The sequence below is a fragment of the Diabrotica virgifera genome, chromosome 9 (assembly GCF_917563875.1).
Source record: "Diabrotica virgifera virgifera chromosome 9, PGI_DIABVI_V3a".
NCBI lineage: Eukaryota > Metazoa > Arthropoda > Insecta > Coleoptera > Chrysomelidae > Diabrotica > Diabrotica virgifera.
The window spans coordinates 116,944,909-117,016,997 of record NC_065451.1 but is presented as its reverse complement, the minus strand read 5'-3'; the positions used below and the strand labels follow the sequence as shown (position 1 = coordinate 117,016,997).

General features: G+C 33.2%; 2 protein-coding genes across 2 annotated transcripts; one reads left to right on the top strand and one right to left on the bottom strand.

Moving 5' to 3' along the window:
* Positions 1–33,076: 33,076 nt before the first annotated feature.
* LOC126892239 (uncharacterized) lies at positions 33,077–45,376 on the bottom strand. Its single transcript, XM_050661734.1, has 2 exons — positions 45,241–45,376; positions 33,077–33,770 (listed from the first exon to the last, which is right to left on the bottom strand). Exon 2 carries the CDS (start codon positions 33,713–33,715, stop codon positions 33,239–33,241), a length of 477 nt encoding a protein of 158 aa, XP_050517691.1. The 5' UTR covers positions 33,716–33,770; positions 45,241–45,376; the 3' UTR covers positions 33,077–33,238.
* Positions 45,377–60,064: 14,688 nt separating this feature from the next.
* On the top strand, positions 60,065–64,890 carry LOC126891239 (uncharacterized). The gene is made up of 2 exons (XM_050660420.1): positions 60,065–60,673; positions 64,087–64,890. Exons 1-2 carry the CDS (start codon positions 60,065–60,067, stop codon positions 64,888–64,890), a joined length of 1,413 nt encoding a protein of 470 aa, XP_050516377.1.
* The last annotated feature ends 7,199 nt before the right edge of the window (positions 64,891–72,089 follow it).

Here is a 72,089-nt window from a genome sequence, read left to right as displayed (position 1 = left end):
AAACAGATCAAATATCACAAAAACGCACAGTTTCTGAGCGTTCCCCAACTCTTTCATCAGAACATGCTTTTGAAGTACCAAAAAACAAAGAGAAAAAGACTAAATTAAACCAAGGCAACATACCAAAAAAGACGTTAGAGGAAGTGCTGAAACCTACAGAAGAATTATTTGAAGAGCAAAATTCCAGTTATCCCTTAAACTATGATCAACTAATAGATTTCTTCGAAAATTGTACAGACTCCTCCGACCCAATAAGCATTGCAAAAATGTATACCAATGAAATTTCTGAAGTCACAGATCTGCTGACGAAAATTACCCTAAACTAATTGACCGAAAAATTAAAAGTAGATGCACCCAAATAAGAAATAAAATTTTACGACAGATTGATCCAGATTTCCATACCGAACCAGAAAGCGACACCTCTACGGATACATATTAAAATAACAACATCATTCACTAGTTTAATTCAATGGAATCTGAATGGGTATTACACCCATTTAGAAAGGTTGCAAATACTAATCTCAAAATACAGACCAATGATTCTATGTTTACAAGAAACTAATTTTAAAAGCAACACTGCACATAAATTAAAAAACTTTAATTCTTTCTTTAAAAATCGACAACATGCTAAAATAGCCAGTGGAGGAGTAGCCATATACATAAAGGACGACATTAATAGCACATCAATACCACTAGAAACAAACATTGAGGCAATTGCAGTCAGAATCAAAGACGTAACTAGTTTTTCCTTATGTAACATATACATCCCCCCAATCAAGAACTTAACCAGAACGAAATATCGGATCTTTTAGAACAAATACCTATTCCACGATTAATTGTCGGGGACTTTAACGCACATAGTCCTTTGTGGGGTTCAAAAAAATTAACACATCTTGGTAGAAAAATAGAAGTACTTCTGGAGAAACTCTAAATCTACTTAATGATGGACAAGATACCCGTTTCGACATAGAACTGGCGAGGGTTCTGCTATCGACTTATCTATATGTGAACCATCAATAACGCATATGCTTTCATGGGATGTATTACCAGAGCCATACGACAGTGACCATTATCCTATTATAATTCATAACGAAGAAGCATCTACAGCTATACCAGAAGCCAAATGGAACTTAAAAAATGCGGATTGGACGAAATTTCAAAATCAAATCGAACGCAACTTGCATGCCATAAATGAAAATAGTAATGTGGACGAAGAGGTAGATTTCATTACAAAACTAATAATAGATTCAACAGACAAAAATATTGGAAAAATGAACTTCAACAGTAAATTCCATCCAGTTCCTTGGTGGAATCATGAATGTAAACAAGCAATACAACAATCCAAAAAAGCGTTTAATAAATTCAAACGACAAAAAAATGAACAAAACTCTTTAGAATTTAAACGATTAAGAGCTATAGCCAGATTCACTATTAAAAAAGCTAAACGCGAATCTTGGAAAACATATGTTTCAACAATTGATTGTACTCCAATGACAACTGTATGGAAAAAAGTAAAAAGAATATCTGGTACAAAATCACACAAGTCAATAAGTCTGTTAGAGCAAAATAATATAATATATAAATCCCAAAAGGAAATATCAAATATACTGGCATTAGTTTATGAAAAAAATTCAAGCGACGCAAACTATTCACCAAATTTCTTAAGGAACAAAACAAATGAAGAAAAATATACCATAGATTATGAAGATCAAAATAATAGTGAAATAAACTTTCCAATATCGATGGATGAATTAGAAGCGGTAATTAAAAACTGTAAAAACTCGTGCCCTGGACCAGATAATATACCCACTATTTTTCTAAAAAACCTCACCTACCCATCTAAACAACACTTACTCAGCATTTTCAACTTAATCTTCTCGAAAAGTTTATTTCCAAAATCGTGGAGAAATTCAATAATAATTCCTATTCCTAAGCAAAGTAAATGAAAATCAGATCTCGAAACATATAGGCCAATATCTCTTACTTGTAGTATGGGCAAAATGCTAGAGAAAATAATAAATAACAGACTAATGTGGTATCTGGAATCAAAAAAATTAATTATACCAGAACAGAGTGGCTTCAGAAAACATCTTTCTACTGTAGACAATCTCATTGACGTAGAATCGGAAATACATGAGGCTTTTGCAATTAAACAACATTGTATCGGAATATTTTTCGACATTAGTAAAGCCAACGATACAGTGTGGAAATTCTCAATATTAAAAACACTTAGCGAATGGAAAATTAGAGGTAGTATACTCAAATATATATCAAACTTATTAGAAAATAGACAGTTTCAAGTCAGAGTAGATGGCGTATATTCCTCAACAAGAAATCAAGAAAATGGTATACCACAGGGCTCGAACCTTAGCACAACTCTGTTTCTTATAGCTATGAACTCTATTACCGCAAAAATTAAACATCCTGTAAAAGCTAGGTTATATGCAGATGAGTTGGTTATACTTTGCAGAGGAAAGAACCCAACAACCACCCATAACCATGTCGAAAAAGCCATAAATCATTTACAAGTGGACTTCAATTTAATTTCCTTTTAAACCAAAGCAGTGTGTTTTACGAAAAGTCACCAAATACAACTGAAGAACTTATACTTAAATGGAGGGCAGGTTAAATATGTAGACGAAGTTAGGTTTCTCGGTATGATATTCGATCAAAAACTAATTTGGAAAACACATTTAGAACATTTAAAAAAGACATGTCAGCCTGGAATAAATTTGTTACGATCACTTGCAAACAAAAAATGGAGCGCCGACTCTTCTACATTACTACATATCTACAAGGCCCTAGTACGTTCCAAACTTGACTATGGCTCAATCGTTTACAACTCCTCAAAAAAGACGTACTTAAAAACAATAGATGTGATTCAAAATACAGGTCTTCGAATTTCCTTAGGAGCACACCACACAAGTCCAATACAAAATCTATACTGGAAGACTGGAGAGATCCCACTCACGTTTAGAAGACAATATCTAAGTCTTTCTTATGCCGCTGCAGTATCCTCTAATAAAGATAATCCAGTTAGACACAACGTATTCGCTGACCGCTTTAAAAGTTGTTTCCAAAACTCAAATCGAACCGATCACCCTTTCTATTACCGCATACAAACTTACTTATTAAAAATAGGTATTCATTTTCCAGACACCTACGATATTTCCGCAATCCAAACCCCTCCTCCTTGAATAATTCGCCTTCCCTCTACTGATACTACCCCAGGCTATGGGTGAAAAAACGTGATATAATTCAGGAATTTTTGAAACCTATCAGGTGTTGTAAAGGACGATGCAAGGAATAACTTCTACTAAAATGTAACCAAAAATATTGTGCGCTTTTTTTTAATTGCGATTTTCATTTGATAAATTTGCAATTTTTAAAAAAATTTAATTTTGCAGCTTAGGATATTGATTTTAGAGAAAAACTTTTTAAAAGAAAGTTGTAGTAAATTAAAAAACCTACAATTTGACCTATGGTAAGTTTAATTTCGTTTATTGGTTATTGCAAAAGGTCCAAAATGGCCGTTTTTTACAAATGCATTATTTATTGTACAAATAATTTTTTTTATTTTTTAAAGCTTTAAAATAAAGGTCTTCTAATTCCAAACATAAAAAAAAATTGTAAAGCCAGATTAACGAATTTGTTGCTTAGATATTATAAACTGTTTATCCCAAGAGGTCAAATGTCGAAGGCTATAACTTTTTGAAAAAAAAAAAATCGTAGGGTGTTGGTGAAACATCCAATCTCCGTCTATAGAGTTATATTTTCATATTCTGATGTAAATAAATGCGTTAAACATTTTAAACCTGTAATTTTTGGTTTGAATATAAGGGGGCAAATTTCGTTATAAACATTTAGAACTGAAGCGGCCCTGTACATCCTATGAGTTTTTAACTTAAAGATTATTGTTGTTGAAGACGAAACGAAGATTTATAAAAAAATAAAAAATTTCTACAACCAACTGAAGCCGAGATAATTTTTGGGTTTGAAAACATCCAAAACAGATAGTCACTACAACAAGAAAAAGTTTTACATTGTATAATAAGAAGTAACACTATTAATATTATATTTATATAACAATGAAAAAATTAAAAATATAGTTATATATTTCATATTATAATATGTATCATTTTTGTAATATTATTTCTTCAGAAATGAGATTTCACATATAAAAGTTTATCAAGAAAAACAAATACAGCGGTAAATAGACTGTATATCATAATGGTAATATTATGTTTTCTCTCAAAATTTAAGGTGAAACAGTAGCGATCAACAGGTAGCGAAAACGCGCTCCAAGATTGCGGCTGTAATTTTGAATATTTTTTCGAGATATTTGGCAAACGTATTCGTAATATAATAAAGAATGGCGGTACAGAGCCCAATTTGAAAAATATATTAATATGTGGAAATTCCTTTGTAATTAAATACAATATTAGAAAAAACGAGCCTGTACCGCCATTAAGAAGAACAAAAAAATACACTTTCTTCAAATAAACTTTTTTATCTGATGCCTAGATGTTGTGTCATTTTGGAACTACTAATGAAATAAAAAATTTTAGTAGTTCCAAAATGACACAAAATCTAAGCATCGGATAAAAAAGTTTATTTGAAGGAAGTGTATTTTTTCGTTCTTCTTAATGGCGGTACAGGCTCGTTTTTTTTAATATTGTATTTAATTACAGAGTAATTTCCACATATTAATATATTTTTCAAATTGGGCTCTGTACCGCTATTCTTTATTATATTACGAATACGTGTGCCAAATATCTCGAAAAAATATTCAAAATTACAGCCGCAATCTTGGAACGAGTTTTTGCTACCTGTTGATTGCTACTGTTTCCTCTTAATACAAGTTACGTAAAAATTTTCCGAGTGCGCGGATTTGAAGCGAGCCGGGCGATTTGCAAAATTGGGCCGCTCGCAAAAGCACCGATTTTAAAAATAATTTTTAATAATTAGTGTAATTATATTTTATAATAATTTTTATTTTAAGATAATATAAGTCTTTCTTTAGGGAATGACGTAAAATAATTTCTTAATTGCTATAAATAAAGGCACTACGTTTTAAGAAATAAAAAACAGAATTATCTCGGCTTCAGTTGGTCGTAGAAAATTTTTATTTTTTTATAAATCTTCGTTTCGTCTTCAGCAACAATAATCTGTAAGCTAGAAACTCATAGGATGTACAGGGCCGCTTCAGCTCTAAATGTTTATAACGAAATTGCCCCCTTATTTTCAATCCCAAAAATTATCTCGGCTTCAGTTGGTCGTAGAATTTTTTTATTTTTTATAAAGCTTTGTTTCATCTTCAGCAACAATAATCTGTAAGTTAAAAACTCATAGGATGTACAGGGCCGCTTCATCTCTAAATGTTTATAACGAAATTGGCCCCCTTATTTTAAAACTCAAAAATTAGAGGTTTAAAAATGTTTTACGCATTTATTTACATCAGAATATGAAAATATAACTCTTTGGAAGGAGATTGGATGTTTCACCAACCCTATACGATTTTTTTACAAAAAGTTATAACCTTCGACATTTGACCTCTTGTGATAAAAAATTTATAATATCTACGCAACAAATTCGTTAATCGGGCTTTACAATTTTTTTTAATGGAAATTGCAAATTTAACAAATGAAACTCGCAATTAAAAAAAAGCGCACAATATTTTTGGTTACATTTTAGTAGAAGTTATTCCTGGCATCGTCCTTTACAACACCTGATAGGTTTCAAAAATTCCTGATTTATATCCTGAAATCGACCTATTTTTCACCCACAGCCTGGGGTATACCAGTTTATTGCGGCTAAACAAATCAGAAACACCTGCAAGTCAAATCAATCAAGAATTTCTTAAAATATTAAGCAATATGGTAGCTGTTTCAAAGTTTACACCGATACCTCCAAAAACGAAGACGGAACTGGCGCAGCAATCTACTCGTCAGATTACACGGAAGCTTATAAATTACCTTCATATACAACAGCGTTCTCCGCTGAACTGTTTGCTATTCTAAAAGCATTAGCTCTGATAGTTAACAAAGATAAAAAGAGAAACATTATTATTACAGATTCTCTCAGCTCAATATTGGCATTAAAACAACTCTATTCTGATCATCCACTACTACTTTTCATTAAAAAGGAACTAAAACAGACAGAAAATATGAATATTAAAGTTAATTTTATTTGGGTACCATCTCATACTGGAATCGAAGGTAACGAGGTTGTAGACAAAATAGCAAAGAATGCACCTAATAACCCAAACGCAGAAGAGAACATGAAAACCCTACACACCGACCTGAAAGCATATTTCAAAGAAAATACTTGTAAAATATGGCAGGATACATGGAGGGACTCCCCAACCAAGTTGTACGAAGTTGACATTAACCACAATCAAATTCCACAATTCAAAAACAGAAGAGAACAAGTAATCTTCATTCGTATTCGTCTTCGGATTAGCCATACTCGATTAACCCATGACTACATACTCCAACGTGCCGATCAACCTGTGTGTGATTTGTGTAGAAGTGTCCTTGCCGTAAAGCATCGTTTATTGCCGTGTCCGAAGTATAAAGTGCAACGAAAAAAGTACAACATACCACCAACATTAAATAGTGCACTCGGAAAAGACAGTGATACAAAAAGCATCTTCACATTCCTCAAGGACTGCAACCTTTTACCAAGAATATAGTATTTTACTTTACTTTGTATAGATTTGGGGCTTTTTATAATTTCCTATTTTTAATTTATAATTTTGTAACACAATCCATACACGCTAATAACCCTGCGTGGTTGGTGCGTAATGTAAGAAAAAAAACATGGGCAATAACGTATTGTTACTAAAAATGTCGTGTAACATGGCTAATTGTAATAAATTATCACTTTCAGACACTTCCACTACATTAAGGTTTTCACTTTCTGACAAACTTATTGCAGTTCTGATCCTTCTACACCAGAAAGTAGAATGTCTAAAACACTGGCCTCGGCATTACTATCGAGATGACTTTCTAGTGCTTCTTGAGACTCAAGTTTTCCAGTTTTCCCCATGTGGCAGAAACAATTTATAGGAATTGCTTTTTCATAAACAGTGTTTTCTTTCTTCAATTTTCCCCATTGTTGCGTCGTATCCGTGCTACTTATGTCTTCCAAGTTCTGAATGGAGCATATACAACAAAAATAACATGTATTGTCAATTCTTACAAAAATAAATATGTATTTTTACCGAAAAACAAAGAGCAAAACAGCAACAATGTGTTTACATTTCCCAGAGGCTCCAGCTTTACAGGAACACTTGCAATCGAAAGTATTTTTCGCATCGGTTGAGTTTATTTTGATTTGTAGTTGATGGGGTAATCTCTTCAGATTGCTGGTTTGCAAACATAATGCCTCCAGTTTAACCTCACATTCACTTTTTGATAATACTCCGCATAATATTAGGTGGTTGGCATCGAGAACTGCTTGTCCTTCTATTAATGGTCTTTTTGAATCACCCACAATATTAATTATTTCCACAAACGATATCTCAGTTATATCCGCCATATTGATCCAACTGCACTGCCCCCTATAGTCGATTGAGTTCGCGAATACCAAATGTGCATTCAACAGCTCCCCTTGCAAGAGATAATCTATAATTAAAAATCCTCTTTGTTCTATTAAGAGATCTTCTTGGAAATGGATTCATAAAATGCTTATTTAAGCGGAATGCTTCATAACCAATAATGTATGGACTGACCATTTTCTTCAATAGGAGAATCATCGGGTAGCTCTATTTGATTTCTGTTGAATAACTGTCCAAATGTGCTTTTTCAAAAATTCCCCCATCACTATTGCGCCCATAGAACCCACATCTACAGCTACAAATTTATAATCCACATCCACTACAATGAATAAAACTACAGAATGATATAATTTGTAGTTAAAATATAGTGAACCATAATTACTTGGTTTTCGAATTCGGATATGCTTTCCATCTACAGCACCTACACAGTTAGTAAAATATTTTTTCATTCTAAATCCTTCTGCAATAGTACACCAATCTTCTTTTTTGGGGAATTTTAAATATATATCTTTGAGAGACTCATATATCAGTTTTAACATTTTGTCAATTATAATTGAAATGGTATTTTTACTTCTTCGAAATCGATATGAGGCCGATGCACAGTGCGTAATTTTCCTAAACTACATGGACAAAAGTCTTGAGCTAAATTGAACAAGTTTACTATGCCATAAAATATATCGAATGAAATTTAAAGACATTGTCAAGGTTTTTTTTCGTTTATTGTGTCTCAACAACAAGGTTATTGACACTGGACCTATTTTGTTACATAAGCTATTACATTTGAGTATTGTTCACAATAGAGAGAAAATACCTAAAAAAAGAAACATTAAATTTTATACTACAGATTTGTTTCACGCAGAAAGTCAAGTACATTCTGAACATGTTTCAAGTCACTGAGAATCACATTAGTAAGACCCTGTATCGAGTATTTTTTTGTTCTTGTTCGAACCCGGTGCACTGAGTGAGAATATGCTGAACGGTTAGCGATTCACTGCACTTTTCACAAACACTTGATGTCCCTGAAGTCATGAGGTGTCCATGTGTCAACCGTGTGTGACCAATTCTCAACCTGCGAATGATTAACTTGTCTCTTGTGCTGAAGTTAGGTAGCTGAAAGGTTTCGACAGTAGGTTGTATTCTGCATAATTTCGAGGTTGATCTCTTCCATTGGTTTTGCCAGGATTTTTTGATTTGGGACCTGAAAAGTGGTTTTAGATCTGATGCTAGTTGAACGGGTTTGATGTCTGATTTGGCTGTAATTGCTTCCTTTGCAGCAGTATCGGCGGTCTCATTGCCTAAAATTCCAACGTGTGAAGGAGTCCAGATTAACGTTACATTTATTCCGGAAGCAATGAGACGGTTTGTTTCTTCGTTTATGGCGTGAACTAATGGATGTTGGGAGTACATATTTTTAATTGAGTCGATGGAGGACATCAAATCAGTACATACTGCAATGTTTTTGGCTTCAGTTTGGCTAGATAACCATTTTAATGATTGGAGGATGGCATATAGCTCTCCTGTATGGATGGAGTTGGATGCTGGAAGGCAGAACTTCTGAAGCTACCTCGCTTTAGCTCTAAGCTTTTTAAAATTAGGTTTTCTTCACTTTTGTTTCGACGATACCTATTAAAAGCGGTCTTGTATTCTTTTACGGCAGTTGTACAACGTTCATTCCACCAAGGAGTACATTTTCTTTGAGGAGTTATTATACTTTTTCCTATGTAAATGTCAGCAGCAGAGATAATGCATTTGTTAAAATTATCTACATTATCAATGTTACCAGAGAAGGAAAATTGTTCTATTTATATTTATTTATGTTTATTTCAGTTCTGAAACTTACCCAGTTCGCATTAGAAATCTTCCATTTTACTATTGTTTCTGATGATTTTTCTTCGTTATTCGTTATGAGGATGGGAAAATGATTCCATGTAAGAGAAGAATATGTTTTGGAATCGCATAGGCTTAGGTCAATCGCTGAGAAACTTCCGGTGGAAATATTGAAATGAGTGTTGGAACCATTATTTAGAAAACATGTGTCAGTAATGTTTAGTACGTTTTCTACAACTTTTCCTCTACCATACGTGGTTTGTGATCTCCATGAAATATTGTGGGCATTAAAGTCTCCGACAATTAAAAATGGTGCTGGAAGTTGAAAAACTAAGTCTACTAGTTCAGCTTCAGTTGGATTGTAACTTGGTGGGATGTATATACTGCAGATAATTGTCAAGGTTTTATACATATATTGCAACAGTATATACATAACATATTTCACAAAAATGACAATATACGAAGAAAATAAAACAAAAGTATTTTTACGTACAGAAAATTCAGAGAGGATTAGTATTGAAGAATCGAATACTAATGACAACTCCTGAAACTGAACACGAAGGAATTCAGTCAGAACAATCAGACTCTTCAGACTCGCTATGAGTATCAGATTTATCAGAATCTGATTGTTCTGACTGAATTCCTTCGTGTTCAGTGTCAGAAGTTCTCATTTCCAAAGCTGGCACTTCAGGAGTCAATTTACCACGTTTAGTTTTAGGAGCAGCACGTAACCTTGCTATGTAGGGTTATAAGTAACCGATTCAGCAGGTCTGTGTTTGTGTCCACTCTTGAAGTCTTTCGCGTAAACATTTCTCTAAATTTCCTATTGTGCTTATTTCTAGCCTCTTGTGCTTCCTCCGAAAGTTGGCCGATTGGAAGAACACAAGAAGATATTATATCTTTTCCGTGGAAAAGTATTTTATGGTCGCTTACCGGCATTGAGTACCATGAGTACTCCTTGATATACAAGTCTCTCGTTTGCTTAGCGTATTCCTGAAAATTATCGATATTAATTTGAAACCCTCTATTTATACACTCTAATATGACATAGAAGCGCTTAATAAGCTCAACATTGGGTGCGTTCACCAGCCAGAGAGCTTGGAAGCAGATTGCAATCGGCTTGGAAGCTCTTTTACTAGTGAACGGTGCGCTGAATTACTCGGATTGGAAGCGGTCGACATTTTATTCAGCTCAAATTTGACGTTGTGTTTTGTGCCTGTAGCGTGGTCGTGGTAGCACGTGGTATCGTCTTGGATTCGTTCAGATTCGTTTTTTCTTTTTGTTGTTGGCTTCGTTGGCTTAGCTTGGCGTTGGTGGTAAAAGCGGTGATAAGAGCTAATTAATTATTGTTGTTTGTAGTTTGTGGTATTTTGAATTGTATTGAAAATGTCCGAATCCGTTGAGTATGAGCGGATATATACTCATAATAGTGTGAATTATAAAATTACAGCGAGGGAAGAAATTCACAATTTATTAGGCGGTAATGTACTATTTATATTTCTGTGAAAAGAGTTTATGTTAACCCATTAACGCCGAAATTGTTTTTTTTTTTCAAATTTTAAAATGTTACTATAATTATCAATAATCTCGTTTTTAACACTTTGACTGCCATGTGTATACCTGAATATACACAGTGGCTGTGCTCAAACTGCATATTTACATATATGTACACAGTCAGTAAAGTAAAGACCATTTGGCCATGTGTATTCATACACGCCGTGTGGAATAAAAAAAACTTTTCCACGCCACATGTATATTTTTCGTACACTAGTCAAACTACAAAAAATATAATTATAGTTATTTATGAGATAAGTGTTACAAGTACACGTTTAAGGCACGCATGTGAAAGTTTGCAGAATGAGCGAAAGCGAGTTCTGCAATTCACATGAGTGCCTTAAAAATGTACTTTTTAACACGCATATCATACAATATTTTTTCTACAAACGCAATTACAGAACAATATCTACAAAAACTTTTACTTGAACTTGACTGACATTACAATTTTATATTTTTTTGACATTACATCAAAATTGCATATACGGTCAATACGAACTGCAGTGCCTTAAAAAATTTTTAAAGCACTAGTGCCTTAAAGTAGCATTTTCAACGCTCGTATGGAGTGCTAAAAATTGCATTTTTAACACGGTTGTAGAAAAAATTATTTAAACCTGTCTAAGGTATATGTTGATAAACAATAAATTCAAAACCAATACATTTTTATGAAACAATTATTAGTGTGCCGCACAGGACCCTTCTGGTGAGTTTGGTGTGACAGTCAAAGTGTTGAGGAAATATTCATGAAATTAATTTACATCTTTGCATTTTTTAATTATAACCCGTCCTATAAATAGGACAGTGGGCGTTAGGGTTACCATAATTGAAAGTATGTATGAACTATTTAGTTAGGAGAATTTACATTTTGTTTACATCTATTTTATTTTATTTACATCTAATAAATACAAGTTTATTTTTTATAAAACAATGTTACAGTACATTTTCCACGATCCTCTCGTATTTGCATGAACTGTCATTTCCTGTCTAATCATATGTCCAAAAAAACTTGTGATGATGATATACTGGGTCTTCCTACTATGCTTCTTGAGGCAATTTTAGGTAGGGAGCTGCTATAGATCTATGAAAATCTAATAAAGTAATATTTGACTCATTTGTAGAGAAAAGCTATGAATTTCTTAATGGCATATTTTTCAACAAACCAGTAGTGTTGATTCCAACGAACTGTCAATACTGATGGAATGGCCCCGCCCCACGAGATTGCGGCCAACATACAAGAGAGAGACAGAGAATGCCAGGGAAGCCATGTAATTTGAGTTGCCTATATAAACTTAAATCGGGGAAATGGACCTCATATTTTTTAACTTGGTATCATGGCTGATGGGCAGTATTTCAAAATTTAAATACTTTTTTGTGTTTATATACGTCACAACTCTCTTCTTCATTACAAGAAGTACTGGTTTTAGTCTTTCTTTTTGGTATATTCTATTTTTGTAGGTTTTAGAACTGCGCCATGATATATTTAATGAATGTAAGTAATTTTATTGTGTATCACTTAATGACACTGCCAAAAAGAAAGACTAAAACCAGTACTTCTTTTAATGAATAAGAGAGTTCTGACGTATTTAAATATAAGAAAGTATTTAAATTTGGAAATACTGCCCATCAGCGCTGATACCAAGTTAAAAAAAATATGAGGTCCATTTCCCCCATTTAAGGTTATATAGGCAACTCAAATTACATGGCTTCCCTCGCATTCTCTGTCTCTCTCTAGGACCTATCTCCTGTATGTTGGCCGCATTAATGGCCCATTGTATGTTCGCTTCATGCCCATTCCATCAGTATTGACAGTTCGTTGGTTGATTCACTCCTCCCATATACCTAGTTAATATAACTTTTTAACACTTGTTGAGAAATTAATTGTTTTCCTTTATGCTTTCAATCACATATCTACTATTTTGTGGGAGAGTTTCTATATTATCAAAATTAGATGCTATAGTAACATACATATTGTTATATTTCTATTTGATATGAAAATTAAAATTTGATAATTATAGACAAAATTCAATTTAATATAAAATATTTTCAATTTCTCAACCACGGGCATATAAATTTAGAACAACCTGTATACAACAAATTGTTATATTTAATTTTAAGAAGTGATTAAATAAGACTCAAGTGAAATCGTTAATAGGTCATTATCGTTTGTTCGCGGAAGGATCGGTCATTAGCCGATGCTAAATAAGACTAAGTGGAAATAGAGAATAGGTCATTAAAAGTTGTATATAGTAGAAAGTAAGTTTAGAATGGGAATTAACTATTTTCTTTGAAATCCATTAAGCATATTTAGAAAGTTTAAAAATTGGTTTTGAGGAATACTGCGAATGAGAGTTGGTGGTGGAATTTTGATTTGTGAATCTGGAAGGGATATTTAGAAAGTAGGGGAATGAATGACAAAAAGAGATCAGAATGTTTTGAGCTGTCGAGAAGTGAAGTCGAGTAGTGGACGGTAGTGTACGGAGAGTGAGAAAGCCTGTGTAGTTCCGTGAGTGTGGAGTATCTATCGTAGAACGAGAGGTAGGCCAGGTTGAGAGTAAAAGAACCTCCTTGAGCCAAGAGTTCCCGGTAGCTGATTGCAGTTTCGAAAAAAGGTAGAACACAGCATCACGACAGAAGCAGGAAACGAGAGCTATACGAGCTAGTTTCAGAGGAGAACATTACTGGAAGCCAGGACGAGGTTTTGATTGCAGCCAAGGATAGCAGGAAACGGGTCTTGTGTGAAGACATTCTCAGTGCACCAGAAAAAGGTCAGTCTCATTTGTTTGGACATGAATGTATGGGTTTTTCGTAGTAAATACCACATTTAAAATTGAAGAAACATAATCAATAATATCAGAAAAGCTTCATCAAACTTAAATAGAATTGTTGCTAATAAATCATAATAGTTAAATGTTAATAAAAACTTTCAATTGGAAATCAAAAGAAAATAAGATTCCCATGTGTAAATGTTATGTTTAAGAATAATAAGATATAGCAAATATTAAGCAGTGATTGCCATTTAAATAAAATAAACAATATTTTGATTACAATTGTAACCCATATGTGTTATTATTTTACTCTTTTCTTTCCTATCCCGATTAGGAACCATTAAGAAATACTTAGAAGCCACGTATGTAAGTAATTAATTTTATAAAAAGCCCTGAGATTGAAAACATATTGATATGTGATCTGGTAAATTAATTAGATTATTATTAAAGCATTGATTAAATTAAATGACATATAAAATTATTATCTCATATCAATAATCAAGATCACATCAACTGTCGTCCAACGTGGAGGGCATTGTAAAGTATTTCTAGTGGCAAATTTGAAGGATAGAAAGAGTAAAGCCGGTATTTGAAAATTTATATGCCTGTGGTAAAAAGTGAGATACTTACATTTGATAACATAAAATTTTAGATCTCTTTAGGTACAAATTTTACATAACTGATTTAATATTTTATTTTACAATATTACATTTGATATATTTATTGACAATTTATAATATTTGGGTGAGAAAAAGTCGTCTTGGTAACATACTAGTAAAATTTCATATTTGGCGGGGACAGTACTTCTTGAAAACAAATGTCTGTGACAAGAAGCCAAAGCAAGGACAACAAAAAACAAAAAGAACATTCAGACCAAGAAGATATTTTAGACACGACAATCATGGCATCAGAACAGCAAGAATTATCAGGAATAGATAAACTATTACAACTGATGCAACTCCAGTCACAAAAACTGGATGACAATCAAAGAGAAACAAAACTAGCAATGGATGAAGCGAAAAGGACAATGGATAAAAATCAGGAAGAAACATCAAAGAAAATGGATAAAGTGGATCAAAAAATGGATGAATCACAACAAAAAATGGAACAGAAAATGGATAAAGTGGAGCAAAAAATGGATGACAATCAACAGGAAACAAAACAAGCGATAGAAGAGAACAATAAGAAAATAGAGGAACGCATAGAAAAGTATGAAATGAAAATTAAAGATCACATGCAAAAACAAGAAATGAGAATGAAGGACCACATGAAAGAACAAGAAATGAAAATTCAAAATAAAATAAAGGAGATAACGAATTGCCAGAAAAAAGAAATGGAAAGTTTGGAAAACAAGTTGCAAAACGCTATTCAAGCAGACATAGAAGAAGTGGAAAGAAAGATTGCGGAAATCAATACTCAACAAAATGTCGGAGAAAGAAGAGAAATGGTTATACATAGCACAGATGACGTGAAGATAAGGTTTGGCGGGGATGTAAGAAGATTACACCCAGTGCCGTTCATAAATAGCCTGAAAAAGAAAATACAACACATCGGAAATTTCGAAACAGCAAAAGAAACTATCAGAAACCATCTCAAATATGAAGCAAGCCTATGGTTCGATAGTAAAGAAGAAGAATTCGATAATTGGCAACAATTTGAACAAAAATTTTTGAATTATTTCTGGGGAAAGGTCCAACAATTGGAAATTAACAAGGAATTGCAAAATGGGAAATACAATGATAGGATGGGTGTATCAGAAAGGACATATGCTTTGCAAATTTACAATAATGCAAAACATTTACAATATAATTACTCATCGGAACAATTAGTCGAACTGATTGCAAGACATTTCGAGGAAACGCTGGAAGACCATATCACATTGCAAAACTACTAGACATTGTAGCAATAGATATGTTAAGCGATCTAATTATGACCACTAAAAGGAACAAACATATTCTGGTAATGGTGGATGTGTTTTCAAAATACGTAAAATTATATAGTTGCCGCACCACAAAGGGGGAAGAAATATTAAGAAAAATCGACAATTTTATAGCCATAGTAGGAACACCAAAAAAGATTCTACTGGACAATGCAACGTATTTCCGAAATGATCGTTTCAAGGGACAACTTCGAGAACGAGGAATAGAGACAAATTTTGTCAGCATCAGGCATCCACAGAGTAATCCTTCGGAACGATTCATACAGGAAGTGACGAAATTTCTCCGCATTGCAACAGATGGTCAACATCGCCACTGGGACAGGAAAATGGCGGAAATAGAAAGGTATCTAAATACAATTCCGAGCACAGTAACAAAAGAGACCCCAGAATACATCATGAAGGGTGTACTGCCGATAAGGCCATGGGAAGACCAAGAGCCAAAAGAATATCACCAGGTGATTGAAACCGTACAGAGAAGATTACGGCGAAGCAACGAAAAATATATCCAAAGACAGGAACAAAATAGAAAAAGAAGACCAGTGACTTTCCAAAAGGGTGAAAAAGTACTCGTGAGGGCATTACGAGTATCAAATCTTCCTGGGGGCATTTGCGCAAAGTTGATGCCTGTTTTCGAAGGCCCGTATATCGTGAATAATGAAAATGGGATAAATAGTTATGAGTTGAGGCATAGGAACTCGGAAAAGATCCGAGGAATTTATAATATTCACGATGTATACAAATATCACGAATAAAAGACAGAATTACATGAAGTAGATAGTAAGTTAGGATATAAGACGTAGATTAAAGTAAGGAAATATACAGGGAGTTGGTTTTGCCTCGAGAAAATTTATTTAAAAATGCAGATAAATTTTATCGAATACAAGGCGGGGATTTGTTATATTTCTATTTGATATGAAAATTAAAATTTGATAATTATAGACAAAATTCAATTTAATATAAAATATTTTCAATTTCTCAACCACGGGCATATAAATTTAGAACAACCTGTATACAACAAATTGTTATATTTAATTTTAAGAAGTGATTAAATAAGACTCAAGTGAAATCGTTAATAGGTCATTATCGTTTGTTCGCGGAAGGATCGGTCATTAGCCGATGCTAAATAAGACTAAGTGGAAATAGAGAATAGGTCATTAAAAGTTGTATATAGTAGAAAGTAAGTTTAGAATGGGAATTAACTATTTTCTTTGAAATCCATTAAGCATATTTAGAAAGTTTAAAAATTGGTTTTGAGGAATACTGCGAATGAGAGTTGGTGGTGGAATTTTGATTTGTGAATCTGGAAGGGATATTTAGAAAGTAGGGGAATGAATGACAAAAAGAGATCAGAATGTTTTGAGCTGTCGAGAAGTGAAGTCGAGTAGTGGACGGTAGTGTACGGAGAGTGAGAAAGCCTGTGTAGTTCCGTGAGTGTGGAGTATCTATCGTAGAACGAGAGGTAGGCCAGGTTGAGAGTAAAAGAACCTCCTTGAGCCAAGAGTTCCCGGTAGCTGATTGCAGTTTCGAAAAAAGGTAGAACACAGCATCACGACAGAAGCAGGAAACGAGAGCTATACGAGCTAGTTTCAGAGGAGAACATTACTGGAAGCCAGGACGAGGTTTTGATTGCAGCCAAGGATAGCAGGAAACGGGTCTTGTGTGAAGACATTCTCAGTGCACCAGAAAAAGGTCAGTCTCATTTGTTTGGACATGAATGTATGGGTTTTTCGTAGTAAATACCACATTTAAAATTGAAGAAACATAATCAATAATATCAGAAAAGCTTCATCAAACTTAAATAGAATTGTTGCTAATAAATCATAATAGTTAAATGTTAATAAAAACTTTCAATTGGAAATCAAAAGAAAATAAGATTCCCATGTGTAAATGTTATGTTTAAGAATAATAAGATATAGCAAATATTAAGCAGTGATTGCCATTTAAATAAAATAAACAATATTTTGATTACAATTGTAACCCATATGTGTTATTATTTTACTCTTTTCTTTCCTATCCCGATTAGGAACCATTAAGAAATACTTAGAAGCCACGTATGTAAGTAATTAATTTTATAAAAAGCCCTGAGATTGAAAACATATTGATATGTGATCTGGTAAATTAATTAGATTATTATTAAAGCATTGATTAAATTAAATGACATATAAAATTATTATCTCATATCAATAATCAAGATCACATCAATATATGTTATTGTTCAATTTTACAAGAATTATTTCTCTAAAAATAATAATAATAATAATAATAAATGATGGTTTTGCTTGTTTTCGATTCAGAGGGTTGCACACCAGCTAGACAGGCTGTTTCTACCATTTCAGGCGTCCTCAGTAGCTTTCGTTAGTGTGCCTACCTCTGGACCGAAAAACAGCTCTACCATCATTTTAAAGGGAATCTGAAAAATAATAATTAATAACTAATAATTAATAATAAAATACTATTTACCATTTTAATTCTTATTAATTTGGTGGATTCTGCATCTGAGATTCTTCAATTTGTTAGTAGATGTCGCTGTATCGCGTCTGATGGGAAGTTTGAATTATTTTTCAGATTCCCTTTAAAATGATGGTAGAGCTGTTTTTCGGTCCAGAGGTAGGCACACTAACGAAAGCTACTGAGGACGCCTGAAATGGTAGAAACAGCCTGTCTAGCTGGTGTGCAACCCTCTGAATCGAAAACAAGCAAAACCATCATTTATTATTTTTATTTCCTTTACTCGGATTTGAGTACTGAAAGTTCCTCTGCTGTCCGTTTTTCCTAGACGAATGAAAACGGAATGTGATCGTTTCCCTTTCGTTTTCTATATTCGTCGTCTGCTGTCTTATTGAAAAAGTCGCAGATTAAGGATGTACCAGTAAGAACTTTCAACACGAAAAATCTCAGTTTTAAAATACTATTTACCATTTTAATTCTTATTAAATTGGTGGATTCTGCATCTGAGATTCTTCAATTTGTTAGTAGATGTCGCTGTATCGCGTCTGATGGGAAGTTTGAATTATTTTTCAGATTCCCTTTAAAATTATGGTAGAGCTGTTTTTCGGTCCAGAGGTAGGCACACTAACGAAAGCTACTGAGGACGCCTGAAATGGTAGAAACAGCCTGTCTAGCTGGTGTGTAACCCTCTGAATCGAAAACAAGCAAAACCATCATTTATTATTTTTATTTCCTTTACTCGGATTTGAGTACTGAAAGTTCCTCTGCTGTCCGTTTTTCCTAGACGAATGAAAACGGAATGTGATCGTTTCCCTTTCGTTTTCTATATTCGTCGTCTGCTGTCTTATTGAAAAAGTCGCAGATTAAGGATGTACCAGTAAGAACTTTCAACACGAAAAATCTCAGTTTTAAAATACTATTTACCATTTTAATTCTTATTAAATTGGTGGATTCTGCATCTGAGATTCTTCAATTTGTTAGTAGATGTCGCTGTATCGCGTCTGATGGGAAGTTTGAATTATTTTTCAGATTCCCTTTAAAATGATGGTAGAGCTGTTTTTCGGTCCAGAGGTAGGCACACTAACGAAAGCTACTGAGGACGCCTGAAATGGTAGAAACAGCCTATCTAGCTGGTGTGCAACCCTCTGAATCGAAAACAAGCAAAACCATCATTTATTATTTTTATTTCCTTTACTCGGATTTGAGTACTGAAAGTTCCTCTGCTGTCCGTTTTTCCTAGACGAATGAAAACGGAATGTGATCGTTTCCCTTTCGTTTTCTATATTCGTCGTCTGCTGTCTTATTAATTGAAAAAGTCGCAGATTAAGGATGTACCAGTAAGAACTTTCAACACGAAAAATCTCAGTTTTAAAATACTATTTACCATTTTAATTCTTATTAAATTGGTGGATTCTGCATCTGAGATTCTTCAATTTGTTAATTATTTCTCTGTTTACGTCAGACCGAAAATCATATGTACCTAAGCTTCCTTAGTAATGGTTTTTGTATCGTGTATAGGACATTTCGATAATCTTTTTCCGCCAAGGTTCCTGTTGCTCGGTATCCACATTTTTGTAAATGAATTAACAAATCTATTAAGCAATTTTTTTTGCCAGCATAAGGTCCAGTTCTCATGACAAGCGCTTAATGCGCTATTACAGCTACATACATTTTACTTGAGACCGTTCACATGCCAATGCAAGTTTTAATGGCTTACGCTTACACCATGTGTCAGCAAGTGAACGGTCTCAAGTAAAATGTATGTAGTTGTAATTGCACGTTATCAAAACGCGAGTTAAGCGCCTGTCATGTGAACGGGCTCTAAAAGTCAAAATTATTACAATATCCTCTACAATATCTCTCTATATATGTATAAGTAAACGTTAAATATTGGGTTTGCAGCAATAAAAAATGAAACGTGTACTCTTGTAAATTTTTTATTCCAAGCTTTCGGACATGGTTATGTCCTTCATCAGGAATATTTAACGTTTACTTCCTTACGTTGTCAGCAAATACTTCTGGTTTATATATATATATATATATATATATATATGTATATATATATATATATATATATATATATATATATATATATATATATATTATTTCCTGTTACTCCGTAAAGGAGCTAGGGCATCCATGAAGCTTCTCCATTGGACTCTGTCTCTGGCCATAGCTGCTACCTCTCCCCAGCTCTTTCTCATACCTTTGTAATCAGCTTCAAATTGTACTTCACCAGGTCGTTGCGGGTCGTCCTTGCTTTCTTCGTCCTGCTACTGTCCATGACTTATGCCATAATATTTCACAATCATTTCATCAATCAACAATAGGGCTTTTCAATGCTTCTCATTTGTTTCGGGAACCTGGTTATTATGTTCTGTAATATTAATATAAGTGTAGCATATTGTGACATCGCTAAGTACCAGTGTCCTATTATTTATTGGACAGTAAAATAAAATTTATACTGATTATCCAATATTGGTTATAATAAACCTTACTCAATAATAGCAACTTATTAAAAGATTAAAAAAAATGCAAAAATGAAACATCACTGACTGTATAAATCTAGACAAGGTCAAGAAATTTGTCCAATGTTTATATTTTTTTATCGAATGGGTGTTAGTAATATAACCAAATAAAATTTAGAATTCAGTTTACTACTGCCTAAAATATACAGGGTAAATTTTATTTAAATTTAAACAAATTTTTGTGTCCTATAAATAGGTTGCTGGCATATATTGAGTTAAATTATGTTAAAAAATTATTTAATTATAATAACATTTTTTGTTGAAATATTACATTTAGATATATTTTTTAGATGCCGAATACTTCGAGCAGTATTATCAGGAGCATCAAAATTCGATAGAAATTGTATCTCTAGTTGATGCTGCTGATGAAAACTCTCCATTTTCGTGTACCAAGAGAGCGACACAGCTATTGCTGTCCACATACAAAGACTTGAAGGCATCATTCCGCAACCCAAAAATTAAGAAGAAAAATGTATGGGATGAAATGGCAGAGGTGTTCCACTCTTATGGATACAATGTGAATGAGGGTATACTAGATAAAAAGTTTCGAAACCTCAAGTCTCATTATAGAACTATTAAAGACAATCGCAAAAAGACTAAAACAGGACAAGGTACTGTTAGTTGGGAGTATTTCGAAGATATGGAGGACATATTTATAGATGACAAAACCATAAACACGGATGAGGTTTTATCATCTATGAATATGGGCATGCCAAAAGAAATTCAGGAGTTAGGCGAACTTCTTAATACTCCCAACTTTGTAAATTCTTTAGCGCCTCAAGCTAGTACTAGTGAGGGTGGGGTTCCAGTTCAGCCAGAATCGCCCCTCGATAAAAAAGGGGGTAGAGGTGCAATCCCTGTACCAATACCGACAGAATATGAAGGAACTGGAAGAACGAAAGGTTTTGGCTCTAGAAAGAATAGCCACATCTTTTGAAAAATTCAATGTCATTGAGGAGAAAAAAGTGAATTTATTCGAAGGATATTTAGAGTCAAAACCTTCTTCTTCTTCCTCATAATTTTTGGTCCAATTGGTCTTGGTATTTCACAACTCTTTTTCTTAAATCATCTTCGATTATAAAGCCCACTCCCTCTGTTGCTCTTTCTATTGCTTGTACCCCTGAGTAGAATACCTTGTAACCTACACATCTCATATTTCCTCTTCCCTTTTTCTTTGTTTCACTTAGGCCTAGAATGTCAATTCCGTATGGTTTCATTTCCTCTGTCAATTCTAATTCTTTACCATAAAAACTTGTGATATTCTAAGTACCTATTAATGTTGTTTCCTTTCCATTGTCCTTTTCCATTTGCGTTGTCGTATTTACGGGTATCTTTGTAGTTTTTGGTGCCTGTGTTATAAATTTTTTAAATTATATGTTCTACTGTTCTTATTGCTTTTGGTATACTGAATTCGCTCATCCCAGATTCATTTTGACACATTCAGAATAGAAAACATACAACACAAAAATTCCTACCCCACACTGCTCAAATCAACTGAATCTTTCATTAAAAAAATAATTATTGGAAATAGTGTAGGCTATTGATTATATTCAAAATAAGATAGCTAAAAGAAACTACAACGTTAACGGGGTTTTATTATTTCATATGGTCAATGTACATCTATATATGAAAAAACCGCGGAGTGCTACCATTTAAAGGGGTGCGTTTTTGAGAAATGGGTGAATTAGTCCCTGGGCACAGGTTACATTAGGGTGAGTTCTATGCATTTTTGGTACAAACATATCTACATAAAAATTGTTCCTGGTTAAATTTCCTATCTAAATATTACTTTTTAAAGTAAATGGTACTTTTTTTTACAAAAATATATTCAAAAGAAAAACCACAAAGAAACCCAAAAAAAGAAATTTTGTTTTTTGTCCCATAACTTTTGTCCACGAGGATATAGGTATAGACATTGCTTTACAGAAAAAAAACCTACATATTTCTTCTTTAAAGTGTTGTTTAGTAGAGGTAATTAGGATTTATAGTTTTCGAAATATGATTTTTCAAATTTCGCCACTCACAGCAATTTTGGGCAATTTTCCTTGTTATTTCGCAAATATTGTTCTGTAACTTTTTTTTACGTAACGTTAGGTATATGCAATGGTACACGTAATAGGAATAGAAATCAATTACCTTTAAAATGGTCTATTGTATAACGTTGTACGACTTTTTTTAAAGAGATTATGGTTTTTCAAGGTTTTATAATTTTAACGATTGTTTATAATATAATATAACAATAAAATAATATTATTATATAATATATTATATATATTATATAATGTTATATTATATACAGTATGTATAATGTAATATTATATTATATATTATATAAAAAATACCTAATATAAAAAAATATTATTTTTTACATTTTTTACGATTATTTTTGAAATTTCTCATTATAACTTTTTTTTTTCTTATATGAATATACTATATATTCTTCAATAAAGAGGGCTTACTTTCTGTTCTTTAAAATGGTGTATCGTCTATATTTAAATATGTAATGGAAAGAGAATAATTCTTTGATATTTTTTTACCTGTAATATTTAAAATTATTTCTTTTACAAAAATTACATAAACATTAGTCTTAGAAGACATCTCTTTAGTTAAAATTATTTAAACGTTGACATTTAAAAAATTTTCAAAATCAAAGTACATCTCTTCGTTATCATTAGCTTCAATATCTTCCTCTGAAACCTCAGTTATCTTAGAGTTCCCACAATTAGTACCCGTGCACATGCACCCTTTGCAGAATATTGAACAACTAATTCCCATCTTCCTACAACCGCAGTTTTTTGTACATCCTTTGGTATATTTACATGCTATTTTTTCAAGCAAAGCTTGTGGTGCGGGAGCTTTGACAGTAATTATTGAAATAAATCCGTATTTTGAAGTTTGCCCGGCCGAGTCAAGTGGATCCAAAGTATTACCTATAAAAAATAAGATTCAATCATAACACACAATCACATAAAAAAGTTATAATCAGGAATTTAAAAAATAATCCTAAAATCAAAAATCGTTGCAAGTACTTATTACATTTTGAAAAAGCATATCTTATTAAAAAATAATCCTAGAATTTTTTATTATACACAATTTTAAAGTAAACAGAATAAGCTTTCTTTTTTATGATATAATATATACCTAAATATAGAAAAAAAAGTTATAATGGGAAAACTGGTTAAAATTATAAAGTCTTGAAAAAGATAACCTCTTTAAAAGAAGTCATACAACATTATACAGTAGAACATTTTAAAGGTAATTGATTTCTATTCTTCTTACATGTACCATTGCATATGCCTAAAGTTACGTAGAAAAAAGTTACAAAACAATATTTGCGAAATAACAAGGAAAATTGCCCAAAATTGCTGTGAGTGGCGAATTTTGAAAAATCATATTTCGAAAACTGTAAATTCTAATGACCTCTCCTAAACATCATTTTAAAGACAAGATATGTAAGTTTTTTTTCTGTGAAGCAATGTCTATACCTATATCCCCGTGGACAAAAGTTATGGGACAAAAAACAAAATTTCTTTCTTTTGGGTTTCTTTGTGCTTTTTCTTTTGAATATATTTTTGTAAAAAAAACTATCTTTGACTTTAAAAAGTTATATTTAGATAGGAAATTTAACCAGGAACAATTTTTATGTAGACGTGTTTGTACCAAAAGTGCATAGAACTCACCCTAATATAACCTGTGCCCAGAGACTAATTAACCCATTTCTCAAAAACGCACCCCTTTAAATGGTAGCACTCCGCGGTTTTTTCATATATACAGATTCATTGACCATATGAAATAATAAAACCCCGTTAACGTTGTAGTTCCTTTCTATAGTACATAATCAATAGCCTAGTGGGAGTGTATACAAAACTCATAAAATTTTGTGGAATTTATTTCTACAAAATATTTTTATTTTGTACAATAAATAATTTTCTCATTTGTTGTCAATACATTATAATGGTGTAAATAAATAATTTTTGATTGGCGGAAGGTTTATGTTAACTATTAAGAGCCTACAGTAGCGCATCATCAATATAACTTCAGGAGATAGTATCATACCCTTTTTCGTAAGGTCTGCGAAACTTTGGCAACAGTGGTAATCTTTGACAGTATCTAAGATCAATATTTTGAGAATTATACTTATAGGCGCGCTAAATGGAAATAATAGAAAACAATTTTGTTATTAGTAAATAAATATTTATAAAAATAAACCAAAAAGGGTGAAAATTTTATGTTAACATAGGTATTTGCACGAAATAATAATAATCAGTTCATTGTGAAGCGAAACAAAAGCCGTCTTATGTTATTTAGTTCTTGCCAAAGGCACTCTAACTAGTTTCAACCTTTTTTTAAATAGGACTTTAAATGAACTTTTCCCATCTTTTGAAACTATTGATAATGTTTTTAGAATAAAAAATCCTCCTAAAACTTTATATACTCTCATTAGAATTCGAAATATTTTTACGTAAAATATACTTACCTACCTACCTACATATAACTAATTAACAATAATCTATTTTTACAAACAGCCCAACAACTTAGTTCTATTACACAAAAATATAATAAATTAACTATAAATAAACACTACTTTCCTATGAAACAACAATAACGAATTCTGAAAATGAATGTAAACTACTGCACTGAACAGATATCGCTAAAGATAACAGAACAGATAAGAGAAAATCTGATGCAGGTTTGTCAAAATGACAGTGACAATTTCTCTATGTTGCCTAATTAGCTATTAGTTATAATATGTTCGATTTCTTGTTAGAAATAAAAAATTTTAGTAGGTCCAAAATGACACAAAATCTATGCATGGGATAAAAAGTTTATTTGAAGAAAGTATATTTTTTTGTACTTCTTAGTGGCGGTACAGGCTCGTTTTATTTAATATTGTATTTAATTACAGAGTAATTTGCACATACTAATATATTTCTTTAATCGGGCTCTGTACCGCCATTCTTTATTATATTATGAATATGTGTGCCAAATATCTTGACAAAATATTCAAAATTACAGCCGCAATCTTGGACCGCGTTTGTTGCTACCTGTTGATCGCTACTGTTGCCTCTTAATAATATTGGGTAGGAGCAGATATGTTTCGTTGTGTAGTAATTTCCAGTCACATTTAGCAACCTAACTTCCCAAAAAAATTACCAACGTCACTAGACAATTGTCTCAGATTAGCGAATCGACTTTATTTGCTGTATTTCTCTTACTGGAGATCTTTGACTCACTTTTCTCTCTTTTACTGTGTTGCTCCATTACCAGATTGAATATTTCCATTGTTATGTTTTTTATAGCCCAACTGTTTCAGGGTATATATTTCTCCATCTATTTTTAGTATGTTATAATTTAGGAACACCCTCTTGTTTAGGAACAGCAGTCTTGTTCTCTAGCTAATTTCAGTTGGTGGGTTACAGATTTCCTTTGCTGTTGTAATTCTTTTGAGTAATCTTCTCTAATGTATATTTTGCTGCTCTTGAAACGTTTTTATATATGTACTTTACTTGTTTTGTTTATGTCTTTTTGCTAAAGTGTCTGGGAAATCTTGTGATCGATTTTAAACATATTTTTCCACTATCTAGCAATGCAATATTCAACAGCTTTTACTTAGATACATCGAGTTTTATTTTGAATTTTAAACAATTTGAAATGCAAATAATGCAATGACATTTACATCCCATTGTAAAGAATGCTTGTTAATAACGCATTTAGGTCAGTGGTAGATCATTCAACTGCAGATTGAGAGGTCCCAGGTCCAAAACCGGGTGTTACCTATTTTTTTAATAAATAATTAAAAGTTAAAAATAATATAATATTAGATGTTTAAGGTATATCACAATTATTATTCTTTTTAAATATGTTTCATTAATCTTTTCACATTCTAAACATTTTCTTTGATTTATATGAGTTTAAAATCGATTACAAAATTCTTTCATTACATAGGAATTGAAATAACAAAATAGTTTATAATTTTCTATTGTGTCCTAGAAATAATAAAAACTTGGTACATATTAGAAAAAGTTATTTTTTCATAAAAGTTTAGTTTTCATAGACCTGGTTCTATTGTTTTGATTTCCTACTCAGTCAAATAATATTTGAGTCAAAATCAAATATTTAAAACACATTTTAGATTAAGTTGTACATATTTGTAGTTTTTTTTATTTTTAGTATGGTATAACTAGACCCAAACCCAGACATCCAAAGGGAAAGTTATCCTCCAACACCAAATTATTCTATATGGTCCACATAATGTTCAGAAAAAAGTCACACCATTTTGAGCGTCGGGTTTGGGGGGGGGGAGAGTGGGGAGAAATCGGTAAATTGGTAGTTTTTTAGGTTTTTCGTAAATATTTCTAAAACTATACGATTTAGCATAAACAACCTTCTATACAAAAATGTTCTACATTAAATTTGACATAAAAAAGGCCCTATGCATAATCCATCTAAAATGAACGATTTTAAAGTTACTGAGGTAGTATAGTATAATTGGTCCAAAAAAAGGCCTAACCTAAACATCCAAAGTAGAAGTTTTCCTCCAACACCAAATTGTTCTATATGGTCCACATATTGTTCAGTAAATAGTTACACCAATTTGAGCGTTCGTTTTGGGGGGGGGGGGGAGAGATGGGGGAGAAGTCGGTAAATTAGTAGTTTTTTTGCGGTTTCGTCAATATTTCTAAAAATATGCTTTAGCGTAAGCAATGTTCTATACAAAAATGTTCTACATAAAATTTAAAACAAAAAAGGTCGTGTACATAATTGTTATAAAATCAACAGTTCCAGAGTTACGGAGGGTGAAAAGTGGAGGTTTTCGATACTCTTTTTATATTTTTTGGGCAATTTCCTACTGATTTTCTTTAACAGGAATGTGTTTTATAAATCAAATTTGCTATTTCAGTAGCCGATGGTATGTTAGTGATAAGCCCTTGAAGAAACGTCAACCTCACCACCCAAAATCATCATCAATTGCCCAAAAAATATAAAAAGTATCGAAAACCTCCACTTTTCACCCTCCGTAACCCTGGAACCGTTGATTTTATAACAATTATGTATAGGATCTTTTTTGTTTTAAATTTTATGTAGAACATTTTTGTATAGAACATTGTTTACGCTAAAGTATAGTTTTAGAAATATCGACGAAAAAGGTAAAAAAAAACTACTAATTTACCGACTTCTCCCCCATCTCCCCCCCCCCCCAAACCGGACGCTCAAAATGGTGCAACTTTTTATTGAACTATATGTGGACCATATAGAACAATTTGGTGTAGGAGGAAAACTTTTATTTTGGATGCCTGGGTTAGGCCTTTTTTGGACCAATTATACTATACTACCTCCGTAAATTTGGAACCGTTCATTTTAGAAGGATTATGCATAGGACGTTTTTTATTTCAAATTTAATGTAGAACATTTTTGTATAGAGGGTTGTTCATTCTAAACCGCACAGTTTTAGAAATATGACGAAAAACGTAAAAAAACTACGAATTACCGATTTCTCCCCCCCTCTCCCCCCCCAACCCGACGCTCAAAATGGTGTGACTTTTTTCTGAACATTATGTGGACTATATAGAACAATTTGGTGTTGGAGGATCACTTTCTGGAGGAGTAAAACTTTCACTTTGGATGTCTGGGTTATGCCATCTTTTGGATCAATTCTATCATACTATTTGGTGTTAATAATATGTACATAGGTAGTATAGTTTTAGTATTAATAATATGTATATAGTATAGTTTTAGTAATAATATGTATATTATCTAGATGTTCAGTTTCTTTATTGTTATATATGTATATAGTTCTAGGTACAGTGGAACCTCGATTATCCGTCAGGGCACCGGACCAAGGGTATGACGGATAATCGAAAAGACGGTTAACAGAATATTAAATAAATTAAAAATTGATTTTACAACTTTCAAATTTTATTTGTATGTTTTGTTTGATAATATAAGGGGAATTTGTGTTCGTGTTAATATTGTCGATATTCGGTTTAAAATATTCTGAAGTCTTTGTTTGTTTTACTGATGCTTCATATTTTGCAAGGGTTGAATTTCTTAATCGGCGCAAGATCATACAATCTACTTTATTGGATTGTTCTTGTCGAGAATACCACTCGATGAATGGTTGCATATGCTATAGGGCGATGCTTGTGCGATGCAGCTACTCTAGCTTCTTTAGGCAAATCTTTGTCAGTTGCAAAAACATCATCGACATCGCCACCGTCAAATTCCAAGTTTGTGTCAGCTTCTGAACCTGTTTCGGCGCCTCTGTTTTGCCATTTCAACGATTTCATCATCTGTCAGCAATTGATAGCCGTTTGCGCCATCATTACAATTTAACCATTCGTTTATGTCATCTTTAGGCAACGAAAACAAAAGAGTTGATTCAGCCATAACGTCATTTGTTACCGCACTGTACATTTCAGCGAACTTCGTTTGGCTTATCGCAATGCTAAAAAAAAGAATTGATGACTTAAATTTTTGCTTATGTACTCAATACAACTTATGTACGGACCCTGACGGTTAACAGAGGTGACGGTTAATGGAGAGACGGATAATCGAGGTTCCACTGTATTAAAATAAATATTAGCACATCTGTACTTCATCTATTTTCCAACAAACCAGTTTGTAATCGATATTCAATAATTTTAATTTTTTGTTCATTATAAAATTGTGTAACATGGAAGCACAAGGTTTGCCATTTCAATATTTTCATCAACCATGAAAGGGTATTAGTGGATTTTGAAAAAATTGCTAATTCCCAATAATACAACCTTGTTTTATATAGAAGTTTATAGGTATAGTTTCTAGGCATTAAAATAAATATGAACACATTTGCACTACATTTATTTTTCAACAAACCAGTTTTTGATTGATTGACAAATTTTGTGAAAATTGGTATTGATTACAATATTTACATTTAATTCAATATAATAATACATACAGAGAGAGTCTGTAAAGTGGAATAAATTCAATATCTCAAATACTAATTGTTTTTTTGGAAAATGCTCAGACCCGTCGATTAGTATTTTAAATTGTCCTTTTTGACATTCAATAATAATGTATACAGGGTGTCCCAATTTAGAGATATGACGTCATCGTCGATTTTCTTAAATGACAACACTGTCATTTTGATAGCTAATTTGATAGGGTTTGTAAAGTTATACATAACTGCAAAATATCAAATTTTTATTCTCTACCATTTACAAGATAATAGAAAATAACAAAGTTATATCTGTAATTTGGAATATATTCAATAATTAAAATACTAACTGTTTTTTTGAAAAATGCTCAGACCCGTCGATTAGTATATCAAATTGTCCTTTTTGACATATAATAATAATGTATACAGGGTGTCCCAATTTAGAGATATGACGTCATCGTTGATTTTCTTAAATGGCAACACTGTCATTTTGATAGCTATTTTGATAGGGTGTGTAAAGTTATACACAACTGCAAAATTTCAAATTTGTATTCTCTACCATTTAGATGATAATAAAAAATAACAAAGTTATGAAAAAAAAGTAATCAACTAATAATTGAATTTAATTATTTCAATAAATTAAGCAAAAACTCATAATGTTGCCCTCAATTATTGTCAAATTGTCAATGGGCAACGTTATGAGCACTTGCTTAATTCAAATAAATAAATTCAATTATTATTTGATTACTTCTTGTTCTTCATAACTTTGTTATTTTTTATTATCTTGTAAATGGTAGGGAATAAAATTTTGAAATTTTTCAGATGTGTATAACTTTACACACGCTATCAAAATAGCTATCAAAATGATAGTGTTGCCATTTAAGAAAATCAACGATGACGTCATATCTCTAAATTGGGACACCCTGTATACATTATTATTATATGTCAAAAATGACAATTTGATATACTAATCGACGGGTCTGAGCATTTTTCACAAAAACAGTTAGTATTTTAATTATTGAATATATTCCAAATTACAGATATAACTTTGTTATTTTCTATTATCTTGTAAATGGTAGAGAATAAAAATTTGATATTTTGCAGTTATGTATAACTTTACAAACCCTATCAAATTAGCTATCAAAATGACAGTGTTGCCATTTAAGAAAATCGACGATGACGTCATATCTCTAAATTGGGACACCCTGTATACATTTTTATTGAATGTCAAAAAGGACAATTTGAAATACTAATCGACGGGTCTGAGCATTTTCCAAAAAAACAATTAGTATTTGAGATATTGAATTTATTCCACTTTACAGACTCTCTCTGTATACATACAATAATAGAACATTGGAGTCTATACTTCAGAAAATTTTAAAAGTAGGTACAGCTGGTTCCTAATAAAACTGATACGACTCTTAGTAAGATTTGATTATTTTGAGCAGTGTATTTGATTGGTTTGACATTCTATCATATTTATTATCACAGACTATCAAAGTCAGTCAAAATAAACAAACAAACAACTATTACATCATATAAACTTACGTGCATAGAAATCGGCCCACCTAAAAATTTGGCCTTGTTGGAAGTCTCGTATTTCCTAAACTTGTTGGCCGATTTAAGTGATTTTTTTAATATGTTATAGCCTTATTCTTCAACAATATCGCTGTAATAATATTGCTAAACAGGTAAGTGTTATTTTATACCGGGTGTAACAATGATAGTGTGTTTTTTCCTCAAAGTTCGGAACACCCTGTGGAATATTCTAGCGTATATAAAATATTGAAATTAAAACTCAACTGTAGCCTTAGGCTTTCTTAACATTTTGCTTTTTGATTCATTCGCTTATGTCGGATAATAAAAAAGTTAGGTATTTTAACAACTAGCAACGTTCTTCATCAATACAGGGTGTTTCAAAATAAGTGCGACAAACTTTAAGGGGAAATTTTGCATGAAAAATAATGACTGTTTCATTTATAAACATATGTCCGCAAATACTTCGTTTTCGAGATACGGGATGTTGAATTTTTTTTTACAAACTGACGATTTATTTACTGCTCTAAAACCGGTTGAGATATGCAAATGAAATTTGGTGGGTTTTAAGTTGCGCATATTTGACATACAATTAAGAATTTTATATTCTAGCTATATATATACAAATGCAATTGGGTAGGTTTTAAGAGGTAATTATTGCGCATTTTTTGGCATACAGTTAAGAATTTTATATTCGCCATTGGCGTGCATACGGGTAATATGACCCGTATGCACGCCTGACGATTTATTTATTGCTATAAAACCGCATGAGTTTTAGAGCAATAAATAAATCGTCAGATTGTACGAACAAATTCAACATCCCCTATTTCTGAAACGAAGCATATGCGAACATATGATTATAAAACTAACGGTCATTATTTTTCATGCAGAATTACCCCTTAAAGTTTGTCGCACTTATTTAGAAACTCCCTGTATTGATGAAGAACGTTGCTAGTTGTTAAAATACCTAACTTTTTTATTATCCAACATAAGCGAATGAATCAAAAAGCAAAATGTTAAGAAAGCCTAAGGCTACTGTTGAGTTTTAATTTCAATATTTTATATATGCTAGAATATTCCACAGGGTGTTCCGAACTTTGAGGAAAAAACACACTATCGTTGTTACACCCGGTATAAAATAACACTTGCCTGTTTAAAAATAATATTATTACAGCGATATTGTTGAAGAATAAGGCTATAACATATTAAAAAAATCACTTAAATCGGCCAACAGGTTTAGGAAATACGAGACTTCAAAAATGACCAAATTTTTAGGTGGCCGATTTCTATGCACGTAAGTTTATGTTAATTCATAAATTGTAATAATTATTAAGGTCTAAATTTTTATATTATTTCGAATTTCTGCATTTTATAAAGAGTATACAAATGATAGTTTTTACATAAAATAGAGTTGTTGTTATCATTTTTATTATTAATAAGGAATAAAACAAACGACTTAACTCAACAATATATCAGACCAATAATGGCATACGGGGCAGAAACATGACCTGACACAGAGAGGACAAAAAGACTGCTGGAAACAGAGGAGATGAAAACCTTTTGAAAAATTGATGGCAAGACACTATGGGACGGAGCTAGAAGTACAGATATACTATGGAGATGCAAGGTGGACAATGTTAATAACTGGGTAAGAAACAAGAGTACAATGAAATGATCACATAAGGCGAATGACAACAAATAGAATAGTAAGGATGACAAGAGACAGTTCCCTAATAGGAAGATGATTAGTGGGAAGATCATGAAAACAATAGAACTTACTGGAGGCACATTGAAAAAAACAGAGTCATGTCTATACAAAAGAAGAAGAAGAAGAAATACATTAAATAGAATAAGATAAGAAATTAAAATATAAATCAACAAAATAGTTTTTAGCAAAAAAATTATACAGAGTATTTACCCTAAAATTAAATTGAATAAAGAATAATATAGTCCCTGCATTATACATACCATTGCACATCATTATCTATGTCAGAGATCTAAGTTGGCATTGTTGCCCAATTATAAAAAATTCTTGAATTCATCTTAAATCAAATATATCACATAATTATTGCGAAGTGCATTATACAACAAAACAAATTAATATTTGCAACGATGAACCGATGACATGTAGCGGTATCTATATTGTACGGACTGTATTAAATATTAATTATTTTCCATATCACACTGTTGAGCTATGTCTCTTCTTTTTTGATCTGCTCCACCAACCATTACATCATTAATTTCTACATCGTCACCTTCATTATTTACTATATTATTCTCAACATTATATTCATCCGGAACATTGCCTTCTAATATAATAAAATTGTGCAAAACACAAGCTGCAAGCACGATACGGTTCGCCATTTGACTTGTGTCTGTATCAAGAAATTTCAATCTTCTGAATTTACATTTTAGTAGTCCGAATGCTCTTTCGATAACAGAACGAATGGAACTTAATTTGTTATTAAAATTTACTTGAACTGGTAGTAAATGTCCATTGTTCTGATATGGTTTCATCAAGTTCATCAGAAGGGGGTATGCTAAATCTCCAATGAGATGCATATTCGGTGGCAAAATTGGATCCGCTCGAGTTAAACAATCATAAATTTCACTCATCCGAAACACACGAGCATCATGCATCCATCTAGGTCTACTATGTTTACATCTGTAAACACACCCCTCTCATCACAAACACCTAAAAACAGATTTTTGTTATAAATAAGATATATGGATGCCTCAGAAGTCAAACGGTGTAAGTCAATTCTCCCTAAAAATGACTTATTGAAGTTTAACCCATATTATTATATATAATAATATTATTATTTCCTTGTTTGTATTTATGAATATCGAGGGCTAACTTACGCAAACTCGTATCTAAAAAGTAGCATGTTTTCAGGAAACAATAAAAATTATTGACTGATTGATTTATTAGACTGGTATACAATTGTAGACATTATTATAGGTTGTAATTTAACAGTAGTCTTTTTTTTGTACTTACTCTATTGTTTAAATGCTGTGAATATTATGAGATACGAGAAATGAACATTCATATTTTGTTACTGGATATCAGATACGAGTATGTGAAGCTTCTGTAAACTTTCAGAAATAATACGAAAAACAATACAAACCAACTACATTAATTAAATAAACTTTTACATATTATTGTAATATTATAAAAAAATATTAAATCAATTTACATACAGTGTGGGCCAAAGAAAAGAGTCCACCTCGATATTTGGAAGTATTTATTAGATTTTAAGAAAATGACGAAACATGTTGATTTTTGATCTAAGGGGGACACATTTTTACGGTACATACATCTGTCATTTGTCAACCCCCTCCCTTCCACTTCCCCCACCCCTTATTTTTAAATAGGGAATAGGGGTCGTGTGCTAGCTCATTTGAAAGGTTATTCAATTTTCTATTCAGTGATATAAACATTAACATAATTATTTATACAGGGTGTATATTACAATAAAAAATTATTTTAATTAAATTAATTGACACAAAAAGAAGAATGTATGTAATTTATTTAATTCAAAATACATTCTACTGCTGTCACAAGACAGAAAAAAATGTTTTTTGATAAATATACACTGCTTTTCTCTTAATTTCAATGTTCAAGCTTCCACCCATCTGCCTCTTGGTAGGTTGAATATTATTGAATTAAAGCAGCAAAGAATGTTTATTTATCAAATAAACGTTTTTTTCTGTTTTCTGTCAGCAGTAGAATGTATTATGAGTTAAATAAATTACATACATTTTTCTTTTGGTATCAATTAATTTAATGCAAAATAAATTTTTGGACACCCTATATAAATGTTTATGTCAATGTTGATATTACTGAATAGAGAATTGAATAACCTTTCAAATGAGCTAGCACACGACCCCTATTCCCTATTTAAAAATAAGGCGTGGTGGAAATGGAAGGGGAAATTGACCTGTTTTTTATTTTCTTAAAATCTAATAAATACTGCCAAATATCGAGGTGGACTGTTTTCTTTGGCCCACTCTGTATTGTTGTCATTTTACAAAAAAAAAAGAACAATTTTTAAAATAATCATAGCCAAAAATCTTTAGTATCTGTGCAATATTATTAATTATTATCGTACACTAAATTTTCAAAAAAATACTGGTAATCTTTTGGCATCAGAACTTTTAGAGTTTGTAAGTCGTTATATTTTCGTAATGGAATTGGCAAAGGACTCATATATAAAGGATTGATAGTAATACTATGTTCAACTGAACCTGGTTTTATTCTGCGAGGTAAGTGTCTCCAAGCATGGTTAAAATCTGTTACAAACTGAATAGTACCTGCGTTAGAATATTTAAGTCCTCTTAGATCCGTAACACAAAGATCCCCAGGTTTATTACCAGGACGAATAGAGCTGACATAGTTAAGTGAAGAATAATTTTTGAAAAATGTGTGATCAACATAACGAACTTTGTATGGTTTATGAAGCCTTGCTTCCTTAATTATGCGGACAAAATCTGCGGGCACATACAGTTCCCTATTTTTTTTCCTTTTTTCAATGATTGCGTGCACAGAATCGCACTCAATCTGCGTGTGCCCTTTAATCAAATACTTTTGGTAAATAGTTATGTTAAGTTTTAGTGCACAATTATATAGAGCATTGGCTAATGTGGAGTTGCGGTTTTGTGCACAGCAGCCATCACTATAGAAAACGAAAGGTCTTTCTAACAATTCTGAAGTCACTTCATTTTCCAAAAAGTCACATAAAAAAGATGCGAAAATATTTGCATCAAGCCCTCCTTGCGACTCATCCCATGTGTAACATATAACCTCAGCTGTAGCAAGGTTATAAATTGTAAACTGGTGGCAGTTCAACTTTTGTTTGAAATACGTAGCACCAGCCTTAATGAATGGAAGAGTCTGTACGGCTTCGACATCCACAGTGTATGCATTAATATTGCCAGATATTGCTGACTGTTTGTCACGGTTTTTTTCATCTCTGGCTCTGTTTTTTTGATTAATGTGATCCTCATATTCTGTTTGTGGTAAATTATTGTTTTTATATGAAAAACATAAATCGCATTGGTCTTTTCTGGGACTGAACAGACCAATATTCATTGCATGCATAGTATCAAGAACATGTTTAAGTTTATTGTCATTTACTTTACTTTTGTTATTAACTTTTTCAGTTTTATATATTCCAAACGCATTGCTGTGTTTTAACCACCCCAAGACTGTCCATTCACCAAGGCCGAGCGTAGATAAAAACATTTTCTTACATACGGGAACCATTTGATTATCTATTTTGAGTGTATATTTAAGACTGCTGTTTCTTCTGCTGGTCCCCGTCGTTGTTTTTTGTTTGGTGTCCAACACCGTAACTAAAGCACAAACATACCCTTTTCTCTGATCCCAAGACATATCGGACCAGAATGTTTTAAATAAAGCGCTTCTGTCAGCTTCAGTAATTTCACTACATTTTTTTTGTTACTCTTCATACATACCGTTGACTGACATGGCGATCCTAGTACTTTTGTTGGTCGCTTTTTGTAACCAATAACACCCTTATTTTTTACACGTTGTTTACTAAATATGATGATACTTTTTCTCTTGCCGCTATAGCCTTGTTTCTAGTCCACTCTTTTGGATTACCTTGTTTTCTTCGTGAACGTTTAGTGGTAGATATACCTGAAGTTTCATCTAGATGTTTAACTGGAATTCCAGGAGGATTATGGGCTTCGAAGTCACTATCAGTTTAAGATGTATCTGGTGATGAACTACTTTTTGATCCAATGGAATCACGCTCTGGTTGTTCAAGAAACAAGCCTGATTTTTCGTCAAGAATGTAATTATCTGGATAACATATTATAACATCTACGTTGTCGGTAGAGTCGTTATTATCTAAAAACTCTCCAGTCTGATCATCCAGGTATAAATTTGCGGGTTTTTGTATTACATGATTTGACAAAACTTTAATTTTTTTCGCTGATGGCGCACATTTCCAGTCTGTGTTTTTTACTTCTGCATCTTTAGCATTTGCCAGACTTGAATTGCTAAATTTACGAGTCTGTGACTTCTATTCATAACTAAAACCAATAATTAATAATTAACGAACATTATAGTCCATGTGGTGACACCGCTCCCGTCTGGAAAAATTTCTGATTCGGTTTCTTTGTGGATTCCTATTCAAAAATGTCCCCTTTAAACAAATCTGAAGGGAGCCGGGCGCAATTTTTGGGCAGAAATTGTTTAAACAATTTTTTTTAAACAAATACAAAAGATTACGTTTTTTTGCTCCGGAACATATATTTTTGAGTTTTGTGGGTCATTCTGAACAAGAAAGGTATCTTGTAAATTTTCTCAGAAATTGATAGTTTTCGAGTTATAGGTGATTTAAAATTTGAAAAATGCGAAAATACACATTTTCGAGGCTTAAAAACTCATTCAAATTAGAATTTTTGAGGTTGCCAGATACTTAAATTGAAGACTAAATATTCAGCTTCAAGATTATGAAGAGTGATCGCGTTTAACTTAAATTTATACCGTCGTTTTTTAATTGTTAAACATGCTTGTTTATCCGATTTTTTGCCGGTGCGACGCGCTTCGTTTCAAAAATCTCCTATTTTTCTCCGAAAAATATTTTTTCTGGATTCTTTGGGACATTCTAAATAAAATAAGTTTCTTGACATTTTTCTCAAAAGTTAATAGTTTTAAAGTTATAAGCGATTTAAAATCCGAAAATGCGTTTTTTTTGTCATTTTTCGGATTTTAAATCGCTTATAACTTAAAAACTATTAACTTTTGAGAAAAATGGCAAGAAACTTATTTTTTTGTAGAATATCACAAAGAATCTAGAAAAAAATATTTTTCAGAGGAAAATAGGAGATATTTGAAATGGAGCCTGCCGCACCGGCAAAAAATCGGATAAACACGCATATTTAACAATTAAAAACAACGGTATAAATTAAAGTTAGACGCGATCACTCTTCAGAATCTTGGAGCTGAATGTTCAGTCTTCAATCTAAGTATCTGGCAACGTCAAAAATACCAATTTAAATATGAGTTTTTAAGCCTCGAAAATGCGTATTTTCGCATTTTTCAGATTTTAAATCGCCTATAACTCCAAAACTATCAATTTCTGAGAAAAATTACAAGATACCTTTCTTGTTTAGATTGACCCAAAAAATCTAAAAATATCTGTTCCAGAGCCAAAAAAATATGAGCTTTTGTATTTGTTTAAAAAAATTGTTTAAACAATTTCTGCCCAAAAATTCCGAACGGCAACCTTCAGATTTGTTTAAAGGGGACATTTTTGAATAGGAATCCACAAAGAAACCAAATCAGAAATTTTTTTCAGACGGGAGCGGTCTCACCACATGGACTATTATAACCCTGTAAATACGTATACTTAATACAACAACACGAAATCATAATTAGTACATTAATGTAACTTTATAAAATAAAATTTGTAATTTTTAATACTAATAATTGAATTTTTTATATTCTGTAGTCACTCTCTAAAACCAAATAAATTGGACATTACAAATAATAGGAATTCATTGAAATAAATAAATCCCACCCCACTTAAATCTTTTAGGTACTAGACCTTCGAAACCGTGTACATACATCGGATTCAGACATAACCCAACATTACGTAGAAAATGAGAATATTGTTATTAAACATAAAAAGTACATACCTGTAATTGTAAAAAAAAACTTCCAATATGATAATACACTGCTAACACTTTCTTAAAACACAATGAAATGTTCGGATTTCCAACGTTTGCCGCGTTAGCACTGGTAATAACGTACAACTTAAATTCGAATTCGACTGATGCGAGGTTGCGAGTTCTCTTCTGGCGTGGCGATGCTCTGCCATCTCGGCATCTGGTGCTGGTGGCCTGTGATACGAGAGTGCGTAAGTTAAATTAAGGCTGACTCTGAGATACGAGGATTTTAATAAGAGATTTACAACAAAACTAAACGAAATATTGACTTACGAGAATAGAGAACGTATGCAGTGTTGTCATAAGATTAAGTTTTTGACAAAATCCGAAAATGGAAAATTTTGAGATACGAGTTTGCGTAGTTATCCCTCGATATGTTACCCATATTATGATAAATAATGACGGTTTATTTATTTTTAATAATTACTTATGGTAGGCGAGCCCAAGCGGGGATTTTGCAGTAACTCGAGCGCGTCAGATTATCATATGGGGAGAAACCTGGTAACCTGTGTAGATGTACATCTACCATATTTTGGCTCTAAACACAGGAGAGTTCGTTAAGGGGGGAGCGAAAAAAAATCTATCCTTAGAAAAACTCGAAATCGTCAGATTAAGATAAGGTAAGTTAAGTACATGCAACACCTTATGCCATACACCACTATGTAGTAAAAAGGTTTTTTGAAAATATATTACATAAGTACATGCAAAACAGTGTATATTTAAAAAATCTGACGATTTGGGCGGGGCGTAAGGAAATGGGCGAGTCACAAAGTTTCACAAGAAAAAAGCGAATATTTCGCAAAATGAACGATGATAGATCTAAAAACTAAAAAATATGTGCGCAATATTTGTTAAAAATCTATCGAATGATACCAAACACGACTCCCCACAGAGAGGGGTGGGGGGTAAATTTAAAATTTTAAATACGAATCCAGCCACATTTCGTGAAATAAACATCAGATCGAAAAACTGAAAAATGCACTTATCCAATATGCTTAAAAAATCTATCGAATGGCACCAAACACGACCCCTATGGAGGTGGGGTGGGGGTTACTTTAAAATTTTAAATAGGAGCCCCCATTTTTTATTGCAGATTCGGATTACTTACGTAAAAATAAGCAACTTTTATTTGAAACATTTTTTCAAATTATGGATAAATGGCGCTATAATCGGAAAAAACGATTGTTGGAAATGGAAAATTAAATTAAAAATGGAAAGTCCCCACTAAAATGGAAAACTTTACTTAAGTTTTTTTGGTTTTAGAACCTACTCTTCACAGCCCAATAGGTCTCCAAAGCGCTCGGGTGACTGCACATTTAGCATACTTTTCTCCCCTACTAAGAACTACAGAAACATCTTAGTATCTCATTTTAAACACTTATTGACTTACACCGATTGGCTTTTGAGGCATCGATATGATGAATATACCACTAGCTAGATTTTTCACAGTTAATTACTGCGAATGTGTAGAGAAACATACTGCGGTCGGTCAAGCGAAACGTAGAACAGGGGTTACTGAGAGGGTATCAAAGTTGCTTTCCTACGAAGGTAATTATTTCCATTTACTAAGGCTGAAAATCGGTACACACATTCTAAATCAAATATAAATAAAAGTTATTATAGTCGGTCGGCCCCAATATTCGATTGAGGAAATGAAACATTTTGGCTCGCAATTTTTTCGTCCAGCGTAGATTTACTTGAAATTTTCCTACAGAAGGTAGGGAATAGTTCAAGGATAATTTTCTATATCATGCCGCTATCATACGATAAAACTTTGGGGGTGGTTGCCACCCCATCTAGGGGGTGGGAATTTTTTTATTACATTTTAACAATGTACTTCGATGGAAAAAGTGATTCTAAGAAAAAAATGTTTTTTATATTTTCTTCGTAAAACTAATATTTTTCGAGTTATTCGCGCTTGAAAATAACAGTTTTTCGACGAAAAATCGACCTTTTTAGAGGGTTTTTTGGGAATACCTCGAAAAATATGCATTTGATTAAAAAAACTGTAGTTATCGAAATTGTATCTTTTAGTAATACAAACCAAATTATTTTCCTATAATATCTTTAAGACCAATACAAACCGAGATACGGCATGTTAAACGTTAGCTTTTTTCGTCAAATGCACAATTTGAAATATTCAAAGCCAAATAATGGGAAAAATTTGCATTTTTCGAGGAAAACTTAAATAATCTTTTTTCAAGTATATAATTAGACCTCTCCAAAAAAAAATAATAAAACGTTTCTAGCATCAAAACTAAGCGAATTACAAAAAATGTCGGTACCTGCTTTTCTCTACGAAAAAATCAGCGAAAACAACCCCCTAACTACCTTCCTAATTCAAAATTGGTCTTATCCTTTCTGTAGTTCCTTTTATATTTATATTATCAATACACTCAAGGAGATTGACCTATTTAAAATGCCTAATTTTAGAAAAAATTGGAGTTTAAAGAAAAATTGATTTTTTGCAATGTGGTATTTTTCCAAATATCTCCGAAAATAAATACTGAAGATATGAAAAAAATTATAAACAACTAAATTGTAGCTTTTTTAATGACTAAAATTACAGTGAATACAGTAAATAGTTAGCCAGATATAGCTGTTTAAAACCTCTAATTACCAGCAAACACCCCCTTATTCGAGCCCTGTAAACCCGCCCCAATTAAAACTAAGGCATCTTACGGAATTTAATTTACACAGTCTTATAGCTCTTTAAAAATCCTACAAAATCATTTTTGAGGAGTCTCATTACTGAGAGGGTATCAAAGCTGCTTTCCTACGAAGGTAATTAAATCCATTTACTAGGCTGAAAATCAGTACAAGCGAAAAAAGCTAACCTTTAACATGCTGTATCTCGGTTTGTATTGGTCTTAAAGATATTATTGGAAAATAATTTGGTTTGTGTTACTAAAAGTTACAATTTTGATATCCACAGTTTTTTTATTAAATGCATATTTTTCGAGATATTCTCAAAAAAACCCTCTAAAAAGTCGATTTTTTCGTCGAAAAACTGTTATTTTCAAGCGCGAATAACTCGAAAAATATTAGTTTTACGAAGAAAATGTAAAAAACATTTTTTTCTTAGAATCACTTTTTCGATCGAATAACATGGTTAAAATGTAATAAAAAATTCTCACCCCCGAGATGGGGTGGCAACCACCCTCAAGGTTTTAGCGTATGTTAGCGGCATGATATAGAAAATGATCCTTGGACTATTTCCTACCTTCTGTGAAAATTTCAAGTAAATCCATGCTGGACGAAAGAATTGCGAGCCAAAATGCTTCATTTCCTCAATCGACTATTGGGGCCGACCGACCGGCTCTGTCCCGTCATACAGCTGACCGACTATAATAACTTTATTTTTATTTTATTTAGAATGTGTGTACTGATTTTCAGCCTTAGTAAACGGAAATAATTACCTTCGTAGAAAAGCAACTTTGATACCCTCTCAGTAACCCCTGTTCTACGTTTCGCCTGACCGACCGCAGTATGTTTCTCTATACACTTACAGTAATCAACTGTGAAAAATCTAGCTTTATTAAATTGAAATAGATTTTTCAGCGCTGCCTCTCCGTCTCTAAGGCAGTACTTAAATTCTATTAAAAAGAGAAAAGGTAGTTTTTGTTTTTAATTGATTCAGAGTTGGACCGCCATCTTAATCAAATACAAACAAAAACTGCCTTTTCTCTTTTTCATCTTTACTCAGATTTTTTAGTACTTGAACATGTCTTTTGGTGCTTTTAATAGACAAAAAGAAAGTAGATATGTGACTGTGGCCTTTCTGCTTTCTTCTATATTCGTCGTTTCCATGCTTATAAATTGTAAAAGCCGGAGATACGGGATGCAACCAGAAAGCAGTTTCTTAACGAAAAGTCTTATGATTTAATATATTGTTTATCATTTTTATTTCAGTTATTTTAATTGTTTAACCCTTTAACGGGCAGAACTATTGTTTTTGTAAAACTATACTTTTGAATAGTAAAAGTAGTTCATTATGCATCCTTAATAAGACAAAAAATGTTGAAAATTTTTTTTCTGTGCCAGAAGGGCTGGAAAGGGTGGTAGATATAGCTACCAGTGTGCATTTTGACAAACAACTAATACTTAGTGGTCAATGGTATATATAACGACCAGTAAAAACAATTACAAAAATTTATAAAAAAATACTTTATTTTGAAAATGTAAAAAAAACTAAATACAGTAATATTTTAAATTTATTATCTAAGAACTTTCTATCTACTATAGTAGGGTGCAAAACAGTCTTTTCATATCGCAACGTTACAAACTTGACAAATCAAATTGCTGCGCGTTTGTTTCTTTTTAGATGAAGCACAAAGGGCACAACGCCTATAAGTTCCTTTGGTGGGTAAGTGTGAACCAGCATTCAAAGTTCAGTTTGATGGTGCACAAAAGTGCTAATCAAATTATCAGCTAGTTCACTGCGGAACTGTAATGCAGTCATAGGCTTAGCACTTGAGTTTTTTTTTCAGAGTATCCTTATATGTATAAAATATAGCTGTTTACTATTGCTGCGTTTAAAAGGTAGAGAATTTGTTGCTTGAGGTAATGTTAACAGTTGTTCATCCTCGTCGTCTTCATCAGAAAAAATGTTTTTAGGAAATAACTTGTTGTGCTTGAAACCAAATCCGTCATCTGGATCAAAGTAAGGATCTTGATCCGAATTATCAAAATCTTCGTTTTTGCTAGAATTATTTGTCTTTCTTGTAAGAGTAGGTACATTGGCGCACCCTTTTTAAGTGCTGTACTGAAGTACTGGAACATGTCGGCTGGCTGTCGATACTAGTAGTCGAAGATTGTGAAGGAGTTCTGGAAATTGAGCTTGTCTCGGGGAAATTGTCATCCGCATCCTCATCGCCATCAAATTCGGAAAGACAATACTCTTCATCACTTAGATGGTCTACTATATTCTGGAGTTCAGCTTCTGTAAGCGGTCGGCTTCTAGACATCTAAAAAACCATAGGAGTAATGTACTGGAAAAATCTAACCAAACCTAAATAATGTACCTACTGGAAAAATTGTAATGACAAATAATAGGTCTAATAAATAATTTAAAGTCTTATAGAACCTTGTCTAGCAAATAAATACTAAACTTTGCTTTAATGTATCCGTAAAAATTTTAGTATTGGGCGTAAACTACGATCTCGAGATTTTTTGGTTTAGTATGTGAAAAAATAACCTCTTATTTGGTACAATCCTCAAAATGATTAAACATATTTTCCTATCGATAATGTCAAACAACAAGATTTTTACAGAAATTTGTTGCCACAATATTGTTTAATAACTGGCATAAGTTTCAAAACGAAAAAATAAAAATTGTTTGTATGCCGGGATAAATAAAAACAATGAATTTTGGGATTACAATTCTCATAAAACATATTTATTATTGCAATAACTCTGTCAGTGCTTTTAAAGAATTATCTGCCAGTTAAAAATAATGAAAAAAGTACACTTGACACTTACCTTCAATTTTTGTCCAAGTAGTTTATTCCAAATGACACTTGTGCAAAAAACAAAAATAAAATTGAACGATTTTTTACATAGACTTTTGCAGAAAGGGGCACTGGTAGCTTATTATACCAGTTTTGTGAAAAGCACGTGGTTGCCAAGCCACATAAAGGTTTTAGGTATTCACACCTACCAGCAAGCATTCAGTGTATCGACTTCGCCTATAAAAATTGTTTTCACCGCAACTCTGATGACAAATTAAGCCGTAATAGCTTATGGTATATATAGCTACCAGAGAGCGTTAAAGGGTTAATTGTAGTAAACTTTGTATCTGGGACTTTTCATCTTCCTCGTTCTATTGAAAAAGTTGGATATTGGTAAAGTCAGTAGACAGGAATGTGGGATGTGGAATTTTGTGTTTTAACTTAAAAATAATAATATTACTGACATTAAATCAGTTGTACAGTAGAACCCCGATTATCCGTGCTCCTCGGGACCGGACGTGGCACGAATAATCCGAACATTTATTTCTTATATATAATACATATGTAAGTATATACATACGTATTATGTACCTATATACTATAAAAAGATAACAGAAAAAATAAATCTTTCTTCGTTCTACTGTAGTTACAACTTTCCAAACATACTTTCTAGCAGAAATGAAGTGTAAATATATGTGATGACATACCTTGTAGTTACGTATTTTTTATGGGAAATAAGCCACAATTTTACTAAAAAATGAATTTATTAACGTTTCGAAGCCCAAATCGGGTTTCGTTGTCAAAATACAAAATTCTATTGTATTTATTTTGTATTTTGAAATACTATTGTATTTATTTTGTATTTTGAACAATAGTATTTTGTATTTTGACAACGAAACCCGATTTGGGCTTCGAAACGTTAATAAATTCATTTTTTAGTAAAATTGTGGCTTATTTCCCATAAAAAATACGTAATTATAAAAATGCCACAAGGAAATAGCTTCAGAACAATACCTTGTAGTTCTATGGAATGAAACCCTTTTCGATTATAGAAATCGATAGGATTCCTTATCGGCTGTCTTATGGCTATATGGCAGCCATCGATAGCACCAACTACACCAGTGATTCCTCGGGAACGCGCTTCAAACACCTACAAGTAATATTTTTAAGAACAGTGCCCAAGATAAACTACAGTAAATAAAAATATTTGTTATTGAGTTATTAAAAAATTGTTCTTACATTTTCAGTTTGTAAAAGACTTTGCATATTTGGCCATCTGATAAATTGTGGAGTCAGGCGTCCTAATTCCATAATTATTTGTCTAAAAATTTTGTAACCGGAGCTCTTCGGCAAACCAAACCTATCTCCAGCAGCCAAAAAACTCTCTGGTTTGCTGAGCAACCAAATTGTGAACATTAATTTCTTTTCCAATGGAATTATACGATCTTCCAATTGGTGAATATGCCCAACGCAATTCAAGAGTATCTGCAAATAGATAAGACATTAACTTATGAATCCTAATAATATATTATAGACATGACATTATTAATTTATTACACAATTTTACCTGGAAAGTAGCTCTGGACATACGGAAATGCTCTCTAAATTGGATATCCGAATAGCGTGGGATTGTGTGTTCGAAATAATTTTCATTCCGAACAAGTCGTCCTCGCATTTGTGGAACATTTTCAGCCGCATCCGGTACATTTGCAACTGCATTCACAACTTGAGGTATATTTTCGTCACCCCCAAACAAAAAATCTGCTAGAATATTATCATCCATATCTATTTCCATATCCATATCTATTTTAATTGAATGCTTATTCCAAGAACGGAATAACGATGCAAGAACCAAGAATTTTTATATTTATAATTATAGGTTAGAATTGGAATAAAAACAAAAAAACTTAAAAACGTTGTTGAAAATAGGCGCCAAAAACACAAAGCGTCTATTCCTTGATCGAGGTGTCAAACGTCAGTCGTTCACTAGTAAAAAAACTAGTCAGCGATTCAGCGCAAATTAATCGGATTGCACTCGGATTAATTCTGGTGAACGCGACCATTGACACCTGTTATTTCAGCGGACTTTTCAGGATTTCTAAAGAATTTACGAGTCGTGTTCCCATCATTTTTATTTCCTGTTTGTTGTTTAGGCATATCTACTAACAAGCCTAATTCACTCCTGAACTTTTCTTGCACTTGCTTCTTTTTCTCAGCAACTTTTTGTTTATTATCAGCTCCCCGAGCCTGCCATATTTTTATGTCAAGTCTATAGGAAATGTGCAATATGCATTCAAAAAATCTTATCCAAGAATGTAGTGGTGACAGGCCCAGGGAAAGAAGACTGCTATCTACCAGCTTTTGTGAGATGAGACTTTCATTATTCATGTCCCTAGGCTTTGCACCGCATAAATAGCAAGTTTGTGTGGACGCACACGATGCAATAGCATTACAAATTTTTCCATCAATCATGCATAATATCAATGCTGGCTTTACCAAGACTTCCATGCCATTAACAATCATTTTAGTGGGTGAGAGTAAAGTTACTTGTTCCTTAATTTTATTAACCTCCGTCATTATAACACTAACGGTTTCCGTGGCAAACACGAACTTTATGGGACGACAATATCGAGTCGAAGCTGGCGATGGGTTTTGCCATACAATGTTTTTAATATTCTGTTAATTAATTGAGTTCATTTGAATAGGCACCATCGATATAACTTTCATCACTACAATGTTCTTCGGTAAATCTTTGTTTGTATTTATTTTGTTCCGCTCCATCACAACCCCAATTCACAATTATATCTAGACATTTTAAGCCAGTTATAGTTTTTAGTACATCTTGTTGCACTTTACATAATCGTGTAATCGTGTGATCCATTAGACTTTGCAACTCAATCTCGGCGAGCGTTTCTGTGACATTAATGCCACTAGGGTAGCACAATTGTTTTGCCTCTTTGACTCTATAGTAAGGTGGATACATTTTCTTGTTAATTCCTTTAACTTGCTCTCGTATAGTCTGATATTGATGTATCGAGAGATTCGCATCAACCATTAATGCAATAGCTTGATCTGCCGAAAGTCCTACTGGTTTTGAGCTCTCTAAACACTTCCGCGCTTTCTTCATTACAGTACCCCTTCTAGGCGAAAACTGACAAAGTTCTTTAACAATAGCTGCTGAATCCTTTTTTCCTTCCTTGCGAAGCAAAACTTCGGTTGCTGTCGACATTTCTCCCAGACTCGATATTTCAAGATGTTGAATTCGCCGTCTTTTTGTTTTGGTGCTCGAACTTTCAAAGTCTTTTGGAGGTCTTCCAAATCTGACCGGGCTCGTTTCAAGTGACACACCTTCGAGCGCTTCAAGGGCAATATCAGGTATCGTTACGTTTGCTTCTAACCACGCACAATTTGGCTTTAGGAAACGATCTCGATGTCTTCCTGACTTTGACCATTTTTGTTAGATTTTGTGACAAAAACTTCTGACAGTCACTATTAAACTTTTTATAACGTCATCCGAAAAAGACGGGTTACCAAGTTCTTGCATTATGTGACGTAATAAAGCATCCGTACTTATTTCTCTTGCATTAGAAAACCAAACGTCAAAAAGATATCTACGTGAAATTTGCGAAGACATTCTGAAAATAAAGAAAAGTTGTATGAGTGTCGCAAATATACGCAAATAAATGGCAGTTTTTCCTGTAGGTAACAAGTGCCTCTTTCAAATAAATATAATAAAGTATCGGTATAATCCGATATAAGGCACTAAAACTCGAGTACAAATTGACTTAGTATATTTTAATTATAAAATAATCTATCTCCGTTCAATTTTCAGACATATTAAGAAAAAAATTACATGGAAACTTATCTTAAAACTCCCAAGAAAACAATGACAACAACAAAATCACTAGTGGCGTACAGAAACACAGCAAATTTAACGAACGAACTCAGACGAATGACGGGATCGCTTTGAGCGGTCGGTCGACGGAAATCAGGTAGCCGGCTGTTCTGACCGGTTTCTATTGTATGGTGAGAATTCTTGGAAAATAAACTTTAGTGACACATAATATGGTTCGTCTTCTACGAATGTAAATAATTATTTTACTTGCGTAGACTAGTGTACAATTTGACTTTTGTTCCTTTGGATTATGAAAATTACGCATTGTGCGACGCAAAGGTCTCCCCTCTTGCCAAATATCTAAAAAAAATAAGTTGATATATAAATATACCTATTAAAATTAATTAATTTTATAAATATACCTATATACAATTTTATTAATTATATTGTTATTTTGTATTTACTGATTTTAGATACTAATCTTATAGTAACAGTAAGACGTTCTAAAAAGCCAATACTTTTCGTACAGTTTGTATATCCAATACAAAAAGTAGGTTCTACCAATTTTACAAGTTTTTGGAAAAAGGGCTTGCTCATGCGATAATAATTTTGAAATTTTACAAAATCATTTAATAGAATGGGATGTTACACAAAGAATTCTCCTTGTTGGTGTCTTTAAAAAAATACCAGGCACCCAAACTGTCCTACGCCTACGAAGACGTCTCCATATCAAATAAGTGGTAAACAATTTATCAGTAGAATTATCGCTGCTAATTCTATCCTGACGGTCGGTCGATCAATGTGAGTTTAAAAAATAAAAATACAAAAGTTGGTTGGTTGTGTTCGTTCGGGCAGTCTGATGCCTACCTATTTCTTGATCCCGTGTTTCTCAGTGACGTCATCATGTCGCGTAGCATAATAATGTTTTCCCATGTTAAGCCAGTAAAAATGAGTAAACACTTTTCGGATAGAGAGCAATTGCCAATTTTATCTATTAATTATTTGTCTATATCAACCTTCAAGTGTTAAAGAAGCTTTGTCACCTCTGATTTTTGAATTGAACTTTAGTGTGTATGTACTTGAATATTATCTTTTTTATCCTCAAATAAGCGTTTTTTATCAAATGGATAGAACAACAAAGGTTTTCATAAGGAATAAATATATTTTCTTGTCTGTAAAGACTTGTTTGAGAGCATTAAATGGTATATTGACTATATTACTTGATTTGCCACATAAAAAAGAATATTTATGTGTCGAAATGGGACGAGGAAATGGCAATTCTACACACTCTTCTTCTTCTTCTTTAAAACGCTCTTCATGTACGAACTCTGATATGTTACTAGAAGATTGTGGCAAAGTAGTCGGTCCTGAACCTTGACTATGGGATGGTGTACTTTCTGTACATTGTTCTTGTTGCGAAAAACCCTCTTGTTCCTTTGGTTTTGGATCTAAAAATTGAAACGTTGTATAGCCAGATTTGCAAATATAATCACCGAGTGCACTATTTAGATTCAAAACTACAAGACATTCTCGTACTTATTGGAAACAATTATTTCCTATTTGGATTGCTGTTTCTCACCACAACTTTCAACGAACTCCATTTGAATAATAAGAAATGTTCATTTGAATCATAAGAAATGTTGGTGGGAACTATCAGGAACTATTATGTGAAATTATTAAAAACTAATTTTGATTTTATTTCTCCTTTAACCTATTGATTATTTTAAACCAAACTGAGTCAATACTATTTATTTATACAGTAATGGTGGCCTATATGATCTTCGACGTTTGGTTAATATTTTAGCCCGTTAGAACTACATTTGGGTTGGTCCAATAAAGTTCAGTTCTTATTGGTTGATAAGTAAACGCGCATTTATAAACTTAAGTTTATTGGTTTGAATACATAAAAATCAATCACAAATTGAAATAGTTTTCACATCTGCATTTGTGATGCCAGGTATAGCGTCTTCGTGACCACTCTCATAAGGTAGATATTGCAAAGTTGAACCTAAAGATGTGGGGAAAATGCCAAATATGAAATACTTGAGGCCGTTATTGATTGTTGAGGTGAGTACGCCATCAAAAAGCGTAATTTATCACGTTGAGTCAGCTGTCTCATGTGTGGTAGAAGAGAATTAAAGAAATCAATTTCCTCATCATTCGGGTTTTCAGCAGCTTTATTCTGTTAATTTTCAGTTTCTTTTTTTCTTGTTCCAACAACTTTTGGCCATTGCCTTTTGTTAATTGCCGTATTGCCAGATTCCAGTAAGAGCCTAAGAAGGTATCCATTGAATTCTGCCAAGCTGCGGTAGAGGAAATCTTTTTTAGACATCTATCTTATGATTCGATAATGCTGCTAATACCATCTTGGTCGGATGCAAGGTTTCCACTGAACGGTTTAGGGATGAACTGATCGGTCAAAAAAACTCCTGGAGAAGATTTTTCCAGACATAGCTGACTTGTTTATCTGTAATCAAAAATTTTTATCATTTGGAGTAAATTGATAGTCAACGTATTTTTTTCTACCGGGTTTTACAAGTATTAAGATCAATGTAGGACTTTAAGAGGATTGCTTAAACTTTATTACTCTGTGAATCTTTTTTACAAATAAAACGTGTTCTATAACTTGTTTGAAAGCACGATAATGGATAACGTATTTAATCTTATTATTCAATGTTTCCATCAGTTTTACAATTTCACTAAAACAAGTTGGAGGATTCATAGTTTTTGGGTTGATATGAATCCGACAAAACGGTAGACCAGAATGTTTTACCATATAAGTTTTGGGAACATTTTAAGTCAACTTGTAGTAAATATCCCTCTGATGCATTGTCAGGTATTGTTATATACAACCCATTTAAATCCTCCATAGGTCAAAGGTTGAGACATTGCCCAACCATATTGATTATTAATGTCAAAGTATATAAGATAGCTATCAGGTTTCGACGGATCATAAGATGACATATACTTATTATTTGCAGATGCTTTTCGTTTTTCACACTTGACTAAAACCTTCTCTAATTCCACGTTCAACAAATAAAAACATATCTGGGTCAGTCAGAAGTTAAAATTCCTGTTTGTTATGTTGCAACAGAGCATCCTATGTTAACGTTGGAATGTAAAATAATGAGCAGGATCTAATTTGTATGAAAAAAGACAGCTCTCTCTAAACTGCTCAAAAACATCTGCTAGTTGAAGAATATCTGTTTTCAACTAAAGATCTATATGTTCCTAAATCTTCACACTTAAACTTATCCCAGACATCTTGAGCTCTTTGGTATAGCTTTCTAGGACAAGGCTTTTCCTCTTGTTTATTATAAAACGCTTCTTGATAAGGTAGACATTGTTCATTAAATAGATCAAAGGAATCGATATAATCATAAGGCATTACTCCTTTTTATGTTATATGATTTATTTGTTCTCCGCTTACACCCATAAATTGAGATAAGCAGGTAAATATGAAGCCAGTTTTCCTATAGAAGAACTAAGAAAGCGAAGACTGTCAATAAATCTAAATTTAATTTGAGAATCGTCAACTATTTTCTTAAGCGAAATATGTTTTCACTTGTCAAAGGTATTAAATATATTCTTCCTTCCACTCATATAGTAATATCAATAGGAATTGTAGCAGTATCTTGATAGTTGATGTTACATTCCACCTGAGCAGCACACGAAAATTGTTTTCGAAAATTAAATGGTTATGATCTCTAACTTTTATGGAATCCCTAGTGAAAGGTTGTTCACAAATATGACAATGTGTAGCGATACAACTGTTCTTGAACAGGCGATATTTGGATATCATCTTCTTCTTCAAGTGTCCTGTCCATTGCGAACGTTGGCTATTAACATGGTAACTCTGATTTTGCTTGCGGCATATCTGAATAGTTCGACTAATGTGAGCCCGAACCACTTCCGCATATTTTGGAGCCACGGGTGTCTTCTCCTGGCTGGCCATCGCCTACTGTCTATTTTCCCCTGGACAATCAATTGCAGTAGACGGTACTTACCATTTCTCAATATGTGGCCTAGATATTCAAGTTTCTTTTGTTTAATTGAGGCCATAAGAGCAAGTGTGGCCTAACTGATTTTAACATATGTTATATACATAATCGAAGAAAATGATCAGAAGCTATTAATGTCCGATTGTTTTAGTAATTGTATGTTGACCAATAATCATTCTTGGTCAACATAAAACTACTAAAACAATCGGACATTGTTAGCTTTTAATCATTTTCTTTGATTATGTAAAGTAATGTTAAAATCAGTTAGGCCACTCTGGCCCTCATGGCCTCTATTATGCTCACGATTTCTTTCTCTTTCCCGATTCTGTGGATTACCTCTATGTTGGTGACATGTTCAGTCCAGGATAAACGAAGAATGCGTCGGTACACCCACATTTCGAATGCTTCTGTTTTTTTCGTGAGCATTTCTGTCAGCGTCCAAGCCTCCATACCATACAGTAAGATCGGAAAAATTTGGATATCATACGGACACAAAAACTGTTAAAACGTCTTCAGCCTTTTGTTATAGCCTATCAGCAAACCATTACATACAGTCTTTTCCTCAGCAAGATTTGTAAAAGGAAAGCTAATCATCATATGAACACTTGAAATAGAATCCAACGGCTGCAGGAATATATTCTTTCTGATGGCATTTTTATGTCAGTGGACTGTAAAATGCTTTCTAAATCAGCATAAACCATAAAAGTTGCTTTAAAGTTTTTAATAAATTTTAATAGTATATTGTGCAACAAGTGCAGAAAGGTACTAATTTCTCACGAGTTTGAAAAGTTGCAGTTTGAGCGCAAGCGAGTGCCGCAATTCAAACGAGTGAGAAATTATCTTTCTGCACGTGTTACACACTATACTTTTTCTAAAACCAGTTTTTTCTAAAAATAAAAATCACAATTTCCAAACGAAAATTTATTATAATAATAAATTATAAATTTTAAACTGTGTTTAATTAATACTAATCAATTTAAATTCCTTATACCTAAACAAATTACACAGAAATCAAAAAATTAATGCACTGCTTTAATTTGTTTGAATTTAAACTATTGTAAGTAATTATGATTATAAAATAATGTCACATTTGACCTTATATTTATGCAGACACAGATGTCCAAATATACCTACTTCATTCGACGTATCTTGCTGAGGTTGCTAAATACTTATTGGTTAATTGATATTTATAAAATGTTTATTAAGTATAATAACTGTCTTATCGGTTATATATTTGTCTACACTTTAACCACAGATGATATATAACAGAAGATATTTAACAGAAGATATAAAGTTACTCAGAATGAGGTAGTCATTTGTAGAATACTAAATTTAAAGTTCAAAAATAACGTGTTAAATTAGCGAATTTTCCAGATTTCTCGGACATGAGATGTAGTTAAATCGGTTCTTTTTTGAAAATTACTATCAAATCTAATATCTCAAATAAAACAATTTCATCAAAAGATGTAATAATATATTTTTTGTGAAATGTAATGGTACTGTGCAGAAAAGAACTTTCTGCACAATAATGTCATATATCATATACTGTGAGAAAATGTCAAGTTTCTTAACATAAAACTGTGCAGAAAAGCGCATTTTGAATAGTGGTTGTAGAAAAAATATGTTTCCCAACTTCAGGCATTTTGGTAGCATGGTTATTTGACCTTTTACAGTCGTCTAAATGGTTAACTTCGCTTGATGAAGATAAAAATGATTAAAAACATCTACCACACACATAGTCTGCTCTGCTAACACAAGATTTAAGACGAATTTGAAACTTGTTTTGAGAATAAAAATAACGTAGACAACAATCACAATTTTTTTTCATCGTAATCCCTTAGCTGTGTAGATAGAAGATGATAAATTCTTGATCAATACATAATGACAACTAGGAATAGCTTCATCATTTTTATTATAATTATCTTAAATAAGTAAAAAGTTGACATGTTTTTCTTTTACATTCTGCGTTAGGTTTGTAGGTAAAGTCTTAAACATTTTTTTGTCCTTTGTAATATACACACATTTATGGAAATATTCTTTTGTTTCTCAAAGTTTGGAATCTGTCGTATTATCATTGGCCACTGTTTACCTTTATTAAAAACTTCACTGTAATGAGGATATGAACTGGTCCTACCAGAATGGATTTCTGATGGATATAAAGCGGATACTACAGCCCATGCAAAGCATATTTATTTCATAATTATTGACATTCTTTTAACGTTTCTTTAAAATTTCTTTTAACGTTTTGGGAATTGTGTAATGTTGAATTGCTTCGAGTTTCGCTTGATTTGGCATGATACCTTGGGAAGTAACGACGTTGTCTAAGAAAGCGACGTCTTTTGTTAGAAATTCTGATTTGTCTAGCTGGACTTTTAGATTATTTTTTTGAAAAGTTTGGAAGATAGTTTTTGTTTGTATCAGATGTTCTTGCAGGGATTTAAAAAATATTATGATGTTATCCGTGTATACGAAACAAAATTTGTGTAGAAAATGTCGTAAACTATTGTTCATTAGTTTAGAAAATATTGATGGACTGTTTAATTAGACCCAATGGTAATCTAACGAGTTCAAAATGCTCATGGGGGACAGTAAAGGCAGTTTTCTCAATTGAAGTGGGGTGCATTTCAATTTGATGAAATCCTTGGGCAAGATCGAGTGTCGTGAAATAAGTAGCTTTACCGAAATTGTCAAGTATCTCATTTATTCTTGGAAGTGTGTATTTATCTTCTATTGTGTTTTCGTTAAGTTTTCTATAACTTATAACCATTCTAAATTTTCGCTTTCCGGACGAGTCTGCTTTTTTCGGAACGATCCATACGGGGGCCAAATAGGGTGATATAGAAGATCAAATAATTTTATTTTCCATGTAGTTTGTTTATTTCTCTGGTTATCCCTTCCTGTATAGTTTTAGGATGTCAAAATCTACGTGCATAAATAGAGTTTTCGTCTTTTGTTCGTATTTCGTGTTTTATGGCTGAAGTGAAACTTAAGTTTGTTTTTTCATCATAAAAAATGTCTATATTTGTGGCATAGATTTAAAAAAAAAATGTTTTTTTTTTTCGTTTAAATTTTGGGTGAGAATTTTATTAGGATCCAAGTTTGACGATAGGCCAGAATGCAAATCGTAATTATTAATGGGTTCTACATTAGGGTGGGCTGAAAAAGGGAAGAAAAATTTTTTTTTTGGAAAATGATGTTGGTATAGTAAAAAAAAAGTTGCAAAATGGGCAGACAATCAAACAGTTTTTTTTTGTTTTAATTAAAAAAATTTAGCCCCGCCCCAAGGGGTCGAAAAATTTTTTTTCTGAATTGTTTTTGATTTGGTATAGCATAAAACTAAAAGATATATAAGCCCATTTATGATGAGAAAAAAATTTGGTAAAATTATTTTAATATTTAACCGCGCCCCTGGCGTTTTGAAAAATGCACTTGAATAAAAAATTCGAAATATGCAGCTCTTCGCTTGAAAAAATGATGATTTATTTAAATTTTGCAATAATATTCTATTTTTATCATCATTTATTCAACCCACAACTCACCACGGGGAGGTGGCTGCATGTCGAGTTGCACCCGCCTCCCTCCCTTAAATGTTATGTAGTAAATCTAAATTTAATAATAGTAAAGTAAAAGTTAATTATTTGATGTTTTTACCTTTTTAGCTGTAAAATATTGTGACTTATTCTCGAATGTAGGTAAGTTCTGTCTTGCCTCTAGTCTAACTCTTATAAATCCGTCCCTAGCCGAGTGACCACAAACTTTGCTAGATGCCTCTGTTATAATCTTTATACATCGCTCAACGGCTTGAGTGTTACTTGGTAATTTGCTTATATTTAAAAACGACCTATTTTTAATAGCTGCTAGCAGTTCTTCATTTTTAAAATTTTATGATGGGTATACCAACACAAGTGTTAAACTGTTTCTGGCTTCCGAAGGACTTCCGACTAAGAGTGAAGATCTAAGAAAAATTCTTCTAGAATTCAACGATGCTTATGGAATCGGTGCAGATGAAGTAGACGCTGATCTTGCTGCTTTTAGGTCTTTTCTCACTTCGGAAAGGATTATTCACCTACAAAAATCAAGAGAATGTCACCGAAATTATTATTCCACTAGCTCTCCAAGACGAAATTTTTAAATAATACGACGTGTTCTGAGGAACTAGAAACCTCGAATAATTTTAGTGATGACAACTTTAGTATGGTTCTGATTAATATTCGTTCTATAAGAAATAAAACTGACGAATTGTTTTTGTTTCTAGAGGAATTAGGATTTCCCCAGATAGTTGCTGTTACAGAACACTGGCTTGCAGTCAACGAGCCTTTTTTTGTAGAGAAATATACCACAATTGCTAGGTATGTTCGTCCAAACTCAGCTCATGGAGGCACCCTAATTCTTTCTGCAAACAATGATTTTTCTCTGATAACAAAATATGACTTTTTGTTGAATGAAGCCTTCTTTGAATTTTCCTTAGTTTTTAATAAAAATCTTAATCTTTACATTATTTGCATCTATAGATCACCGACTCTTCCGTGGAACTATTTTTTCAGAACCTGCTAAATTTGTTAGATGACTTGCCTCACAAAAGCAGAAAAATTCTATGCGGAGACTTCAACATAAATTATGCTGCTGCTTGTGCTACCCAAATGTTCTTGGTCAACATATTTGAATCATATGGTCTCTCAATGCACGTTAATTCTCCTACAAGGATTACAAAAACTACATCTACCATAATTGATTATATTTTCTCCGATTTCTCACCCCTTGATGTTTGCTCTACAGTTATTAATGCGGAACTATCGGATCATGAAGCAGTATATACGAAATTTAACATCTTCAGCAAACCCTCCTCGAAAACCCGACGTTTAGGTAGGATTTTTTCCGCTCGGAATTTTCATAAATTTCAAAATTTATGTTTAACTTCTGACTGGCATTTTCCTTCTACGGACGTGGACTATAATTTCAGTGATTTTTTGGAGAAGCTTGTCTGTATCTTCAATAAGGCATTTCCTTTAATTACGATTAAGCCAAAACGTCGCAAACCCTGGACTACCAAAGTTATCCGCATATCAGCAAAAAATATGCGTTCACTACTTTATATCAAGAAATTTACTACCAACGTCTCTGTCACTCAATATATCACCAATTACAGAGTCACATACCTAAAACTCATCAAATCAGCTAAAAAAGCCTACTATCAAAATTGTCTGGGAAGCTCCAAAAGTGTTGCAAAAGAAACTTGGTCCATAATAAACGATCTTCGAAATAAAACCCACGCAGCTCAAACATTTGCCCTTCCAAACCCTAAAAAACTAAACGAATACTTCATTAACGTGAGTAAAAATATAACATCAACTATTCAGTCTCAACAAGATCCCATTTCCTATCTCCCTAATTCAGAAATTGTCTCGAATTCATTCTTTATAAGACCAATCTATAAATCTGAATTGATCCAAACGATCAATAGTATCAAAAGCAAATCATCTTGTAGTACTGATGGACTATCCATAAAAATCTTCTCAAATCTCACAGATAATGTGTTAGAACTCCTCGTGTCACTAATTAATGATTCCTTTGAAAACGGTAAATTTCCAGAGTGCCTAAAGACAGCCATTATTATTCCTCTTCATAAAGGTGGCGAAAAATCTAATGCCTGCAACTATAGACCTATTGCCCTACTACCGGTACTCTCCAAAATTATTGAGAGGCTCATAAAAACCCGACTTATGTCCTTTCTCTTTGATAACAATATTTTATCACAAAATCAGTTCGGCTTCTTAACTAATAAATGTACAACTGATGCCATGTTTTCTGTACTTCATGAGGTTTACCAAGCACTAAACAATAATCTTTATACTGCCACTGTTTTCTGTGACTATTCCAAAGCTTTTGATTGTGCAAATCACAACATTTTGATTAAAAAACTTAATTACTATGGAATTCGAGGTATTTCTTTGAATTGGTTCAAATCTTACTTAGATAATAGGAAACAATTGGTTAGAGCAAATGATACTGACTCTAGTCTCAAAAACATTATATGTGGAGTACCACAAGGTTCAGTATTGGGTCCTCTACTTTTCCTGATCTTTATAAATGACATCACTAATTTAAAAATCGATGGAAAATTTTTTCTTTTTGCTGATGATACCAGTATCACTTGGAGCAACTCAACTATTGCAACTCTTCATGCAACTATAACTTCTGATCTTCTTACGATAAAAACCTGGTCTGACTCTAATTTACTCTCCTTTAACGTGGATAAAACGGTAGCATTATCATATAAAGGTGCTCTTCAACCCCTGCTTGTGAATAGCAGCCAGATCTCTACCGTTGATTCTGTAAAATTTCTTGGTATTCTTTTAGACAGCAACCTCAAATGGTCCCTTCATATCGATTTGTTAAGTAAGAAACTCGCCTCGGCCTGCTATGCCATAAGATCTGTTTCGAAGGAACTCAATTTAGCATCTTCTAAAATAACATATTTTTCTTTATTCGAGTCTGCTCTTCGATATGGTCTTCCTTTTTGGGGGTCTAGTACAGCTGCCCAATTTGATGTTATTTTCAAATTACAAAAAAGAGCAATAAGATATCTGTTTGGCCTCAGAAGAACAACCCATTGCAGAAGTTACTTTAAAGATCACGAAATTTTAACTCTTCCATCTTTGTATATTTTAGAAACTGTTTGCTTTATTCGTAAACACATGCATGTCTTTCCAGCAAGGCCTCATCATGACTACTTTACCAGAAATTCAACTTTTGATGTCTATTTACCGATCCCGTCTTCTGAGTTAGTAAAGAAATCTATACTATATTCCGCAAAAAAACTATACAACCATCTCCCTTTACAACTCAAATCTGCAACATCCTTTCTCAAGTTCCGTAAAATGACAAAAGCTCATTTATCTAAAAGACCATATTATTCAGTAGAAGAGTTTCTTAATGACTAACTAAGAAATCACAGTAATGTACAAGTAACTAAAGTGTATTTATATATATTTGGGTGTCACATACAGCAGCTTAAACTTATTAGTTCCTTTGTTTGTGTTTTATTATATTATGTTGTATGTTCAATTTTGCAATTTATAGTAATTTTGCAATATATTGGTTTTTGTTTTTTTACTTCACTTTTTTAACTTGTTTTTGTATTAAATTGTATTTGTTATTGTTATGTATATCTTTTTCGTGAATCTTTGTTAAGCTTTGTCCATAAAATTGTATAATTTTCAGTGACAATAAAGCATATTTCTATTCTATTCTATTCTAAAATCCATCGTTAGCGGGGGCTCTGTTAAAGGGGATGGCCCGTTTCGGCGCCGGCGATTCGGCGTCGGCGTTTCGGCGCCTGCCGGTTCGGCGCCCGCCGATTCGGCGCCCGCTGATTCGGCGCCCGCCGATTCGGCGCCGGCTGATTCGGCGACAGATACTTTGGCAAAGTGAGAGAGAAAAAAAATAGTTGTTAATGTATGATAGTCTGAAATTTTCTTTAACAAAAAATGTAGAGTCAGGAGAACAATTTTCGACATTTTAATTTTAGAAGATGTAAAATAATTCACAAAAATAATATGTTTTATTTAATAATTTTATGCAAAAACCATTATTTTAATATTAAGAAATTTTTGATTAAACAAATACAAATGACTCTCATTCTATAATCTGCAATATAGGATTATTAGTTTTAATAGGTACGTCAATTTCAGATGTCTGACACTAAGAAGTATTAAGTATTTTTTGAATAATAACAAATTTGTGCAGGGTCTATTAAACTTCTTAATCTTCTTAAAGAGGCAGATTTTCGTAGAAACAGTGATAATAGTATTACTGGATAAGTAGAAAAATCATATTTGACCAGTTTAAAACGTACCCATAATTAAAAAACGATTAACTCTCTAAGGATTATGACGAAGCAGGGTTGGCAATCTTCTCAGTTAGAACTTGAGCTTCATTCAGTGCTGAAAGGTTATAGTGAAAGTTTAAAGTTGTGATTAAAAAAGAAGTTAACAAATTCGTAATGGAGAATCAAGTGAAGAGTAAACGAGGCGGAAGCAAATTTATTCACGATGGCTTTGCCTATGTATTTGACAAAGCTAGTAAAGCAGATAATACATTGAAATTTTACCGCTGCGAACAGAAAGACCGATGTAAGGCACGAATTCATGTTCAGAACAACGCTGTGATCAAGTTCTTAAATGATCATTCGCATGAGCCCACTCCTGCCAAAATTGAAGTCGATGCTGCCAAGACGAAAATAAAGCAGTTGTCCGAAAGTAGCCGAGAGCCAACTGTTCAAGTTATTAACCAATGCATTGATAACTTATCTCAAGCAGCCCAAGCATCAATGCCAGACCAGTGTGCTTTAAGGAAAATCGTGAGAAGAAAACGTCACGAAGTTCTTGCTCCACCTCCAGCTCCAACGTCAGCGGTTGATCTTGTTCTACCAGAGCGTTACACCACCATTGATGCCCATGGAGAGAATGAACAATTCTTGCTCGCTGACAATGGTCCCAGAGAGGATAGAATTTTGATTTTTGGACGTCGCAGCAATCTGAGGTACTTGCAACAAGCCGAGAACGTGTACGTGGATGGAACATTCAAGTCTGCCCCACCGCTTTTTGCTCAGGTATTTATATATTTTTATACATATATTCATGATTATTTTTTTTTATTTTTATTTTCAAACCCTATTAACGCTAGCCAATGACTTTATTATTTTGTGTGTTTTAACTTAACTGAACTATACGAAATTTTAAAAATTCAACAAAATGAAATGGTTAATAAGTTTACATGAAACCTATTTTAATATATATTTATTTATTTTTTGTAAATAATATAGAACCCATTGGTGTACAATAAGAGAGAGTTTAAATAATAAAACATTTAAAAATAATAACTTTTATATCGAATATTTTATACTTATGTCCAGTACATCTAAAGTACGTACAGTTTTATACATTATTGTTTATTTCTTGGTAAAAAAACTCAGTAAAAGTGAAACCATTTTTATTTTATCTGATGAAAATCGATCCGGGTTAGCCAGACTTCCGGGTCATCGGAGGCCGACTTATCGGGGTTCAACTGTAAATAAATATTGAAAATTAGTACAATATCTCGTCTTCAATTATTATTTAGTTTAGTCACCGTTTAGTATATCGTGGGTCAACCCCTTTTCAAACAAACAATTTTGTCCAAAGATTAGACAGGTAGAGAAATATGCGACCTTCGACCTTTATATTTAGTAATAGTTAATCAGAATTAGTAAGTACATTTTGGAAAACCTATTTTATGATTGATAAATACTGTGTTTTAAAACGGTTTCATTAGATTTCAGGTATATCTACCCAAAATTTGAATACAATTAAATAAACTTTCCAACAGGTAAACACTGAATTAGATCCAGATAAGAATGTATATTTTGCAGGTACAGAGTTTCTTGAGGATTAAATTAACAATCAGGAGGAAAGTTTATGTGTCCCTGCTGATAGGCTACTTATGGTTAAAATAAATAAATAAAATCGAAAATATATTAGTTTTCGATTTAGTTTCAAACTGTAGTTCGAAGTGCAGTCTTCTTTGGGTTTGGCCTCTTTTTGGACCAATTGTACTATACTACCTCCGTAACTTTGAAACTGTTCACTTTAGAAGGATTATGCATAGGGGCTTTTTTATTTCAAATTTAATGTAGAACATTTTTGTATAGAAGCAGGCCCGGCCCCAGAGGTGGGCGAACTGGGCAGCCGCCCAGGGCGGCAAATTTAGAGGCGGCAAATTTTAGAGGACAGCCAATTTTTGAGATTGAAGAAATAATAAATTGTGTTTTTAATATGATAAAAAATCAATATTATGAACAATAGCGGCAAAAATTCAACTGTAAAAACGAGAATTAAATAAGTGAAACAATAACAATTGCAAGGTTCATTCGACGGGAAATCGACAACACCGCCTTCTTCTTCATCGCATAATAATAGTGGGATCAAAACTAAATTAAATTCACTGAAATTCACTTAAAAAAATAAATTTACTGAAAAAGGATACAATAATTGGAAACATATGGCTGAAACTTTGTCCAGCCACGCTAAGTCTCCAGCTCATCTACAGTCACAGCGACAGTGGTAGAACTAACACTTAGACTAGAATTGGGCAAAACCATAGACAAATAAACACAAAATGTTCCAAATTCAGAAACTCGTCATTGGAAAAATGTAATAGAACGACTTATATCAATAATACAATTCTTAGCACAATAGGGTCTTCCATTGAGGGGCGATTCTGATAAAGTTTTACATCACAACAATGGTAATTTTGTAAAGCTTGTTGTGCTCTTTGGAAAATTTGATTCTGTTTTACAAGAGCACATTAGGAGAACAACAAATGTTAATAACAAGCAACATCACTACTTGGGAAAACGTATTCAAAAAGAAATTAATCAACTCCTCCATGAAATCGGCAAAGTATTATAGCATAAGACTAAGTTTTCACTCTAATGGCATATAAAACAACATGTTATTCTACATCCCACCAGACTGAAAACAATGGGAACCTTCTCTGGTTACACCTCCGAGGCTTCTACAATTTGCAAGCCATACGGATGCTGCGAGTAAGGAAGATGAGGAAATTTTACAATTTATAATTCACGTCCCATCTGCTCAGCGCGGTAAAGTTCCAACGAGAATGCTTCCCTTCGTACTCCAATCAGAGTAAACATGTAAACCAAAAATGAATAACGATTCTCAATTTCGTTGCAAAACAAAAATACATCCGCACCATATTCTAGTCCAATCAGAGAGCGCAGCAAGCACCTCTACCGGTTTCGAAACTTATTAGTCTCTCATCAGGAGGCACATATGCTGCTCTCTCTGATCCAACCAAAACAAGCCCCGGCGTGCAGTCACGGATTGCAACGAAGGAAATGGCATAGACGCCCTAGCGGCAACTGCTAGCAAAAGACTAAGTTTTCACTCTAATGGCATATAAAACAACATAATGTTATTCTACATCCCACCAGACTGAAAACCATGGGTGTATTTTCGTTTTGCAACGAAATTGAGAATGGTTATTCATTTTTGGTTATTATAGCATAATTTTAGATTGTACAACTGATATTTCTGAGGTGGAGAACAGATGCCTATTGTTGTACGTTTTGTCATTTAGGTTCCTGTTCACAAAGTGTTAAAATTACAGAACATTTTCTTGGATTTGTGCCTTTACACACACACGTGTGCCTTAAGCACACATCAATAAAAATAAAATCTTGACGATCGCTGAAGTAACGTGGTGGGTCTACTAAGGAGGGGGCGGCGGTCGCCGATATTGCCCAGAGCGGCAAAATCCCTAGGGCCGGGCCTGTATAGAAGGTTGTTCATGCTAAACCGCATAGTTATAGAAGTATTGACGAAAGTCGTAAAAAACTACGAATTTACCGATTTCTCCCCCCAAACCCGACGCTCAAAATGGTGTGACTTTTTCCTGAACATTATATGGACCATATAGAACAATTTGGTGTTGGTTTGAATGTCTGGGTTATGCCATCTTTTGAATAAATTGTATCATACTATTATAAAACAATACACCACTGAATCTCTAATCCAGATAAGTAAAAAGTGTGGGAAATCCTGGAAAATCCTGTACAGGTGCCATCTATCCGTGAGAAAAATTTGGCACAAATTAGTACATTTGGTTGCGTCTCTTTATACTTTTCACTCAACGGTATCATGCATTTTAACAGAAAATATTTTTTTGTACAAGTTATTACATTTTTCAGTGTAGGTTCGTTCCTATGACGTACAACGTACGGCCGTTGGTATATAAGCATGGAAGCTTACGCCGTATGTCCGAACTTAAAATCGCTGGGATTATTTACCTCAAAAAAATTAGTAGCTGGGGCTGAAAGGGTTAAACAGCCCCTTAACTTCAATCAGAAATTTCATTTCATTTGTTATGGAATGTCATTTGTTAAAAAAAATGTTTAAACAAATAGTAATGAAAAACGTTATGTAATTTTATAATATATTTATAATATATGTATATTTATTTTAGGTATATATTATATTGGCAAGTGTTTATGGTGGTGTCATCCCAATTTTGTATGGCTTGCTGCCTAACAAGAGACGGCAAACATATGGTGAATTCTTTAGGATGGTAAAAGATGTAGCTCCTGACTTCAAACCAATGAGAATATTCTGCGACTTCGAAATAGCCGCCATCTTAGCTATTCAAGAACAGCTTGCAGAAAGTGCCATATCCGGATGTTTCTTTCATCTATCGCAGAATCTCCAGAGGCACATGGCACAGTTGGGTTTGAGATCACAGTATAACAACGAAGCCGACTTTGCCGTTCATGTTAAAATGATTTTAAGTTTGGCATTCGTCCCAATTGACCGAATTGACGATGCACTGGATCATCTTTATGCAACACTGCCTTTAGAAATCCAGAAACTTTTAAACTATTTCGAAGATAACTACGTTGGAAGACCCAACAGGAGAGGAGGTGGAAGGCGTCAACCATTGTTTCCACCAGAAATATGGAATCTGTACCAACGAGTTCGGGATGGTGTTGACAGAACAAATAACCATGCAGAGGCGGCCAACAGAAGGATACAAAATGAATTGGGCATGGACCATCCAACGATATGGAAGTTCATTGATGCCCTAAAGAAAATTCAAGCCGGACGGGATGTTTTCCTTGAACGGCTGATTGCTGGAAACGAACCTCCAAGCAAGTTAAAGAAATATATTCAGGCAGACCAACGAATTGAAAGTCTAGTGTTAGACTACGAAAATAGAAACCTAAATGATTTTTTGAGGGGTATCGCCTATAAATTTGAAATGCGGCAAAATTAAGTAGTTTTTAAAACTTGTACATATTGTATATAGATATATTTTTTTGAATAAAGAGTCTCAATAAACTTGAAAATTTGTTTTTTTTTTAAACCTTAAATCCATACAGAAATCCATAAAGTTGGAAAAAATAACATTTAATATATTTTTTTAGTGTGGTATAGATATAAATCAAGAGCCTCTTAAATTTCTAAAAAAGTAACGTAGGTATAATCTGGCGCCAAAACAGCCGACGCCGAATCGGCCGGCGCCGAACCGGCCGAAGCCGAATCGGCGGCGCCGAATAGTACTAGACCCCTGTTAAAAAGCATTCATTCCAATTAATTAGCTCACTATAATTCTCGGCATTCCAATTTATGGCAGGGATTTTAAAAACACGAACTTTTTCTGGTTGATCTCTAGTTCTAGCCTTTAATATGCGTCGAAAACCAAGTTCCCTAATATGACTTCTTTCGTCGGCAATCATAGCTGTCAATAGGGAGTTTTTGTGCACACAAATACGTAAACGTAACGCATCTTTTTGACATATACGCTTGCGCATTAATGGTTGAACTACCGTATCGAGATACGTATTACCTAAGGTTACGGTCTGGTACGTTAGGTTCATACGCATCCCTATCGAGCCGAAAGTTACCGAATGCTCAAGCGGAGCTTACCCGATTACAGACGCAAACCGTCATCGTCTGTCAATTCTTTTCTATTTCGTTATTTCGCAACATCCATCAGCGCACGTGGCACTTGTTTTTATTTTAAGTTTTAAGGTTAAAGGCATTTGTTTTGTTTTTAACAATGGAAAATAGCAGAAAACGACTTCACTTCAGCAATGAAGATGATTTGTTCTTGCTGAAGGAAGTCGTAGGCCAGAATCCCTTCGACCATCCAGACAGGTGGAACTTAGTTCAAGTAAACATGCTGCAAATCACTGGAAAGCAGGCGAGCGTTAGAGCACTGAAAGATCGTATAAAGAACCTGGTGAGCAAGTTTAGTCAGAGGGACCACAGACTTCAAATTAAGTGAGTATACATTTTCTTTGGATAATTTAAGTAATCATCCATGTTCCTTATTGGAACTCCATATTTAATGTTTAATATTTGCCTAGGTATATAATAATAATGTATTAAGTTGTCTATTATAAAAATAAAACAAACAAATCTTGTATTTAAGAAATATAAGTAGACCAACAAATGACTTAATTTCAGTAAAATTTTCAAATATGGAAAAAAATATTTAAATTATTGATGTACAATAATTTGCCTTCACAACCAAAAGGTATAAACAAAATAAAAAAATTGAAAACTAAGATAAAAGCATATTTTTATATTTAAATACATAGGCCTGGATCCCACGTACAAAAAAAATTATTAATAGCAAGCTGAATACTTGTTAATAGCTTAAGGGTGTCTATTCGGACAAAGTTTGATGTAAGGGAACACTGGAAACAGGGAAAGTATTAATTGTGGAACATGTCATCCTGACAAGTTTATGATTGTGAAAACTAGCAGGTTGTTTTTAGGTTTATTCAATAGCAAACTTTATATAATATATGAAAAAAAAATTATGTCCGACAAATATATTTGGCGTTTTAATAAGTCTGACATTGCAATGTTAGAATAACGTTATGCTAGAATGATATATAGAACATGTCAAATGACAGGAATTATGTTGGTGATAAATATCAGTCTGATTTTTGCATGAGAGTTTAATGAAAGGGCAACAAATCAATTGGAAGTTCTGTCTGACAAAATACATTGGACGTTTTCATAATCTGACATTCCAATTTTTTAAACTGTTCCACAATTAAAACTTCCCCTGTTCCAGTGTTCCCGTACATCAAAGTTTGTCTGACTAGACACTGTTAATGTATTAACAAATTTTCAGCTTGCTATTAATCAACTTTTTTTTGTATGCAGGATCCACACCTAACAAGCAATCAAAACAATACAATATCATTTATCTTTTTTAAACGCTTTTCTTTAGTTCAATCATTTGGGTCAAATCTTTGGACGTTAATTTGACTGCCTTTTCTTCAATGCAAATGACTAAAAATTTGCAGACATATCCATTCGCGGGAACAATACACGAATAGTCAATGAAAAATTTTATGTTTATTAATTGTTTAACTAAAAAAATTATTTTATTGGAAAATCCTTAAATTCTCTTGTTTTTTACAATGAAGAAACTTTAGAAGAAGCTAATTACTGTAGATAATTTTACTTTTTACGTTAATTGTTTACGTTAGACTTCATAAATAAACAATAAAGTTTCAAATTTTTTGCTGATTCTGACGACTTTTCATGTTTGTACATCATATGTTTGATACATACTTTAATAAACATGACGATATATTTTAATGTTTGAAAAGTGTAAGACTAAAAAGTAAAAAATAAAAAAATATTAAAAAAAAAATTTTAGGAAACGCTTTTCTTTAGTTACGAGTGACCAAAATTAAAAATATAAATAAATCAACTAAAAAGCAAAAAATAAAAATAATTGAAAAAAACACATTAGTCAAAGAAAAGCATGGGGCGAAAACCGTTTATTCGATGAAGACACGCCACGTTTTTCTTTGACGAATGTGTTAGATTTTTTCAATTATTTTTATTTTTTGCTTTTTAGTTGATTTTTTATATTTATAATTTTAGTCACTCGTAACTAAAGAAAAGCGTTTCCTAAAAAATTTTTTTTTTAATTTTTTATTACATATCAGATAAGTAGGTAATTGTATTTTGTGTGAACATTTTTGTATTTTTTTAATGTACTGGAGGTGACATTTGTGTTTCTTGGAGTTAATAAATAAACGAAATTAAATACAAACACTGAGATTGTCCTTATTTTTTATAGATCAGGAGTTGAAGAAGTTTCTGAGATGGATGATCTTTTGCAGTATGTACTGGAGTTGTCAAGGGAATCTGCACTTTTACCCTGTTAAGGGTAAAGTCAGAATAACAGTCACCAGCAGGCATTGGTGATAAGGGAAAATGCAACATTAAATTTATTTAACGACTCGTCTACAACTGATGGTAATTTAGAGACTGTCTATGAATGAAACAAAGTTATTAACATTTTTTATATTATAGTTCATGAGGAAATAATTGTCGAAAGCGAGGATCCAACAAAGCCTGGATCAAGTCAGCAAAAAATTGAAGAAACTCCAGGAAAAAAAAGGACCATTTTAAGTATGTTATTTTTAATATTCACTGGTTGATGTATATATATATATATATATATATATATATATATATATATATATATATATATATATATATATATATATATATATATATATATATATATATATATATATATATATATATATATATATTGATACATGTATCCATGTGACTTCCAAAGTATATACTCGTAATACGTTGTCACTTCATATATACCGTAATGACTTCCGATTTCGGAAGTCACAACGTTTTGCCTATATTTTTACGAATTTGGCTACTAGATGGTATTAGAAGGCTTATATTAAAAATTTCGCTGGAAGTTGAAGCGTTTTTCATGTCTGCTCATATGGGGACAAGGATAGACTATCTATAAAAATACAGGGGGGTAAGAATGGGGCTAAAGAAGAAGAAGCAGACACATAAAGCCTCGTTGCGGGACGGCAGCTCATTTGTTGTGCGGGAGCTAGGTCGTAGATTCGTTAGGGAGGGGGAGGGGTGTTAAGATGACTAAACTACCATAACAATTACAAAGGGTACTTACTCTGACTAGAGGATCTTTCTACTATTTAAAAAACAGGACGCCGTTCGAAACAAATCCTCTGGTTCATATTTGGGTACTTACTAAGACTTTTTTCTCACTTACGGGGTACCAAATGGGGGGACATTCATCATTGATTCCTCTTTGGGGTTAGACTGGGCAACATCTTTTCTTTTACTGGCTTCTATGCCATATTCTTTCTTCTGTACTAAAACTTATACAGTTGCATTAGACATTTGGTTAATAATTTTCTCCAAAGTGTTATATAAGAGAAATAAAATAGGTACACTTTCACAAACATTTATTTAAAACCTCAAACTTATTGACTTTACTACAGGACAAAATGTCCACAAAGCTTTTACATTAATTCCGTACAAAAAATCTTCAATTTTACATTATTTTTCTTGAATACAACAAAAGTTAACTTTGTTTAGCAGTGTATTTCAACGATTTCAAAACAAACACAAGATTTGACGTAGCTGTCAAATGTCAAAGTCACTGTCATTTTATTTTTATTACATGATATGCAAATTTATATTCAAACAAAACAATTTTAAACAACTATCATAGCAAAACAGGACTTTTAAATATTATATTACGGGATCTTTAGATATCAAACTAACAACAAACGTTATTACAAGAAACTTTTCCATTTTGAAAGCGACTATTATACTTTTAAACTCTTTACCAATAAACTTTAGTATATTATCCTCTTGAAATTTAACAAAATTAGCAAATGTATCATACCTTTATTTACTTTCACACGGGGTACACAAACAAAAACAAACGGGGTCATCGACCGGAGGCAGGGGAGGACATGGCTTCAATCTTCAATTTCAGGACAATGGGGACTTGGAGACTTCATTTCTGGGAACTGGAAACAAAACATCACGGAACAGGAACGACATTTCTTCGATGAAATCGGGGCTTGACCATCATACATAAGACAGGAAACAATGGGCAACAATGCCGGTTTGTAGAACTGGTATTTGACTCTCAAGAGGCTTCGATTTTCCATTAAATCCATCACTATATGTGGAAAAAAATCCTCTCAGAGCACTCACCACACATTCAGATCTTCACAGCGACCATTCTACATTTTACCGGCGGGGAACAAAAGGACTACGCCCTACTTCAAGCGAGTACCAGCCGAGGAGCAGGATGCTATCACCTCGGGACGTAAAGCTGGACTAATTTGCGCTTCGCTCTGAAGCTACTACAGGGGAAAGTATGACGGAAGTACCGAGCGATTTTGATCCTTAGGGATGCTTAGTTGACAAGAACTCAACTTTCAGTTCAACATTTCTTCTAGAAAGTTCTTCTACGCATCAGAACTGTACTTTTGTCAGCACTTCTTACAAATTGTAACACATTTGAAATGTTGTGCAATACTTCATGGCTGTATACAGGGACGGCTTGGGATCTTATAATGATATTGAACTTCACAAAATAAATTAAAAAAATAGACATTCTTTTTGGGAATTGGGATATTAAATTAATGTTGGAGTTTTTTCAAACGCTACAAAGCCTCCGCGCAAAAGAGAAACCTGGATAAGATTATCCAGTTTTCGATAACAAACAGAAAAAAATCCAACATGGACATCTTAGGTGTGACAGGACAACAATATCAAAATATTTAGATAATGGCTAGTGGGGATTAAACAAAACAAAAAAGTCGTTAGGGATTGGGCTAGCGTGCCATCAATAGCCAGACTCTTTAAAGTCGAGTAGACTTAAATGTTTATTGACTCTACAAAGAACTGTAGGTGACAAGAGTTTCTGTGCCTTGGGAAAGAAACTAAACTTGTGCCCTGTGTGGACCTCGCTGACATCCACAGCAGTAACACAAGTGACATACCAGGGCAGACACAGCCTTATCACCTCGTTGCCTAACCGCGAGCGGTTCTCAAAAACTAAAAAAATATGACAGATATACATCTGCTCAAACTCAGCTAACACCTAGCGAGTTTCACGGGACAATTTGGCAACGGTTCTGCAAAATGAGGATTTAGACAATCCAGTCTAAATACCTCAGTGAGATAAAATCTCACCAACAACTTACCTCAACAACTCATTCAAATAAGACAGGGCTAGACAAAGGGGTATATGACAACAACAAGGACTAAAATCAAGACAATATTAACAAGGGGGGAGGGGGGATACGTGTGACAACGACAAAAGACCAAAAAGACTAGTATACTGGGTTCAAACAGGATATCAAACTTTTTAAACAAGACTAAGGGAAATGAACGCAACATATGATATAGAGAACACTACATCATTACGTTTTCACTCAACAGTCCAATCTAGGACATAAGAACCTTTCATGAAAGTTCACAAGACAACTCTCTCATTTTCAAATCACAAGCTGGGGAAAGACTTCATTTTCAAAACAGGGCTACACTTCACTTTTCGAAACAGGGGATAGACTTCATTTTTCAAGACAGGGGGGTTGGGCTTTACTTTTCAAAACTGGGGATAGACTTACTTTTCAAAACTGGGGGCATTTCATTTCTCAAGACTGGGGGTGGACTTTATTTTTCAAAACAGGGGGGCTACTTTTTCAAAACAGGGGATGAAAGCAACACACAAGGGAAAGACCAAAGGGACATTGGAAAGTATGACAGTCCTGACGAACAACCGCTTCCATTTATCGACCGAAAGCAAGCTTCACCTGTACTCAACGCCGCCAGATCCTAACCTCACCAGCCTTGTCACAGCTTCTGCTCTTGGCCTACTTTCAATCAACAAACAGAAGAGAGGTCAACTAACTATTCGCCAAAAAAAATCAAACTCCAGCACGGACACGGGCTAACAAACAACACGGGCTAATAGACAACACGGGCTAATAGACAACACAGGCTAATAGACAACACGGGACAACAGACAACGGGCTCTAAAATTTCCAGACAAAACAGGGATAGACAAACAAACAGGCAACGACATACTCAATGACTTCTAGATATACTCAGGGGCTTACAAACACAAACAATATTGAAATTTGGTTCCTATATGAGCTCACACGGGATAAGACATTTCTTGCTCCGACTACTAATGAAAGTGTTCACAGATAGCTGAACAACACTTCCTTCATCACGAGTATTACACTTGTGACATGTCAGATACAAAAAGACATACTTCATTCACGGGGGGACTTCAACTACTTCACTTCACGGGCTCTTTTTAACTAACCTCTGGCATCCTTTTGACACCTACAAAGATAGATTAGTCAAAAAAACAAGGGGCAACACAGACAAGGGGGGGTGGCTTTTTCTTGAATAAGTGGGGGGCCTCTCGACGGTTTCCCTCTTCACTTCTTCATGAATAAGTGGGGGGCCTCTCCACGGTTTCCCTCTTCACTTCTTCATGGGGCCACTTCTCAAGGGGTGACTTCTTGAATAAGTGGGGGCCTCTCCACGGTTTCCCTCTTCACTTCTTCATGGGGTCACTCCTCAAGGGGATGACTTCTCACAGACAATACGGGACTAAGCTCA

Bases quoted from the DNA above. Each gene is read 5' to 3' on its own strand.
- LOC126892239 (XM_050661734.1), bottom strand. From the start codon at position 33,715: ATGCATGATGCTCGTGTGTTTCGGATGAGTGAAATTTATGATTGTTTA.
- LOC126891239 (XM_050660420.1), top strand. From the start codon at position 60,065: ATGGAGAATCAAGTGAAGAGTAAACGAGGCGGAAGCAAATTTATTCAC. The intron at 60,674-64,086 runs GTATTTATATAT...TATTTATTTTAG, and splicing joins CCCCACCGCTTTTTGCTCAG to GTATATATTATATTGGCAAG.